The 62,366-nt window shown below is 33.5% G+C and overlaps 3 protein-coding genes and 1 long non-coding RNA gene across 9 annotated transcripts; 2 read left to right on the forward strand and 2 right to left on the reverse strand.

Moving 5' to 3' along the window:
* The first annotated feature begins 13,614 nt into the window (after positions 1-13,614).
* On the forward strand, positions 13,615-16,058 carry LOC107951090 (sm-like protein LSM1B). Of its 5 annotated transcripts, XM_016886003.2 has the most exons (5): positions 13,647-13,961; positions 14,592-14,660; positions 14,785-14,900; positions 15,011-15,073; positions 15,450-16,058. In XM_016886003.2, exons 1-5 carry the CDS (start codon positions 13,901-13,903, stop codon positions 15,525-15,527), a joined length of 387 nt encoding a protein of 128 aa, XP_016741492.1. In that variant the 5' UTR covers positions 13,647-13,900; the 3' UTR covers positions 15,528-16,058. The 5 variants fall into 5 exon arrangements, with proteins under 5 accessions (XP_040971249.1, XP_040971250.1, XP_016741492.1 ...); XM_041115316.1 differs by having other exon boundaries at positions 13,641-14,660; XM_016886004.2 differs by lacking the exon at positions 14,592-14,660 and having other exon boundaries at positions 13,649-13,961.
* A 96-nt stretch (positions 16,059-16,154) lies between these two features.
* LOC107951089 (uncharacterized) lies at positions 16,155-17,391 on the reverse strand. 2 transcript variants are annotated; one of them, XM_041115313.1, is made up of 3 exons: positions 16,973-17,391; positions 16,692-16,813; positions 16,155-16,622 (listed from the first exon to the last, which is right to left on the reverse strand). In XM_041115313.1, exons 1-3 carry the CDS (start codon positions 17,094-17,096, stop codon positions 16,302-16,304), a joined length of 567 nt encoding a protein of 188 aa, XP_040971247.1. In that variant the 5' UTR covers positions 17,097-17,391; the 3' UTR covers positions 16,155-16,301. The 2 variants fall into 2 exon arrangements, with proteins under 2 accessions (XP_040971247.1, XP_016741490.1); XM_016886001.2 differs by having other exon boundaries at positions 17,042-17,382.
* A 2,112-nt stretch (positions 17,392-19,503) lies between these two features.
* Positions 19,504-22,338, reverse strand: LOC107951091 (ubiquinone biosynthesis protein COQ9-B, mitochondrial). The gene is made up of 6 exons (XM_016886005.2): positions 21,860-22,338; positions 21,646-21,753; positions 20,403-20,564; positions 20,135-20,306; positions 19,976-20,049; positions 19,504-19,898 (listed from the first exon to the last, which is right to left on the reverse strand). The coding sequence occupies exons 1-6, from the start codon at positions 22,160-22,162 to the stop codon at positions 19,818-19,820; spliced, it is 900 nt and encodes a 299-aa protein (XP_016741494.1). The 5' UTR covers positions 22,163-22,338; the 3' UTR covers positions 19,504-19,817.
* A 1,825-nt stretch (positions 22,339-24,163) lies between these two features.
* Positions 24,164-27,087, forward strand: LOC121230459 (uncharacterized). Its single transcript, XR_005928500.1, has 3 exons — positions 24,164-24,229; positions 26,449-26,540; positions 27,029-27,087. It is a non-coding gene; the product is annotated as an uncharacterized lncRNA (long non-coding RNA).
* The last annotated feature ends 35,279 nt before the right edge of the window (positions 27,088-62,366 follow it).

A 62,366-nucleotide genomic window follows, 5' to 3' on the forward strand; every position in this document is an offset into this window, starting at 1 on the left:
CGTAAAGAACATTAAAAACGGGGCTTGGAATCACTTACTATGGAGCTTGGAAGCTTGAAACAAACCCTAGCTATGGAGAACCTTGAAATTTCGGCCAATGAAGAAGATGGACAAAAATTGGCTTTTAATTTTGTTTTTAATTCATTTTAATAACTAAATGACCAGAATACCCTTACTACTAAACTTTCCAAAAATTCCTTCCATGTCCTAATTTTGTCCATGAACTTAAAATTGGTCAAATTTCTTTTTAAGACCTCCTCATTAATATTCCAAAACAATTTCATACTAAAAACTTCTAGAATGCAAGTTTTGCAACTTATTCGATTTAGTCCCTACTTTCAATTTAAGCATTTTAGGCATAGAATTTCATCACGAAATTTTCACACAATCATGCAATCATATCATAAACATCAAAATCATTGTAAAATAATTATTTCTATCTCAGATTTGTGGTCACGAAACCACTATTCTGATTAAGCCCTAATTCAGGATATTATAATTCTCCCCCCCTTTTAAGGATTTTCGTCCTCGAAAATCTTACCGGTAAACAGGTGTGGATATTGGTTTCTCATAGTTTCTTCAGGTTCCCATGTAGTCTCTTCTACCCCATGCTTTTGCCACAACACTTTCACAAGTGCAACATTTTTATTTCTTAGTTGTTTGACTTCTCGAGCTAAAATCTTAATCGGTTCTTCTTCATAAGTCATATCCAGTCGCAGTTCAATTTCTGTCAGTGAAATTATATGTGAAGGATCCGAACGATACCGGCGTAACATAGATACGTGAAACACATCATGAATCTTCTCTAATTCGGGTGGTAACGCTAGCCGATATGCTACCGGTCCAACTTTTCAATTATTTCATACGGTCCAATAAAACGCGGACTTAACTTGCCCTTTCGTCCAAATCTAAGGACTTTCTTCCATGGAGACACTTTCAAAAATACCTTATCACCAACTTGAAACTCTATTTCTTTTCGTTTCAAATCCGCATAAGATTTCTGTCTATCTGAAGCAGCTTTCAAACAATCTCGAATCACTTTCACCTTTTCTTTGGTTTCTTTTATTAAATCAACTCCATAAATCTGATTTTCCTTGAGTTCAGTCCAATACAATGGCATCTGACATTTACGACCATATAATGCTTCATAAGGTGCCATCTTCAAACTTGTCTGATAACTATTATTAGCAAATTCTACCAACGGTAAATACTTTTCCCAACTACCTTGAAATTCCAATACACAACATCTGAGCATGTCTTCAAGAATCTGAATTACTCTCTCTGATTGTCCATCAGTTTGTGGATGAAAGGCAGTGCTGAAATTTAACTTTGTACCTAATGCTTCTTGCAACTTTTGCCAAAACCGTGAGGTAAACCTCGGATCTCTATCCGAAATGATTGACAAAGGTATCCCATGAAGTCTAACAATCTCTCGGATATACAATTCAGGCAACTTATTAAGAGAATAATCTGTTCGTACCGGAATAAAATGAGTCGATTTAGTCAGTCTGTCAACTATTGCCCAGATGGCATTTTTCTTCCCTGGAGTTAACGGCAACCCTGATATAAAATCCATAGTAATTCGATCCCATTTCCATTCAGGAACCATAATAGGCTGAAGTAATCTCGAAGGTACCTAGTGTTCAGCTTTCACTTGTTGACAAACTAAGCACTTTGATACAAACTCGGAAATATCTTTTTTCATTCCACTCCACCAGTACATTTTCTTTAAGTCATTATACATCTTCGTACTGCCCGGATGAACTGCCAAACAACTATTATGTGTTTCATGCAAAATATTTTGAATCACCTCATCATTTTTCGGTACACAAGTCCGATTTTTAAACATCAAACAACCATCAGAACCGATTCTGAAATCTGATCTCGTATCAGCTTCACACTGTTTTCTTTTGGCTAGCAAATCTTGATCATTTTTTTGAGCTTCAGAAATCTCTTGTAAAAACATCGGTCTTGCTCTTAACTCTGTTAGAATCGAACCGTCATCTGAAATTTTCAACTGAGTGTTCATAACTCTCAAAGCAAACAACAACTTTCTGCTTAAAGCATCGGCAACCACATTCGCTTTTCCCGGATGATAATCAATAACAAGCTCGTAATCTTTCAATAACTCTAACCATCTTCGCTGTCTCAAATTCAAGTCTTTTTGTGACATCAAGTATTTAAGACTTTTGTGATTGGTATATACTCGACACTTTTCACCATACAAATAATGTCGCCAAATCCTCAAAGCAAACACCACTGCAGCCAATTCCAAATCGTGAGTAGGATAATTCCTCTCATGAGGTTTTAACTGCCTCGAAGCATAAGCCACCACTTTTCCTTCTTGCATGAGGACACACCCCAAACCATTTAGAGAAGCATCACTATACACCACAAATTCTTTACCTGATTCGGGTTGTATCAACACTAGTGCTTCAGTTAATAACTTTTCCAATTCTTAGAAACTCTGTTGACATTCTTCCGTCCATTCAAATTTAACATCCTTTCGGAGTAGTCTAGTCATAGGAGAAGCAATTATAGAAAATCCATTTACGAACCGCCGATAATACCCAGCTAGCCCCAAGAAACTCCTAACTTCAGTTACATTTTTCGGTGGTTTCCAATCAACAATGGCTGAAATTTTACTAGGATCAACCCGTATACCATCACCTGAAACAATATGACCCAAAAATCCAACTTCCCGGAGCCAAAATTCACTTTTACTAAACTTAGCATACAGCTGCTTATCTCTCAAAGTTTGCAAAACTATCCTCAAATGCTCAGCATGCTCTGTCTCATCTTTTGAATAAATTAAAATATCATCTATAAACACCACAACAAATCTGTCCAAGTATGGCTGAAATATGCGATTCATTAAATCCATAAACACAGCAGGAGCATTTGTCAACCCGAATGGCATAACTAAAAATTCATAATGACCATACCTTGTTCTAAAAGCAGTTTTAGGCACATCTGACTCTTTCACTCGCAGCTGATAATACCCAGATCTCAAGTCAATCTTTGAAAACCATGTCGCTCCTTTTAGCTGATCAAACAAATCATCAATTCTCGGCAATGGATACTTGTTTTTGATTGTCACCTTGTTTAACTGTCGATAATCAACACAAAATCTCATAGAACCATCCTTCTTTTTCACAAATAACACGGGAGCACCCCAAGGTGAAAAACTTGGTCTCACAAAGCCTTTATCAGTCAACTCTTGCAACTGCGACTTTAATTCTTTCAACTCTGTTGGTGCCATTTTATATGGAGCAATCGAGATCGGAGCTATTCCCGGTATCAAATCTATACCAAATTCTACTTCCCTGACTGGAGGCAAACCCGGCAATTCTTCTGGAAATACGTCCGCAAATTCACATACAACCGGCACTGATTCAACTTTCTTTTCAACTTCTTTTGTATTAATTACATACGCCAAATAAGCTTCATAACCCTTTCTCAAATATCTCTGAGCCGACATCGAAGAAATCATACTAGATAATGCCTCTGATTTGTCTGGCTCAACCCGCAGAATTTCACCACTTTCACACTTTAATTCTATAACCTTTTCTTTGCAATTTATTATATCATCATGCAATGTCAACCAATCCATACCCAAAATAACATCAAATTCATCAAACGGCAACAACATCAAGTCGGCCGGAAAGTAATGACCCCTAATCATTAAAGGGCATTTCTTGCTTACTTTATCAACTATCACGCATTTGCCTAACGGGTTCGACACTCTAATCATAAATTCTGTGTTCTCAACAGGTATATTCATACTAGACACCAGTTTCATGCATACATATGAATGAGTAGAACCGGGATCAATCAAAGCAATAACATTAATATCATAAAGAGAAAATGTACCGGTAATCACATCGGGTGAGAAAGCATCTTCACGCGTTTTAATAGCATAAGTTATAGTCGGAGCTCTTCCCTCAGATCTAACTTCTGCATCTCTGGCTACATTCTTACTGCTTGTTTCACTTCCAGCTTTTCTCGGATACCTTCCCCTCGAGTTTGCACCACTAGATTTTACATTCTGAAATTTTTCTTTCTCAGCTCTCTCTGGGCAGTCTCTAATAAAATGATTCGGAGAACCACATCGAAAACATTCATTTGCTCTGCACGGACCAAAATGATTTCTACCACACCGCTGGCACTCGGGTTTAACAAATCTCGAGTTCCCTACACTGGCTGCAGAAGTATTCTGAGATTTAGGACCCACATTCTGCTTCTTAAAATTTCCATATGATTGCCCAGCTGAAACTTGGGAACGAGGATTCATATTTCTTGACTTTCCGGGTTGCTGTGAAGGTGCATTACTCATTGGTCTTTTCTTCCAATTTCGTGTTTCAGATTCTACCTTTTTTTTCCTTCAGTAATTCTTCAGCTTTGCAAGCTCGATCGACAAGTACCACCATTTCTTTTAGTTCAAGGATCCCAACAAATACCTTAATGTCTTCGTTAAGCCCGTCTTCAAATCGTCGGCACATCTTGGCTTCTGTAGGAACATATTCCCTGACATACTTACTTAATCGAACAAACTCTCTTTCATATTCTGAGACTGTCATATTACCTTGCTTCAGCTCAAGAAACTCTTTACATTTCTGATCAATAAATCTTTCACTAATATATTTCTTCCGAAACTCTTCTTGAAAGAATTCCCAGATTACCCTCTCTTTCGGTACCACTGAAATCAAAGTCTTCCACCAATTATAGGCTGAATCTCTCAACAAAGATGTAGCACATTTCAAACATTCTTCAGGTGTACAAGATAATTCATCAAATACCCGGATAGAATTTTCAAGCCAGAACTCTGCTTTCTCTGCATCATCATCAATATTTGCTCTAAATTCTTCAGCCCCTTGTTTACGAATTCTATCAACGAGGGTTCTGTTAAATTTTATCATATCCATTCCCTGAGGCATCGGAGGCATAGGTTGAGGAATTGGGGGAGGTGGGGGAGGTCGTACATTTGGGTTCGTATGAACGAACTCAGTGTACCATGCACTCATCATTTGGAGAAAAGCTTCCCGATCCCTTTCTCCTCCTCCCTGACCAACAGTAGGAGGTGGGTTTTCAGTCGGCGCTGCCCCTTCAGCCGGAGCTGGCGCATTACTCTCTACTTCATCTGCCACAGCTAGATCGGGATCCATTTACTATATAAAAATTCATTTAAAAAGGTCAGAAGTCATCACACTATCACAATTCATACATATGGCATGTATAGCAAAATCCGTACATACAACACGTAGTCTGAGAACCGACTAAACCTGCTCTGATACCACTAAATGTAACGCCGCCACGCCCAAAACCGTCGGCGGAGTCGAGCTTGAGGGGTTACCGAACATAATTTATCAAATTAAGAACTTCAAATCATTTGTTTCTACATTCACAGCTTTCTAACTACCCGCGTCACAGTTACAAGAAAAATCATATCTCAAGTTACGAAACTCGAAATCAAGATCCGTAAATTTTACCTAAATCTAAACTCATATATCTATTTAATAATTTTTTTATAAAATTTTTGGTTGGGCCAATTAGTACAGTTTATTAGTTAAAGTCTTCCCTGTTTCAGGGTTCGACTGCTCTGACATCTGTGTATTACGAATCAGATATATCTCTATACAGAATTTCAATGACTACGAGGTTTGTTTTTCTTAAAACTAGACTCAATAAGAAATCTGTAAATATAAAGAAAAACTTCTAATTATTTTTTTAAAATTTATTATGAATTTTTAAAGTCATAATAGGGGATCCAGAAATCACTCTGGCCCTGTTTCACAAAAGTTTAAATATCTCATAAAATATAATTTATATGTCTGTTTTGTTCAATCCACATGAAAATAGACTCATTAAGATTAAATTTCATAACTTACTCATTATTTAGTTCCATTTATACTATTTTTAGTGATTTTTCAAATTCATGTCATTGCTGCAGCAATATTCTCTTTTAAGGCAAGTTTCATCTTTCCATGAATTTTTATGAACTAGATAACCTATTAAACTTCCATAATATCAAACATGATCTAAATTAGCCATCGCCATGACTTATCAATATCAAACATTTTCTCAACCAAACATGGCCATATCATAAAATTATTTACACAAAATAAGTATATTGCTATACATGCCATACTTAAGTTTTACAAGCCATTTACCCAGATGAAAGTCCTTTGGATAGTGTGATCGAACCTTCGACCCGTCCTGATTCCAGAGCTGGCTTGTTCAAAACTACAGTAAATAAAGAGGAGGGGGTAAGCATAAATGCTTAGTAAGTTCATATGTAAATAACAAGTAACATAACAATACAAATATACCAAACAACTTTAGCATGGTACCACCAAAACATATATCACATCTTTAAACATCATTCATCATCTTACCACCTTATCGTTGTTGTATCTATTTTCAACCCGAGGGTTAAGAACATACCTGTCCAAAGTGTCCATTTCACAACACTTACCCAAAACGTCACTTATATCTTAAGTGCTCTTCCATTAAACTAGAAATTTCACCCGTTGAACATATCGGAATATAACTCGGATACATGGATAATTTGCACATAAGTGCCACATATGTAATCAAGAAATCATGTAACCTGCCCCTAAGTGAACTCGGACTCAACTCAACGAGCTCAAGCGTTCGCATCCATAAATGAACTCGGACTCAACTCAATGATTTCGGATGCCTAGTTACATCTCACGAACTCGGACTCAACTCAACGAGTTCGGACATTCGCATCCATAAGTGAACTCGGACTCAACTCAACGAGTTCGGATGCTCAACCATCCTAGTGACATGTCATTTGTATCCTAATCTATTCCTAAGGTTCAAACGGGCTTTTTCCCTCGATCTCACATTTGCCGTCTTCCATGGAATATCGAAACCGATACTCGGTAGCAATTCATATTCATCAAGTAGTAAACATAATTTGCATATTACTCAATATTAACCACAAAGCTTAATATTTCACGATTAAAAATCAGCATATCATATAATTAACATTAATAACTTAAAAATAACATTTATGCTACATTATTTACACATGAACTTACCTTGGTACCAAAATATAAAGATTTTGCAATTTAGTCCACAATCTTTTCTTTTCCTCGATCACGACTTGAATCTCGTTTTTCTTGATCTATAATACCAAATTAATCTTATTTAATACATACATTCATCAAAACAGTATTTAATACGAACTTCAAAATAATTACACTTTTGCCCCTAAACTTTTGCATAATTACACTTTTGCCCCTAGGCTCGGGAATTAAACTTTATTCCTTATTCTTATGTTTTATAACATGCTGATCACTTTTCCCTTCTATGGCAACATCAAATTCTCTCTCTAACATATACTTGTGACTATTAGGTATTTTTGCCGATTAAGCCCTTTTACTCGTTTTCACTAAAAACCGAGTAGCACAAGTTGTCTAACATAATTTAAAACCCCATATTCTATCATAAAACATCAAAATACACAAATTTCACCTATGGGTATTTTTCCAAATATAAACCCTAGGTTGAATTATTGCTAACATAAGCTTAATCGAGCTTCCGGGATTCTAAAAACGTAAAGAACATTAAAAACGGGGCTTGGAATCACTTACTATGGAGCTTGGAAGCTTGAAACAAACCCTAGCTATGGAGAACCCTTGAAATTTAGGCCTAATGAAGAAGATGGACAAAAATTTGGTTTTAATTTTGTTTTTAATTCATTTTAATAACTAAATGACCAAAATACTCTTACTACTAAACTTTCCAAAAATTCCTTCCATGTCCTAATTTTGTCCATGAACTTAAAATTGGTCAAATTTCTATTTAAGACCTCCTCATTAATATTCCAGAAAATTTCATACTAAAAACTTCTAGAATGCAAGTTTTGCAACTTATTCGATTTAGTCCCTACTTTCAATTTAAGCACTTTAGGCATAGAATTTCATCACGAAATTTTCACACAATCATGCAATCATATCATAAACATCAAAATCATTGTAAAATAATTATTTCTATCTCGGATTTGTGGTCATGAAACCACTATTCCGATTAAGCCCTAATTCAGGATATTACAGTTAGCCTAAGATCAAGTCTAAACTACGATAAGGGATGAGAAGTTTTGTGAAGTTATAACTCTTTCAAAGTCAATTTCCACAATTTTTGGTGTAATTTCAAAGTAGGACTACTACAGCTGTCCAAACTATTTTAATACAATATAATGATACCATCACAAGATTTGCATGAAATTACTCTCATAAGTATCACTCATTCATTTTCATTCTTATCACAAGTCCATGGGTTTCGAGTACTTACCTGTGCTATCACTTATCACAACACTCGTCCAAACATGAAAATTCATATGCATCATAACAGTATCATATAACATAAATGAGTTTATCATGGCAAGAACTCTTTTATTTCATATCTCATATTAATCTCATTGAATTTCTCGGAATCTCGATGGATATCCCATTCACCGTCAATTCATACAAGTGATCATTTCAAGTACACACTCCCGCAAACCTAGCTCTTATGGCGGGATTACCAGTCCAGGCTAAATCCCCCGTAATATAAACTCATAGAGTATCGTTGGGATTACTAGTCTAGGATAAATCCCCCGAGCGACAATTCCCCTTATGAGTTCGGATTTGAATTACCAGTCCAGGCTAAATTCAGATCCTAATCAGATTACCCGTCCAGGCTAAATCTATTTCAGCACACATATTCTTCGGGAGGCTAGATCACTTTACAAGTTCATGCCCGTCAATTCGTATTTTCCCTTTCTAAAAAGCACACTCACGCGAACCTCCTTTCTTTCAGCGGGATTACCAGTCCAGGCTAAATCCCCTATGACAGAAACTCATAGAGTATTGTTGGGATTATCAGTCCAGGTTAAATCCCCTGCAACGACATATACTCTAATGAGCTCGGATCTGAATTATCATTCCAGGTTAAATTCAAAACCTAATTTAGATTACCTGTCTGGGCGAAATCCGTTTACACATATTCTTCGGGATGGCTATATAGGGATTGGATCACCCGTCCGGACTAGATCCTTTTTACCATCAATTCCTTTTCAAGAATCTATCGAATATCCTATTTCATTCAATCGAGAATTTTCTTCCTCTTAATATCAATCATGTCAATGTTTCATAAATTTTCATACATTGAGCATTCAAATCATATTCTTATCAAGAGCATACATTTATCATATAATCATCATTTAAGCAATTAACATACCTCACACATTGTATTTACTTGCAAATGGTCTTAACTTCCTTTTCACTCTTTCACAAGTTATGCAACTTAATAAAACATCATGTTATATCAAATTCTCAATATATTTAACTATTATATAGCAAGCCATCAATGATTGAACCATCAAATATTTCATGTGTTGCTAGTCATATATCATTGTTCTCACAAATTTTATATACCATTCTTTCATCACTTTTCAATATATTAAATCATGTCATTCGTGCAATAATAATATATAATTTTCAATTCAAATATAACATTGCAATATTATTGACACACGAACTTACCTCGGCACCAAAATAGCAAAAAGGAACCTAACCGTCGATTTTCTATTTTTCACCCGATCTTGGTCCAATCCTTGTTTTCCTTTATCTATAATTCACATTTAGTCTAATTATTAATCACATTATTTAATGTGATCCAAAAATCATATTTTGGAAAATTTACATTTTTGCCCCTAAACTTTATCAAAATTACACTTTTTCCCTTAGGCTCGTAAAGTGATTTTTATTCAATTTTCTCACTCTATAGGCCTAGTCGAACCATTTTCATAACTATAGAAAACTACAATTCTCATCAAAACACCCTTTTATGCCATTTTTACAACTTTTACAAAATGGTCCTTTTGGAAGTTTTCAACGAAAATCGCTTTGTAAAAGTCGTTTATTTAACACCCAACACTCATTTTCTACCTTTAGACATTAAAATGCATACATTTCACACATGGGTTAATTTTTAAACATGAACCCTAGCTCAAATTAATGGTAGAAATAGATAGATCTTGTTACGGGGATTGCAAAAACGTAAAAATCATTAAAAATAGGGCTAGAACGGACTTACAATCGAGCTTGGAAGCTTGAAAATACCTATCCATGATTTCTCCATGCAAGTTTCATCAAGGAGGTTGAGGATGGATAAAAATTGGCTTTTAATTTTGTTTTTAATTCATTTTAATAACTAAATGACCAAAATGCCCTTAATGAAAATCTTTGGAAACATGCCTAACCATGTCCATTTTTGTCTACCAACTTAACCAATGGTCTAATTACCATATAAGGACGTCCAATTTAAAATTTCATAACAATTGGACACCTTTAGCAGGTAGAACTCAACTTTTGCACTTTTTACGATTTAGTCCTTTTGACTAAATTGAGTGCCCAAACGTCAAAATTTTCAAAAGAAATTTTTAAGAAATCATTCCTCGAAATTTTAAACCATAAAAATATAATAAAAATAAAATTTTTCTCATTAAATTTGTGGTCCCGAAACTACTATTCCGACTAGGCCCAAAATCAGGATGTTACATATATTAACTCTTTTTTTTAAGTCTCAATTCAAAATTTGGCCCTTTAAGTATATATATTTTCTCACTTTGGTATCTAAACCTTTTTTTCCCAATTTAGTACCTAAAGTCTACATTTCTTATGTTTTAAATCCGTTTTGTAGCAGACATGAGTAGAAAAACTATTAGACAGCTTTGGTCAATGCAAATTTGTCACATGGTGTGTTTTGACTAAAGGAGAATGTTGTGTGGCATTCTCTTACAAAATATATTTTTTTATTAAATATATAAACCTTAACAATTATAAAAATAGAAATAAATATATAAAAATTCAAAAAAATATATACAAAATCTAAAAAATATATAAATTATAAACATTATATAAATGGAAATATTTTTTAACTCTACATGAAATTAAAAATATTTAATATATTTTTAAAATTAAATAAAAAAGTTTAGGTATCAAATGGATTAAAATAAGAAATGCATACTTTAGGTACCAAATTACGCAAAAAAGTTTAGGTACCAAATGGGAAAACATGTATATTTCAGGAGCCAAATCATGAATTAAGCTGCTTCTTTTTTTAACAAAAACTATGTGAGTGGTTCAAGGAAGAAAAGTTTGGGTCAACTATTGCCGTGATATATTCAAATGATGTGCAAGTGTACACAGTCGTCAACAAATAATAAAGTAGTAAGTATAAAGTTTTCATCTCTACGGGGATTGTATATGCAAGGCAAAAATTGTGAAATTAAATAATTAGCAAATTGGTGATGGAAATAATTAGGGTAGATTGAATTAACTAATTAACTTAACTAAAAACTAAGTATGCCAAAAATGAATGAAAGATGTAAACTCAAAATAGTAAGCAACAATTCACAAGTTTAATTATTATGACATAAAAGAGTTAAGTTAATTGTCTTTTCTAATTTAGAATTATTAAAATAGTGTGGATGATGTTATGGAAGAAATTCATGGCAACTCGACTATTTATTAACCCATGGAATCACACTTATTAAATTATTATAAGTAGACATCATATTATGTAAGGTAACAATGATATTTTTATACTGAAATAGTTTAATCACATTAATTCTAAAATTATGGAAGGTAATAATTTTTTTTTCGATATTATTACTAATTTGATCTAATCTATCATAAACAGATCAAACATGCACCATTCAGATATTGTGTAAATTAATTACAATCTAGTCCTGATTAAATAATTAATTCAATTGAATCCCTACATTTTTTTAAGACATGAATAGCATGTTCATGATGTTATCTGAATGAATAAGCAACCAAGGCACATAACATCATTAATAGGATTTTAATAATCTAAGCTAAGAGAATGCAATCAATCTAACAACAACGAAATTAAGACATTTGAATTAAATTAAAAGCAGAAAATATTTAGTAATCTTGTTCATCAATTTAGAACAAAATAAAAAAGTTAAAAGGGAAAGAAACTATAAGGCAAATCCGGTGTTTCTCCGTAGCTCATCTTGTGTTTTGTTTATCCTTCCTTCTGCTTTATTCCTTCGCACAATTGCCTTCAAAATGTTGAATTTTTGCTGCTCAAAGAAATTCTAAAATGCTTCTCTCAATTCTTATGCTGCTCTCTCAAATGGGAGGTGAAAGGGTAAAGAATGAGAGAAGAGATAGTTAGCGAGGGATGAGTGAAACAAGTGAATAGCTATGAGCTATTTATACTTGTAGAGGCTGGCTATTTTTAGCAAATGAGAGCCTTGAAAATCTTTTATCATATGGCTAACCCTTATTTTAAGGAAAGTGAGTGGATGAGTTTGAAATTTTTGCTTGATTCATGGGAGAGAAACCTTGAAATGAAGAAGGGAGTTGGACAGTCACATGAATTTTTTGGTTGATTTTCAATGTTTTACCAAGCCATAGGTGGCTAATTTGGGCACCTCAATGGACGATTGGGCCTTCTCCTCCTTAATGGATGGTTTGGGCTCCTATTTCCTCAGCCATCTATCCAATTTTGCTGACACAATTCTTGAGTTGGGTCAAGAGAATTTCCAAAGTCCAATAAGCTTTTAATTGGGCGTCTAAAGATGACTATATATATCAGTCCTTTTCTACATGGCTTATGTTGTAGAAATGTTACAATATTGAGCATCAAAAGGTGAGTTTCAAAAACTTCAAAAATAATGCGTTTTAGTGTATAAAATGATCAAATTAGCTAATTCATCTTAGTATCAACTAATAGGAACAAAATTATAACAAAAACTCTAAAATTTGTTATCAAACACTCAAATTTTACATGAATTACTAGTTTAAAAGTGCTAAAGATAACTCTATATGTTAGAGTTATCAACTATACTCAAGGTCACTAAACTATTAGTAAGTGTACATTTTGGTCACTCAACTCCAAAAAGTTACAAACTGATAATTGAACTATTCGAAAGTTTTCATTTAAGTTACTGAACTATTTGAAAGTTTTTATTTAAGTCATTGAGCTATTAAGGGTGTTTTTAGAAAGTCTAGATAGTTAGCTCCAAGTTACGATTACAATGCATCAATACCTATTGATGAGTAGAAGAACGTACATTGGATCCAAATCTATCTAATGGTCGGTGTCGAAAATTAAAGAAGGAAGTTGTTTGAATTTTGGTTTGCAGATTCATAACGTTCAAAGTTGTTTTAAAAAAATTGAAATATAGAAGAGAAGGGAATGAGAGCTTTCAATTGCTACAGTCAATGCAAACAGAGAAAGCCAAAAGTGATTTTAATAATCCAATAACTTGAAATAAAATCTTTGAATAGTTTAATAATAATTTTGTAACTTTTTAAAATTCAGTAACCAAAATATAAATTTGTTAATAATTTAGTGATATTAAGTATAATTTATTTAAAAAGATATTTGATATCAATTTTACCTGAATAAAATTAAAATATATGCAATAGAGTATAAATTGGCAGGCCATGACATGATATGCTAAAACCAACGGTTCAGAGCCAATAATTAAAGTAACAAATATCATTATTAAGAAAATAAAATCCCACTAGAATAAAATTGTTTAGCTTTCCCAAGGTCAAAGGGAGTTGAGTTTTAACTCTTTCTGTTTGTACAACACTACTTTTTCACTTTGTTTTTACTGTCTCTGGTAAATTATGAAATACAAATATACAAAGGAAAGAGTGATAGATCCACGAAAACGAAACAAAGGCTTCCTCTTTTTATTCTTTTGTCCTCTTAATAAAAGCTTTCTGTAAAAAAAGAAAAAAAAAACTTAGGGTTTTGTTTTACAGATTTCGAGGTAATCTCTTCTGGCCAATGCTATTTGTTTGGGAATTTGGGATTGAAGTATTAGAGAAAACTGATTTCCATGTCTTGGGCTGGCCCTGATGATATCTTTCTCTCCACCTCTCTTGCCACCTATCTTGACAGTAATCTCCCTCTTTTTCTCTGCTTTATATGTACTAATAAGCCAATGTTGTTGAATTATTTGATTTTTTTAAATTATGTGCAGTATGTATTTATTTATTTTTTCCTTTTCTTTTCGAAGTGAGCTTTAGGTTTGTTTGATAGCACCGTTTGATTCAGTTTATTCCCTGTTTTGTGTACTTTACTGTAATGGGTTATTTCCATTTGTGAAGTTCTGTTCTTTCATGTCCTTGGATTTTTTTATTTTTTTTTTAAACTTGAGTTTCTTTAAGGAATTTGTTCAAGTAAAAAGGCTTTGTATACTTCTCATTTGGCTTTTTGAGAAAGACTCCCTTTGTGTTTAAAGTCACGAGCTTTTAATTTTTGGTCTTTTGGAATTTCCTAAAATGAAAATTGCCATCTTGGGTACTTGGTTGACTTCTCAAAATTCTAGGTTTTGTGATTGAGACATGATAATTCTCTTGCACAAGGTGTTTCAGAGTGAGATTTTGACAGCATAAACTATGCACCTATTCCCATCATGCCCTTGAATGTTTTGGTTTTACATTACAAGAATTGTTTAGTAACTTATCTGTGCTTGAGATCCTTAATGGTTGTAAAACATGCCTCAAGAGATCGATCTATTTTTATAGAGAAACTCCTTGTCCTGCTCAGAGATGGCCGAAAGCTTTTGGGATTATTGCGTTCTTTTGATCAATTTGGTAGCTTGTCCTGATCTTATTCCTTTTGATAAGTTCTTATCTGCTTTCTTTGTTTCCTTTACATTTTCTTTCTTCCTTTTTCTTCCGATTATAATCTGTGATGTCTACCCTTCCATATTTACAGCTAATGTTGTTCTAGAAGGAGCTTGTGAGCGAGTTATCGTTGGAGATTTGTACTGTGACATCCCCTTAGGTCTATATGTAATCCGTGGGGAGAATGTTGTCATAATAGGAGAGCTGGTGTGCCGTTTTATGCCATCTTCTTTAACCCTTTTTTCTTTGGTTGTCATGTGGAATTGTTGTCCAACAATGTTATTCTTTTTCATTATAAATTGCTATTTGCTACACAGGACTTGGAAAAGGAGGAGCTTCCCTCACGTATGAATCCTGTATCGGAAGACGAGATTAAAAGGGTAAGTAACTTGTTTGAGTTCTCATTTGTTGCATATTTTTCCTGTTTGCCATATCTATTTGAGAGAACCCATCTTATGGAAGGCTAGGTTGATTATTCCACTTGCAAGGGGTTTGGTTTCTTATGTTTCTTTCCTGCCACATATGCCTCATTTTTCGTCTGATTTTGGCTGCTAAAATTACATAAAAAATCACATGGAGAACTATTGAAGTGTAATTATTTTTTGTAATTTGTCAAATAAAACACAACATGAGGCTTTGTCAGACGTCAACAGAATAGATCATGTATCTAGGTTTAGTAAATATATAAAATATAAATTCCTCCTGTTGATGTTCTTTGAACTACATGAATAAATTTATCTCTCAACCCTTTTCCAGGCTCAGAAAGCAGAACGGGAAGCAACAGATCTAAAGGGCTCCATGAGGAAAAGAATGGAGTTCCTTGATTTTGATTAATAGATCCTGTCATTTTGTTAGTGTTTCATGCCATCGCAAATATTAGTGCAACTCTGACCCAAGTCTTGAACGAGGGTGGGGATAGGCATGAAAGTCCACACTTCATTTCTGTTGTTGGAGGAAGCTGGAATAAGGAGGAAACTTAATCACTTCGGAAGAGCGTCTCTGCTAAGAGGTTGAGGAGAGGAAGTTTATTCTTTTACATTCTTAAGTAGCAATGAAGATGATTTCCGGATACCTCCATAGAACAGGCAGAAACTCTTAAGTGCATTAGCTAGCTACATTAGGTTCTCCAATCAGTTAAAGGATATTGAACATTGGATGTTTATACCCAAAACTGTCTTTGCTCCCTTTGGTTTAGTTTCTCTTTACTTCCTTCCTAGGCTTCTACAGTTCATTTGTTTGGAAGTTGCTCGAAGTTTCCATGGTTTGTTGCTTCGTGCCACGTTTTCTAATGGCAGTTTCACTTTCATTTTATATGTACCCCTTTTAGCTATGTTTGATGATCATTTGATGCAGAAGTTTCTTCAATTTCTCTTACTCTTAACTTGCCTTATTAGTTTTGCTGCTCGATAATAGATCATTAGCAATTTTTTCACAGCACGAATTTATCAAACAATATCTTGGTGCATGGAAAACAGCATTTGATACAAAGCTTAACGCTTTTTTCAGCTGTGGAAAAACTGTAAATTACAGAAGTAGCAATCTAGGGATCAAAAACATGAAAACTTCTTGGCACCAATGAGCTGAGAACAGGAGAAATCAGATGGCAAGTCAATCAGTATTGGTGAGAAAAGAAATGATAGGCTCATAATTCGGAAAGGTGGAAACAAGCTCGGAATGTTTTCTGAGCTCAAAGTCTTGAAATTGAAAGGCAGGTGCGCAGGTGCATCCAACGAGGGAATAGTGACACTCAGCATCCCTTGGTTCAGCTATGGCCGCTCTGCCGTCACTGGAAATATGAAAATCCTTGGTTGGAAATGCACCAAACCAAACATATGGAGGTACCGTATATTGCACCTGCTGATAATCTCCCAGGTCAGGTCCGAGACATGTTAGTTTCAGCTTCTCATCTTTCTCATCCAGCTCTACAATCTGTATCAAATACGCTTTGTTAATCTAGAATCCAATCAAGTTCATCTGTGATGTTTAAGCCATTATTACCGTAAGAGGTTCTCCTAAATAAAAATGCCAGGTCTCAGCACATGGTATTCGATGAAGGCGAGACACATTCCCGGATTGTAGCATGAAGTAAATACATGTGCTAACAGGACGATCAACTTTGTCTGCAGTACACAATTAACAGGTAAAATATGTAGGAGTTTGACATCCACAGTTTGTTTAATCACGTAAATAAATAAAAACATGGAGTACAGAATATGTAAAATCAGAATTAAAGGAGGGAAAAAAAAGAGAGAGAGAGAAAGAAGGCATTTGGTTATTGCAGTGAGGAGGAAGTTGAGGTTTGGAGAGGAAGATGGAGGTATCTCTGAAAGTTTCGGTATAGAGACCACCTTCAGGGTTGGGCACCAGATCCAACTTGGCTGCAATCTCTGATGCAGAAGCCATGCTTTTCCTTTAATCTCAGATACTGGGACTTTGCTGCTTTAAGGTTTCAGACACCCGTAAGACACCTTTCTTTTTCTTGGGGGTGAATTTAGCTGCTGCCTATGGTTATAACGTCACTCCTTACGTTTACATTGCATCAAGTTAAATTCAGGAATTTAGCTAAATCAAGCCCCACCTAACACCTAAAAGTAGGATTCTTTTTAAAAATTACTTGAAACTAAATATTTATACGTTAATTAAATATTTATACGTTAATTACAGAAAAATCTTTCTATGTATAAAAATATATTATGTTATTGTAATGCTACTTTTGTCTTTCTATATTTTTAATAAAATCAATAAAGTTTAGTATATAATAAAATTTGAACTCATTTTCACTATTTTATAATTTATTTTATCACTTCAATTAAAACTTTATTTTGATATGTTTATACATTTTAATATTATTACACATTTTTTTCACTTGCATTGTTTATATATATATTGATAACATTGTTAATTGAGTTGATATCATGAATCAACTCAAAAAAAAAATGACAATACTATGATAAATATTTGGAGTGAATTTAATGTTCTTAATTTGATGTATTTATCTATTTAAATTTCTTTCTTTTTTTTAGAATTTAAACTAATTTTTTATTTTAATTTCAAAAATATTACATTTGTTATTATTATTAGTTTCAAATATTAAGTTTTAATATTACAGAATACTATATTTCAAGAAATTGTACTACCATGCATATCTCTTTTGGAGCAACAATTCTTATTTAGAATAGTAGTTGTTCAAAGCAACTATTGTTCAAGAATAGCTATGTCTAGAAACGGTTTCGGTTAGAACAATTGTCGTCTAATGTAGTTATTTTAGAACAACTCCTGTTGGAAACCACTAAGTTCGAAATAATTCTTGTTTAGAATAATGACATTTTTCAAGAATAGTTTTGTTTAGCACAACTATTATTTAGAACAGCTTTTATTTAGAACAATTGTGTTTTTCCGAAAGAACCATTATTAAGGAACAACTTCTACATTGAGAACAACTATATTGAGAACAACTCACTTTTGAAACAAGTCAAAATAACTATTTATTCAAAAACAACTCTCATCTAAAAATAATCGTCGTCTTGCATTTCAAGAGATGTTCCGCAAAAGATGTTTCACATAGTACTACTTCACTAAAGTAGAAGTGGAAGCAACCCCAGAATACAATAAAGTTCTTAGGCTATCTTCACTTTTAAAATATTCCAGAGAACTTGGCTTAGAAGAACAGATAAGGAGGTAGTTAAGAGTTTATTCTTAACCATTTCTAACGCTGAGTATTTTTTCTCTCCTTTAAGAAATATAGTGAATTCTTCTTCACTATTCACCATTACCATCACCAACAAAAACTCTTCATTATCTCATCTTAACCATTAATGCCATTGTAAGTGAAATTTCTTCTATTATTCCTATTAATTGCCAACTTTGTAACTCTCAATTTTTTGAGACATATAAAAAATAACCTTTCCCAACCAGTTAAAGAACTTTTGAACACTTTAAAATTCAAACTTTCAAAGTTCTCTCTAACTTACTTTATTTGTTTAACCTTACCATCAACCACATTTCTTTTTCTTCACTTTATCAACCACCGCCTATCGTTGCGCTTAATGTTACTAGATCTGCTCTAGTCTTCCTCTCCGCTTTCTTTTAAGTACATCTCATTCATTTATTTGCAACGTTTTCTCTCTCCATAAAAAAAAACCCTCTGAAGTATTTAAACTTGAATTCTATCAAATAGCTTAGTCTTTTTTCTGTACCATCATTAAGAGGTGATATATCACTTTAAGATTGCATCACACTATCACTTAAATATTTTTAAATATATAATTTTTTTAAAAATAAAAAGCATTTGATGTATATAATTATAAAAATTTATTAAATTATAAAATTATTAAAAATTTATAAATTTATAAAATTATCAAAAATTTATTAATATATATATTTTTATAATTTATAAATTATATCCTTTAGAATTCAACACTACAATGTTTTTTAAGAAATTTGATACACAGATATCAAATCAACATTGAATTTATAAATTTTATAGATTTTTTTATTTTTATAGTTTAAGAAAATTATAAATTGTTCTTTATATTTTCAATTTATAATTAATTTGTAGTCTTTATAAATTTATAATTTTCATAAATTTTTAATTACATAAATTTAGATCCTTATTAAAATTTTATATAACTTAAAAAAATCAAATAAAAAAATTTTAAATTGTTTAACAGAATTCAAATTCATGAACTAATCTAAACAAAATAGAATAAGTTCACAGAAAAGTTTTAAAGTTGAGACTCAATTTTGCTTTATCCCTTATTTTAGAGTATAAAATAAGTTTTACAACCAGGTTGAATAGACTTTTATAAGCTACAACCAACCCGAAGATATTTATATTATTAAGCCAAAATATCATCATATAAATTATGAAGCAACTTTATCCTGTAAATAAATGATTACTGTGCCCTCCTCAGTCCTCACTACAATTTTGACTCAATCAAACTGCCAAGGACATGAATCAGGGCACCTGCTCTGTAAACTTCTTATTGTAGAACCTAAACCTCAATGGCTTTGTGCCATGTTATCAACACTAAGTCTGACCTACTAAAAGTTTCCATAGCTCCTCAAAAGAGAAAATGTTTTTGAGTCTGAAGCTGATCATACATACTCTCTTCACTTAACCTTTTATCTCTGAATCACCTTGCCAACAAAGCCTTGCAAAGAGCTCCCCATTCCAGCACCTACAGCTTCTGCCAAATACGTTGCCTGCAATCATATCTCACTTTATTGAGTCCAATGCCCCTCAAAAAAAAAAGAGGAAAAGGAATGGAGGCAGAGAATACCTCCTGAATTGTCTTCTTCAAATCAAATGCATCTTTCACGCGATTATCCAAGAACAGCCATGTATCACGAAACTCTGTGAACAAAAATGACTAGTAAACGAAATGCTATCTAAAACATTGCATATCCACAACAAGGTCACTGATAGAACAAAGATGAACCTGGGGAACTGTCTGTCAGCATGTAAATCTCTGTTGTTGAGTATACCCCTCCAAGGACAGTGCGCTTCACGTACCAATCTAAACCAGAGGCTTCATCACCAGCCGCATGCCAGATTTCATCGACAAGCATTGCCCGCTGCTTAAAACTTGTTGAAACATTCAATGGATGTGCCTACATTGAGGAAACATTTGTATTAAAAGGTGATAGCTTCAACTAAATAAACTAGTCTATTAACAAGAAAAAAGAAAAAGGTATAAGAATCAATACTTGGATGCTGAGAGCTTGAGGCCATTTTGATATGTAAGGTGCTTGCATTTCAAGGCGAAACCTTACAAGCTTGTAGATACGCTGGCTAGGAATCAAGTCTTGTAATTCCTCGCCAGAGTCAATTCTATCAATAAGCCTTTGTAAGCAGTCATCCATGAAAAACTGCAGAGAAGGGAAAAAAAAGTTTACTTCTAGTCATTGTTGGACAAAGAAAGAGAACACATCGCACAAGCTGAAATTAGCAAAGCTAAGTATGCATCAGAGAGTAAGATATTTATAGATACAAATATCAAATGTGTAGGATATTAGGAAACCAGCATCTACCAGTTTCTTGCACTATGTCTAAAGGAGGGAAAAGGTGGAAGGAAAATTTATTTCCTTTCCACCACTTTCTCGGTTCCGTAGAGGGCAGGAAAATGAGTGGATTTGAAGTATTCCTTTCTCTCCAAACCCAATACTTCCACATGTGGAAAGAAAACACTAATTCAACAAATTTGTTTACAGCTTTACCCATAGTCTCTTTCTTTCCCTCTATTACCCATAAATAATGCCAATTGCAATGGAACGGAAAAAAAATATTCCATTCTTCACCTTTTCCCTTCCCTCTATTTTTCTTCCTTCCTACTAAACCTAGTGTTATAGACCAACCTTGAGCAAGGTGGTATAAACAAAGTAATAGAAGAACCCAAGCAATAAACAAAGTAATAGAACCAAATCAAGAATGCTACAAAAAAGGAACAAAAACTATGTTGCTCAAGCCCTTCATTTTTCTTTAAGGGCTCGTGTCCAATACTCATGTCAGACACATGGATATGCCGACATAACCTCTAAGGATCCTCCTAATACAAAGAAAAACATAGAAAAATCTAACCATACCCGTACCAGATGTATTCCCTATTCATCGCTCACACCAGATTTCGAGTAACATAAAACAAAGTTATAAACCCTTGCTAGAAAAACAGCCTCCAAAATGTTTTTTTGATTGGATTTGATAAAACCATGGCCCTTAAACGGGAGAAAAAAAAAGAAACATGACAACATGCAATAAGATAATGATGAGGAAAGTAGCTTTATATCATAAGAAATACAATTAGATTGTCCCTAAACTGCAATTCCCTAACTAAAATTTCCGAATCAGAATCGATAACCATCGCAATCAAAGAATAAATTTGAATAAGTAAAAGAATAAAAGAGTGAAATCGAAGGTTATAAAGATTGAAACTTTGTTTAACCCAAAAAGAACCTCGACAAGGGCAGCTTCTTTTCGGGGAAAAGATCCAACAATGGAAGGAGAAATCCCAACTTCCTTTGCTCCTGCTATCATCGCTTCTTCACTCCATCCCAATCTTAACTGTATTTAAAATGAACCAAAACAAAAAAAAAATCAATTTTTAACTCTTGAGGAAATCATAAAAATAAGAATATAGTTTCAAAATAGTAGAACATAGTGTACGGACCACGTGTCGTAGTGAGGCTTGAAGAACCCGAGCTTGCTCCCCCTGGTACTCAGCTGGCGGATTCTTTCTCTCCTGACGCGGAATATCGCCAGCCCCAGATGATGTTTGGAAACTCGTCGACGAAGATGACGTGGAAGAATCAGCTGGATTAAGGGGACGATTAGGGGACGTTTGAGGTTCCGTTGTAGTGGAGAAACGAGAAGAGGTAACGGCAGTTCGAAGATCAGGGAATCGGAGGAGGCAGCGGCGGCCTCCGCCGGTGTTTTTGGTTAGAAGGATGCGATTCACCACCGTTCGATACATTTACGCTCCGTCGTTCGTCGCCTAAGTTGCGGCTCCGAGATTGATTTTTCTTAGTATTATTAATTAAGTTGGGGTTGAAGAGAAACTTTTAGTAGCACGTGGATGAATTAAAAGTTCCCCACGTGTCATGGACCCTGTCCACCAAAATAAACCAAGACAGCCAACACCCCTCTATTGAGTCGAGTTTTAAGGAATACTCCTTTTTTACAATATTTCGGATCAAATTACACATAAAGTTGATATAATATTTAATATATTATATCAAAATTATAAACGCACGTGTTCATAATTTTCATAATACTCCTTTTCTATCCCATTTTGCATTTAACCCACAACTAACAATTAAAATTTATTAAAATTCTAACTAATATTTTTTATATTTAAAATTTATTTACATATAAATGATCGTTAACCTTAAAAATAAATATTAAAATAACTTTTCTTTCATCTATTAAATTATTAAATAATGTAATTATCAAATACATGAACTTCCACCAATGAGGCATAAGTAGTGTCAAGTATTTAGATTTAAGTATTATCATGGATAAATATTATGCGTGGATTCTCTTTAAATGATTTAGAGTTTAAATTTTATTATATGTGAGTTTTATTTAAATTTATTATGATTTAGATTTGAATATATTTTGATTTTCAATTCATTATGTGTAATGATTCTAATTTTAATTTATTAAACGCGTATATTTTTATTATTTATACTTATGATTCATAGCTAAAGTTATTCATAGGTCAAGTCAAGTTGAGTTTCAGTTTCAAAAAAAAAAATTCAAGCTCGAGATAAGGTAGCCCAAAAGACCTATTTTACTTATTTAAATTTAACTATTAAAAATATTAATATTAATATTAATATTAATATATTTTTTTTATATTTTTATTATTTAAAAACAATATAATGGATCATGCCATGTCGGGTTGAAAAATATAAGCCTAAGTCCAGCCCATAAACACTTTCGTTTGTATCTATAATGAGACGTGTAAAACTTTTTTAAAAAATTAGGGTAAACTATCAATGTAACGGCCTGATTTTTGCTGGTGACAGTAAATTCTGTTTCGAAGTCGAATTTCTTAAATCAAGTTATTCCAGAATGTTAGATCGAATGGTTTCCAAAGCAAGAACAAAAATGAAAAGGAAAACTATTAAGTGACATACTAAGGGAATTAATAAGTTATTTGAAAACCTGGTAACTTAAACATAAAAATTAAATTGTAGAAGTAGCAAACATTAAGGAGATTAGATGCAAGTTTAAGTAAAGCCCTTAATGTGCAGTTTAACAAGGCCCTTAGTGGAGAGATGAATGAAATGGTTGATTTCATTTTTTTTCTCTCCAAACCGTGAAGGAAACATAGAGAAGAGAGAAAATTGTATGCTTCCAACCTCCATTGTCATAAGCTTCTCTACAAAGTTAAAGACGTAGTCTTTAAAGACAAAGGAGATGAGAAGGCGAGCGGAGAGTGATGATTTTGATTTGTGGGGTTTTTTACCCATATAATATAAAATAAATAATAAATATCTAAAACGGTATCCCACCACCATTAAATACGGGAATGGTATGTTTAAGGTGGTGGAAAGGCGGCAACTGTAACAGCCCGATTTTGGGCCTAGTCGGAACAATGGTTTCGGGACCACTATTCCGAGGCCAGAGAAAATTATTTTAGTATTATTTTATGTGTTATAATATAATTTTATAAGTGCATGTAAATTTTGGTAAGTTAATTTTAGCGATTTCTAGTCCAATTTCGAAAAAAGACTAAATCGCGTAAAAGGTAAAAGTTGTATTTTAGTGCCTAAAGGTGTTAATAGACTAGAGAACTAAAATTGGAGGCCTTTAAAGGGAAATTGGACCCTTTTTAAGTGTGTGGCCGGCCAAGGGGAAACAAAAATTTTAAAAAAGCCAAAATTTATGGGATATTAGGTGACTTTTGACCAAATAGGTAATAAAATAAAAATAGGATGATATCATCCCTTTTTCATCTTCTCTCCACCGATTTTTCCAGCCAAGAAATGGGTTTTGAAAGCTTCATGTTTTCAGCAACTTTGAGGCTTAGCAAGTAAGTGATTTTAATGTCTTTCTTAAAGATTTTTACATTTTTGTAACCCCTAAAGCATGAGCTTTCATAAGAGGGGACTATTGTGCAAAATGATGAAGAGTCTAGGGTTTTGCCATGAGATTAAATGTGTTGTTTGTTGTGTTTTTATGGAAGATTATGAGTTCTAGTTGTCTAATAAACAACTTTTGTGAAAGAAATTGCATGAAAACACCTTAAAAGGGGCTAGATTGCTAAGTTGTAAAATGAGTTGTAAATGTGTGAAATAGTTAAAATTATGAGTTGCTATAGTTATGAAAATGGTTCATCTAGACTCAAGGAGTAAAGAAATGTGATAAAAATTATTTTACGAGCCTAGGGGTAATTTGGTAATTTTGGTAAAATATAGGGGCAAAATTATAAAAATAACCCAAGTGTGTCAATGGACTAATTTGATCAGTACATTGTTTTAATAAGTTGAATGTGATGTTTTAGATGATGAAAATCGGGATTTGGACCTAGAACGGAAAGAAATCGATTAAGGGATAATTACGTCTTTTTTTTTTACCTTTGTGGTATTGAGGTAAGTTCGTATGTAAACAATACCATGTTATACATGTATTTAAATGTTATCATTACATGAACTGTACAAATATTAATGTGTATGTGATTAATAGAAATATGATAAGACAAAGCCTTAATAGACAAGGAAAAATCCCGTTTGAACATTTGGAATAGAATAGGATACGAGTGACATGTCACTAGGAATTATGAGTCTAGATGACTAGCTCGAGAGTGAGCATCGAAATGTCATGAGATATGAGGTAGCTTTAGCTACAATTGAGGCACTTATGTGCAAAGGCTTTTCCGAGTATCCAATTAGTATTCCAAGTGTTCAACGGGTAATCCAAGGAAAGAGTTGATGATGGTCCCAATGAGGTAAGTCATTGGTGAGTATGCACTTGAGTTATGTTACGAGTTGTGCAAGTATGTATACTAAGCCTATGAGAATGCCTTGATATGTGATGATCTATGATGCATAATATGTGTTCTTACCATGATGGATGAAATGATGTTGTATTAATTTTGTGAACAATGATCATGAATGAGTAACTTAGCCTTGACAGATTTGAGTTACTGCAGTAGTGTAACTTTGAAAATACACTAAAAATAGTGGAAAATGAGTTAGAGGCAGAACAAAATATGGGATTAAATATTAATGAGTCTATTTTCACATGAAAGAAATAGGGGAAGAAAAAGAATTCTATATTGTGTGATATTTGAATTCTTGTAAAACAGGGTCTGAATGAATTCGAGATCCCCTGTTATGATTTTATAAATTCACCATAAATTGTAAAAAAATTATTAAGAGTCATAACTTACATTCATGGATTTCTTATTGAGTCTATTTTTACGAGAAACAAACGGCATGGTCATTGGAATTCTGTACAGGGAGAAATTCGGTTCGTAGTGTACAGGGGTCAGAGTAGTCATACCCTGAAACATGGAATACTTTAACTAATAAACTGTACTAAATGGCTCGACCAAAAATTTTGAAAATTTTATGGAAGAAAGATAAATGAGTCTAATTTCAAGGAAAATTTATGGAACTTAATTCGGAGTTTCGTAGCTCTAGATATAAATAATTTAGTGACCGTTGTGCAGGAAGACAGCTTGTCGTAAACTTGAGAATATGTTGTAAACATTGATAAAACTGTTTGAGTTGCTTATAAGATATTGATTAGAACCATATGTGAATTTTTAATTGTGATGTTAGGAAATGATATATAAGTGGTTTTGATATGATGAAATTGATGTACAAGATATGTATATGTGGTGAGGCCGAAATGGCTAATATTAAATGTGTGCAAGTTATCTGAAGGGCCTTTATGAAAATATGTGCTATCTTATTTGTATAGTGAGGCCGAATGGTTACTTAGAAATGTAATATGGCTGAGTGGTTATTTAAATAAAAGCAAAGTATATGATGTATTAGTAAGTAATGATAAAAGCATTATCTTATATATGTGCTTGTGTATGTGGTGTGACCGAATGGACAAGTGTGAAATGTACATATGTTTATGTGTATATAATGTGGCCGAATGAAATGTGGGTTTATTAGATATTTGATGAGGCCAAAGTTAGTAAAAAAGTATATAAAATAAATTGTGCTGAGATTGTATCCGGGTTTAAAGTCTCGTAGTCTTTGTGCTGGTGTTATGTTCGGGTTTTATACCTTGCAGGCCAAATGCTAGTGAATTTGATAAAGCATATGACTACGAGATCCTATGCTAAGATGATAAATTGAACTCGTATTACACATTAAGTGATTCAGGTATGTGATATATATATTATTTATGTGAGATTGATCTGACGAGAATATATATTATTTATGTGAGATTGATCTGACGAGAATAAAGAATGTGTAATGAGAAGCATATGAAAAGATGTGGTAAATTCATATGTATATTTGTATATGTGTGCATTCAGTTATTATGCAAAGTTACAAGATAGTTTTCGATATGCCATTTAACTATGAATGTTGAAAGTAAGTGTGGGTAAGAAATGATACACTAGTGAAATTTGAAAGAATTAAAGTTAATCCGGAAGCTTGTAAATACTATGTTTATATGAGTTTGAGTATAAACGGAGTAAAATGATATGTGTTTGTGCATAATCGGCCAAATAGTATTGTACTCAGAAAGTGTTATGTGATTTCGAACATTTGGTTTGTTTTTAAGTTCAACTGTTTGAATTGCTTAAGACTTACTAAGTTTATGAAAGCTTACTTTGAATGTTATGTTTCTCTGTTTATTTTTGTAGATCGTTGACTCTTACTATTAGCACGGGGATCGTCAGCACTTCGTCACACTATCTACTATTGTGGTTATCATGTGTTTTGGACTTAGCTTATGGCATGTATAGGTTAGATTATAAGTAGAATGATATTTTGACTATTGTATATAAGCCATGCGAATATGGCATCTTATAGAAGTTTACTTTTATAAGTTTTAAATTCGATCTTTATTTGTATCTATTAGTTATATATATAAATAATCTTTTATTTAAGAAAAAGGCTCAAAATTTTACTGTTCTGATCCGATTCCTAATTCCTGGTAACGCCTCGTCCTATTCCGGCTACGGGATAGGGGTGTTACAGCAACACCTCTTTTTTCCAACACCTATCAACAACCGTTAAACAAAAAAATTATATTGGTGGAGGCTTGTTGATTGGCGGCACGAAAATGAGTTATTTATATGGGTTAAATATGAGTTTAGGTTGGCCAAATGGTATGGTTTGGTGGTGCCTTCTTGACAGGCGACACTGATTGAGGACACGCCAGAGGCGGTACTGGTTGAGGGCACGCCAGAGGCGGCACTGGTTGAGGTCACGCCAGAGGCGGCACCAGTGAAGCCCGTTTTAAAGGCGGCACCAATGGCCATACTAGTATTTAGCTAGTGTTTTATGTAAAAAAAAATTAGAAGATTCAAGAATAGAAAATATAAAAAAAAATATACAAATTTTTTTTTTGTAGAAGAATTCACAAAGTTAGTAGATATGAGTTTAATTTTTTTATAGTATTTCTTTTTGAAATTGTATTGAGAATTTTTAATTCTTTTTTAGCAGATTTAGTGTTAAAAATGGATAATCAATTTTTTGTATGCGTTGATTTCAATAGAGTAATTTTGACAACAACAATTGGATGTATATTTGAATATTGCTAATAAATAGCAATAAGATTTAATAGAAATGTCTCAGTTGGTGATATGAAGGAAAGGATTAGTGCAAAAACTGTTAGACGTTGTGGGAAAAGGATCTCGAAGCTATTTTACAAGTTTCTAGGTTCAACAAATCTCATCAAATTCACTGAGATGGAACTTGTAGACAATGATGATGTGGAGACAATGGTCGCTCTTTATTGTGTAAATCAGAGACACCAAAATGCACCGATTCAGTTATTTTCTAAGTTAGCTGATGTGGAGCCAATTTAAGATTCCACTCCATTAGGTGAAGAACATGGAGTTCAAGATCTGTGTACGATGGTTTCGATAACGTATGTTGATAGTCGATCGACCATACACGAGATCGACATTGATCTTAATGCTACACTTGCATCTAAGAACATTAACCTGGGCCCCCTTTACAAATACATCTAGTGGTGTTTGAGACTAATGCTAATAGTGATGATGAATATGATAATATTGATCCTTGTGATCACGAGGTCATAGATTATAGTGATCCCGATCTGGACGAGGTCCTAGATGATATTGACTATGAAGGCACGAATAACGATGGAAATGTTAACACCTCTTCAGTGGGGAACCCGATTCAACACATTATGATACGTAATGATCCTAGGGCACACATGTCACTTATAGACCCCAATGTGGTGCACGCAGTCGACTTCCTGGAGTACCCTGATATACTAACTACTCACCGGCTGGCCATAGATTTCGAACCGGAGAGGTTGGCCAAAAATTTGCAACCAAGGAAGAGTGTGTATTTTTCTTAAGCGATATAGCATGAATGTGTCGATAGACTACAAAGTCGCTGTGTCTAAACCAACATTGTATATTCGGGAGTGTTGGAGGTCAACAGAAGGCTTCAATTGGCGAGTACGAGCCGTATTTATCTAGAAGTCGCAAATGTGAGATATCTAAAAATTTGTTAGGCCTTATGTAACATCCCAAAATAGGGCTTAGTCGGAATAATGGTTTCGGGACCACAAATTTGATGTTAAAATATTTATTTTATGATTGTTAAGAGGTTTAGAATATGAATATATGTATGTTTTAAAGTTTCATGAAGAAATTCTTAGTATAAGGTATCCAATTGGAAATTAGGAACTAAATTGAATAAGTTGCAAAATTTGTGTTCTAGAAGCAATTTATATGAAATTGCTTTGGATTATTAATTAGGAGGTCTTAAAGAGAAAATTTCCCAATTTCTAAGTTTTTGGACAAAGATGGGCTTGTATGGAAAATTTGAAGGAAATGCTTTAAGGGCGTTTTGGTCATTTGGTTTATAAATGAAATAAAATGGGAAAATAAGCCAAAAAACATCTCATTTTCTCCATGTTGCTGCTGAAAATTAGGGTTCTCCATAGCTAGGGTTTTTAAGCTTTCCAAGCTCAATAGTAAGTGCTCCCAATCCCTGTTTTTAATGTTCTTCGTATTTTTGAAATCCCGGTAACTTGCTCTTTCTATTTCTACCCATATTTCATGCTACGGCTCATGTTTAGAAATTTACCCATGCATGAGAAGTTTATGTTTTGATGATTTATGGAGGGATATGAGAGTTTAAAGGATGGTAAACAACTTTTACTAAGTAGATTTTCATGAAAAGGGCTTTAGGGACTATTTTGTAAAAGTTGTAAAAAAGGGTAGGAAAATATGAAATGAACTAAAAATGTGGGCTATTATGAACATAAAAAATGTTTGGTTAGGCTTGGGTAACCAAGAAATCCCATACGTTGCATTATCCGAACCTAGGGACTAAATTGCAAATATATGAAAGTATGGGGGTAAAATAGTAATTTTACCCAAGTATGAATTTTGGGTCATTTTGAGTAATGTATGTATTAAATGAGCTAAATTTTGTATTATAGATCAAAAAAATTGAGATACGGGCCTTGATCGGGGAAAGAGCAAAGTTTACGAGGTTTAGGATTGATTTCTAATATTTTGAACCGAGGTAAGTACATATGCAAATAAATACATTAATTATTGTTATTAAATTATTTATTGATATATGTATGCTTAATATGCTTATTTGACTATGTTGACAATATAACGTGTTTTGATGCTTTGTTATATGATTATGAGACGTTGGCCATGAGAAAGAAACCATTATGCGAGTATGTTTGGTAAAGGTCTAGAAGTCTAAAATCCTGTTTGAACCTTAGGAATAGTTGAGGATACAAGTGACATGTCACTAGGATAGTTATGTGTGTTATAAGCTCATTTAATATGTGATACATGCTAGGGTCCAGGTGCTAGGTATCCTGAGTTGTGTTTGGATACTCTCTTAGCTCTTTGAGTAGCCCCGTTGAGAACGGCATGTGATTCTGTGATATGAGGCACTTTAATGCACTTTCTGTCAGGTAGCCAAGGCTACGTTCAGGCACTTCGGTGCATTTCTTCCGTGTGTCTGAATCATATTCCAAGTGTTCAACGGGTAACGTAGTATGAATTTCGAAGGTAAAATTTAAGTAGGCCATGTGTGTGCAATATGGCATAGGTACGTACTAAAACCCTATGAGGACTTAGTATATGAAAAGATATGTATTTGGATAAGCATGTGCATATGAATAGGAAAAGTAAGTATATGTATGACTTAATGAAAAGTATCATAATAGATAAGCAATTATGCTTAGATATTCAATAGTTGCAAAATGTAGATTATTTGTATGTGTACTTACTAAGCTTTATAGTTTACCTTCCTCTCTTTTCCCTTCTCTGTAGATACGTCAAGCTAGCTCGAAGGATCGGGGGACGTCGGAGCTTGGATCACACCATCTTCAAGAAATTTGGGTATAAAAAGGGTTAATTATTTTGTGTATATGTGTCATGTTGAAGTAGCCAAGTATAATGGCTTATTTGGGTATTGATTATTTTGTATGTGGCCATGTGATTTGGTCCATATTAATGATTGGGATGTATCCCTAAGTTTATCTTTACATGCATACTAAGATGTGTATATGTTGGTTGATGGATGACTATTCAATTGCTAGTAAGTGGTTGCATGATTTAGCATTCATAATGGAATGATAATAAGGAGTATGGTAAACCATGAAATTGGTGTGGAATGACTAAAAGATAAGTTTGTGTGAATACTAATGGTCTAGTATGAAAAAGGAGTCATAGTGATGCTATAATGTTACATGTTTAAGTATCCAAATATATCATGGGATATGCCGTTGAACATATGGAAGTGTATGATTTTTTAAGGGTGACCAATGGCTTGGAGAGTAGCCTCCAAATGGTCCACACGGGTAGACACACAGGCATGTTTCTAGGCCGTGTGTAACACACGGTCAGCCCCATGGGCATGTCATTCGACCGTGTGTCTCCTACACCTTGAATTTTAGGTTAACTTGCATGGTAGTAAACACAAGGGCAGAGACACGACCGTGTGTTTGAATCGTGTGGAGGACACGGCCTCTGGCCACGGGCGTGTGCTTGGCCGTGTGTCTCAAATTTGTATGATGACGTCATAAACAGAATGCTCATTAAAAGCACACGGGCTACCACACGGGCATGTGCTAGGCCATGTAAGGGACATGAGCCAAGGACACGGGTGTGTGTTCGGCCGTGTGAAAACCCCTGTAGGTTCGAAATAGATAATAAATCCAAAAATTCATCACGGGTGTAGGACATGGGCTTGTCCCCAAGCACACGAGCGTGTGTAATGCCTCCACACGGGCGTGTGTAACGCCTCCACACGGGCGTGTGTAACGCCTCCACACGGGCGTGTGTAACGCCTCCACACGGGCGTGTAAGGCTTTAACCTAGAAATTTTCTTAGAATCTCTGTAAGTTCTCAGTTTAGTCCCGGACCGCCAATAAGGTATGTTTTAGGCCTTGTAGGTCCATAATAGGGAAATTTTAACTTGTTTTGAAGGGTTTTAGATTGGATGAAATTTTATGGCCCGGTTTTGCACGTTTGTTTCTGTCTAAGTCCGATAATGCCTCGTACCCTGTCCCAGTCTAGGATACGGATAAAAGGTGTTACACATCACATATGCACTTCAACACGTATGACACAAGATCAAAGGAAACTTGATTCCAAAACTATCTGCACCTGTATCATGCCAATGGTGAATGACATGCCGACCATTCCTGATTAGGTACTAATTATCGGAATGCAATCACGATTCTGGAATTGAATATCATACCAGAAAACATGGATAATTAAATAGATGGCAATGGAGCAATTGTACGGAGATTGGGTTGTATCATACAATGAGCTACATGTTGGGAATTGTGTGTATATTGTAGTAAACATGTAATTATTTTCTATTTATTTTAACAATGAATAAATAAATAAAGTTAATTTCATATTTCAGTATAATGTCTTTTGTATTTTCTATCTTTTATATTTTGCATGCATAACAAAATTGTGACAAGCAAATATTAGCTTATTGATTGTTTAAAGTTCAAACTGAAGATAACTGGCATTGTAAATAACGTTTACATTACGAGAAAGGCAACTTATTTCAGTAGATAATCTAAATAAGCTCGTAATCCCGTAAAAGAATCAAAGTGAGCATTTGATTCAAATATCGAGAATGATTATTTTGTCATCTACAATTCCAATTGGAGAGATGGCTATTCTTGGCTATCAGAGTAGTTGACTCCACAAGTAGAGACATAGATGTATTCATTAGTAGAATGATACATTGGACTAGACCCAAGATGACTTAATTCTGAATCCGTTTGTGCCTTAATTTACTTATAACGTTCATGGTATGGTTTACCTAAATCCTGAGTTAATCACTGACCATGCGTATACAACTTATGTGCTTTGATATAAGTGGAGGCTTATGCTTTAAAGATGATTGAGCCCATAGCCGGTATGTTGGGTACATGACTTGTGTATGGCATGGCTTTCCTAGCGACAGTGGAATTCATATGCTCTAAATATGGAACGTGGCTACAAGACGAAACAATGGTGATAATGAGATAAAATAGGATTATATTGAGTGAACGGATTTAACTCAAAGGAATCAATGATATCATATGAAGGTAACATACACATGATAATGTCATTAGACAAAGCATTTGGATGAATTGCTTTCGTAAAGAGTATACAATAAGGATTTTCCAATTATGGTACTTATTGTGGACTGACTCCATAATTAAGTAATTGCGAATTATCAGAAAAATGCTTCTAGACATAATTGCAATCACTAGAGCCTAATTGTATATGTCCAATTGATCCCTCCGCTAGCTCAACAAAAGCTCGATTGGACTACATTTCAATCAGAAGAAAAATCTATGACTTTGGGAATAATTTAATTGAGTCAATTTATTCGATAGAATTAAATTGTTAATTTAATTTAGTCAATTTATTCTATGTGGAATTAAATTAGGTGGTCGTGAGAATTGTTTAACTAGAGAATTTGATTAAATAATTTTCTTGAAAATTAATTTGGAAAATCTAAGTGTTTTTTGGAAAAATTAATTTTGATAAAGTAAAATTAAATTAATCAAATTAATTAAAATTAATATGATATTTTTGGAAATTAATTTTCAAGTTAAACAATTGGCCCAATGGGTAATTAAACTTGAAAATTGGAATATAAAATCGTAAATTAGGCACAGGTGGCCAAAATGAAGATTAAGACCCAAAAATTAGTTGAACCGGGTCGACGGTCCAATCGGTGGCTAGGCCGGACTGGTCGGGTCGTCATTGACCCGGACCGAATTGACAGCGGCCGAATTAGCTCGAGGTGTCAAAAGGGTGCCGCACCTGCCTCATCAGACACGACGGTGTTGGTGTTTGAGACGGCATCATCCGATGGCCAACAGCGGTTGGTTATCAATGGTTGAACAATGGAAGAGTTACACTCCTACTGAGACTCTACTAGAGAATTTGATTTCAAATTAATTATTCCAAAAATAATATTATTTTAATAGTTTAATTTAAATTTAATTTAATACTTATCTTAATAGTATTTTAATAATTTAATTATAACACCCCAAACCCGGCCTAGACGTTATGGCCGAATCTGGCGTGTTACATCAGAGTGTTTTTTGAAAATTGATCCTTTCGGTAAAAATTCGTTACTAAATTTAAATCCTTTTATTATTAATTAACGAAAGTTCTCGTCAAAACGTTTACCATATTAACCAACAGTTTTATAATAAATTGATTTAAAAACGCGGAAGCTTTTTAAGTCGATGAAGTTTAAAACGCGTGTCTTAGAAAACAATAATTGTTTTAAAAACTCGTCTTTACCTAGACTAGCAGTTTAAAAATATATAATCCAAAGCCCAATTAAAAATTAAAATCGAATAGCCTTATTACAAAATTAAAAACCCAAAAGTGAAATCTAAATTAAATAAAGTCAAATACAAAACACAGCAGTCGTGTGGCCACCTCCAAGTCCCTCGCAGCACCATATCTTCTAAAGCTTAGGATTACCTGTACAGTTGAAAAGAAAGCATGAGTTTACGAAAACTCAGTGTATAGCTGTAATAGCCCAAAATTGGGTCTAGTTGGAACAGAGGTTTCGGGACCACAAAATCTGAGATATAAATAATTATTTTATGATTATTTTGAGGTCTATGATATGATTGCATGATTGTGTGAAAATTTCGTGAAGAAATTCTATGCATAAAGTGCTTAATTCGAAGTTAGGGACTAAATTGAATAAGTTGCAAAACTTGCATTCTAGAAGTTTCTAGTATGAAATTGATTTGAAATATTAATTAGGAGGTCTTAAATAGCAATTTGACCAATTTCTAAGTTATGGACAAAAATTGGACATGGATGGAATTTTTGGAAAGTTTAGTAGTAAGGGTATTTTGGTCATTTAGGGGTAAAATGAATTAAAATACAAAATTAAAAGCCAATTTTGCTCATCTTCTTCACCATGGACGTGTATACCAAGGGATACTCCATGTATAGGGTTTTCAAGCTTCCCAAGCTCAATTGTAAGTTTGTTCTAACCCCGTTTTTCAAGTTCTTTACGTTTTTGGAGTCCCGATAACTTGATTTAGCTTATGCTAGCAATAATTCAACCTAGGGTTCATATTTGGAAAAATACCCATAGGTAAAATTTGTGTATTATGGTGTTTTATGATATAATATGAGGTTTTAAGTTATGTTAGACAACTTGTGCTACTCGGTTTTAAGTGAAAACGAGCAAAAGGGCTTAATCGGTAAAAATACCTAATAGTCATAAGTATATGTTAGAGTGAGAATTTGATGTTGCCATAGAAGGGAAAAGTGATCATCATGTCATAAAACATAAGAATAAGGGATGAAGTTTAATTCCCGAGCCTAGGGGCAAAAGTGTAAATATGCAAAAGTTTAGGGGCAAAATTGTAATTTTTCTAAAGTTTGAGTTAAGGACTGTTTTGAATAGTACATTAATTAAATAAGTAAAATATGATGTTTTAGGTCCCGGAAAACGATATTTGAACCTAGAATGAGAGAAAAATTAAAAATTGGGAAAGTTGGTAAAATGACCGTTTTAATATCAAGGTAAGTTCATATGTATAATAAGCATTAATTTATGCATGTTTCAATGTAAAATTGATATATTTACTATGATCTCCGAGGTGTTGAAAGTATGTAAGTTGGTATGATAATAATACAACAATAATGCTGTAATTTATATTTGAAAGTTAAATTTAGTGAATTAATTGAATTATGTTAAATTAAATGATTATGGTGCCAAGTTTATGAATTGATTTAAAAATATGTCTATGGTACATGAAGTGCATTGAATTATCATACATAAATGTGATTTCTATGATTATGGATATTATGGGAAATTGTAAGTTCATATGATTTTTAATAAGGCAATGTGTAATTTAATGTTATTGCGTTGATATTAAATGAGATGTAAGTTTATATGTAAGTAATACATAAATATTACTTGTACTATGATATTTTATAATTATATTGGAAATATGTTTGTGGATAATTACTTGATTAGTGAAATTGTTGGAAAAGAGAGAGAAATCCCGGTTGAACCTTCGGAAAGATTGGATGATACAGATGGTATGTAGCTAGGTCACATGTATAGTGCTGAGTGCACATCATGTGTACAAGAGAGCTACAAGACATTATGATGTAGCTAGGTCGCATGGATGATACTATGTGTACACCATGTAGACAAGAGAGCTACGGTATATATGTAGCTAGGTCGCATGCGTGGTTCCAAGTGAAGGACACCATGTAGACAAGAGAGCTACGAGATAAACTGGCTAGGTCACATGGGTGGTACTAAGTGTTCACCATGTGTACAAGAGAGGCGAACTATATGATGGGTGGAGCTATGTGCTGAAACCACCAAGTATCGAGGATTGATCCGAAGTGTTCAACGGGAGACTCTCTATGTATTGCTTTGTGAGTTTTGTGATGAATAAGTGCAGGAACTTGGTTATGTGAATGATGTGTTCATTAAGTGACCAGGATGTGGTAAGGTTATAAACAAGTAAGTTATACATGAGGATGATTTTATGGTGACCTTGTGATCATGGGCCTATACTTGTGATGTACGAAATGTGGTGAAAATGATTTGTGATGTGTATGTTAAAATGAGGTTAATACAAAGAAAGTGTGAAAGAGTGAAAGAGTGAATTAGCAATAAAATTGTTTTGGACAGTAGCAGTGACGTGATTTTGAAAAATCACCAAAAATAGTATAAATTGAATCAGAGACTGAATGAGATATAAAATTAAAGCTTAATGAGTTTATTTTCATATAAAAGAAATATAGAAATCAAAAGAGTTCTATATTTTGAGATATTTATGTTTTTGTGAGACTGATTCAGAATGATTACGTGATCCCCTGTTCTGACTTTGGAAAATCACAAAAATTTGGAGAAAAATAATTAGAGGCTCAAAATTATATTTTTAAAATCCATAATGAGTCTATTTTCAAGATAAATCAACAAGAACATTATCTGAGTTCTGTACTGTGAGATAATTATTTTTTAGTGAAGAGAGGTCAGAACTGTTAGAAAGTGAAACAGGGGAAATTTTAATGAATAAACTGTACTAATTGGCTAAACCAAAAATTATGAAAATTTTATGGTGGAAATATATGTGAGTCTAGTTTTAGGGGAAATTTACGGATATTAATTTGGAGCTCTATAGCTCAAATTATAAATAATTAAGTGACTATGACTCGTGCGGACAGTTTGATGTGAACATTTATTAGTAAATTGTGAAATCGTACTTACAATAATGCTATATACATTAAGGATGTGGAATGGAGAGGAGGAGGAGGAAAATAAATATATGTGGAATACATGGAAACTATGGTGTAATATCCTGATTTTGGGCCTAGTCGGAATAGTGGTTTCGTGACCACAAAATCCGAGATAGAAATAATTATTTTATGATTATTTTAAGGTCTATAATATGATTGCATGATTGTGTGAAAATTTCGTGAAGAAATTTTATGCATAAAGTGCTTAAATTGAAATTAGGGACTAAATCGAATAATTTGCAAAACTTGCATTCTAGAAGTTTCTAGTATGAAATTGTTTTGAAATATTAATTAGGAGGTCTTAAATAGCAATTTTACCAATTTATAAGTCTATGGACAAAAATTGGACATGGATGAAATTTTTGGAAAGTTTAGTAGTAAGGGCATTTTGGTCATTTAGGGGTAAAAATGAATTAAAATACAAAATTAAAAGCCAATTTTGCTCATCTTCAACCCCATGGCCGAATGTAGCAAGGAGAAACCATTGCTAGGGTTTTTCAAGCTTCCAAGCTCAATTGTAAGTCCGTTCTAGCCTCGTTTTTAATGATTTTTACGTTTTTTGGAGTCCCGGTAGCTCGATTAAGCTTATGCTAGCAATAATTCAACCTAGGGTTCATATTTGGAAAAATAGCCATAGGTGAAATTTGTGTATTTTGGTGTTTTATGATAGAATATGAGGTTTTAAATTATGTTAGACAACTTGTGCTACTCGGTTTTAAGTGAAAACGAGCAAAAGGGCTTAATCGGTAAAAATACCTAATAGTCATAAGTACATGTTAGAGTGAGAATTTGATGTTGCCATAGAAGGGAAAAATGATCAGCATTTCATAAAACATAAGAAAATAGGCTGAAGTTTAATTTACGAGCTTTGGGGCAAAAGTGTAAATATACAAAAGTTTAGGGGCAAAATTGTAATTTTTCAAAAATATGATTTTGGGTCAAATTGAATAATGTGAGTCCTAATTAGACTATGTTTTAAATGATAGAGCAAGGAAAACTAAAATTCGGGCTAAAATGGGGAAAATACCAAGTTGTGGACGAAATGGTAAAAGTAGCCATTTTCGCATACGAGGTAAGTTCATGTGTAAATGTAGTAACATAATTGTCATTTTAAGCAATTTAATGTTGTTTATATGATATGATACTGATTATTATCATGAAATATTATGCTTTGTGGTTATTTTCGAATAAAATGCAAATTATGTGTATTTATTGTTAAGTATAAAGTACTACCGAGTATTGGTTTCGGTATTTTACGGAAGATGGGAAGGAGATGTGTTCGAGGAAAATCCCGTTTGAACCTTAGGAATAGATTAGGATACAAGTGACATGTCACTAGGATGGTTGAGCATCCGAACTCGTTGAGTTGAGTCCGAGTTCACTTATGGATGCGAATGTCCGAACTCGTTGAGTTGAGTCCGAGTTCGTGAAATGTAACTAGGCATCCGAACTCGTTGAGTTGAGTTCGAGTTCACCTATGGATGCGAACGCCCGAGCTCGTTGAGTTGAGTTCGAGTTCGCTTATGGGCGGGTTACATGGTAGCTTGGCTACATATGTGGCACTTATGTGCAAACTTTCCATGTATCTGAATTATATTCCGATGTGTTCAACGGGTAAAATTCTACTCAAATGGAGGAATACTCGAGATGAAAGGGACGTATTGGTAAGTGTTGTGAAATGAATACTTTGAACAGGTATGTACTTAACCCTCGGGTTGAAAACTCGATATAACAACAACATGGTAAGATGATAAATGAAAATGTGATATGAATGTCTCGGTGATGATTATGCAAATGATGTTTTATGTTTGCTTATATAGTTGTGTTACTTGTTATTTTCATGTGAGCTTACTAAGCATTTATGCTTACTTCCTCCTTTTCTTTCCTTGTAGTGTTGACAAGCCAGCTCGAAAATCGAGAACGGTCAGAGGCATGCTCACACTATATCCGTATACCATCTTGGCATAATGGCTTGCATATTTTGAGTATGGCATGTATAGCATTATAATCATTTTGTGTATATGGTCTTATGATATGGTTATTGAGTGGTACGGAAATGCTTGGTAATGATTAGCCATTGGAATGGCTAATCATGATCATATTCGGTGTTATGTATGTCAAATTGCTAGCTAATCCATGGAAACCATGAAATAGGTAAAATTTACCATAAAACAGATTCAGACAGCAGTAGTGACGTGAATTTTAAAAATCACTAAAAATATTAGAAATGGAATTAAATAATGAATAAGTTATGGAATCGAAGCTTGATGAGTCTATTTTCATATGGAAGAAGCGAAATAGGTATATGAGCTATATTTTATGAGATGTTTAAATTTTTGTGAAATAGGGCCAGACCGATTTCTGGATCCCTTGTTCTGATTTGGAAATTCACCATAAATTTTACAAAGATAATTAGAAATCATGCTTTATATGTACAGATTCCTTATTGAGTCTAGTTTTATTAGAGACAAACGGCATAGTCATTGAAGCTCTGTACATGGAGATATCTAATTCGTAATACACAGAGGTCAGAGCAGTCGAACCCTGAAATAGGGGAGAATTTAACTAATAAACTGTACTAATTTTCTTGACCAAAAATTCTAGAAAAAAATTAATAAATAGATATATGAGTCTAGTTTCAGGGAAAATTTACGGAATTGGATTTAGAGTTTTTTAACTCAAGATATGAATTTTTAAGCGACTGTGATGCAGATTGCTAGCTTGACTGAAAATTTTAAAAATAAATTGTTTGAGCTATTTAAGTAATGAATTAAGTCTGTTAACACCTCGTGTTCGACTCCAGCGACGGTCTCGGGTACGGGGCGTTGCATTTGGTGGTATCAGAAGGTTTAGTCAGTTCTCGGACTAACCTAGCATGTGTAAAAGTTTAGCTATGCATGCCACTGATCTGTGATAGTGTGATGTCTTCCGACGCGTATGAGTACCGTCTTATTTAGACAGGGTACTCTCCAACCGAGCTGTGCCGACCATGTTCAATGTTATGTGAAGGTATTTGAGTAAAATTATGATTATGATAAGTCTCGGTTCAGAAAAGTATGAATAAAAGTTTATGATACATATGTGATAAATATTCATATTTGCTTAATGCTCATATGATGTAGTGTATGTGGCTTACTTGATAAGATGAACGGAATAAATAGAAAGTAGTAGAGGTATGAATAAAAGTCATAATATTATGATACGAATGAAAATGTCCTTGTTTTGATTTGGACGTCTAATGTTGATGAATGCTAATGATATATAATTTTTATGAGATAAAGGATTATAATGAAATGAACTTATCTATGTTAAATTGTTGGACTGAATTATATGATTGTAATGATATGTACATGATGATGCACGAAATGAAAGTTGTGATTGTGATGCAAATATCTATGTTTGTTTGGCCTTATATGATGTCATGAGCATGAATTAATTTAATTAAATGAATGGATAAGTAAAGCTATCTAGAAAACATAGAATGTATGCATAAGTATATTGTTTAAATGGGACAATAGGAAAATTTGTGTAAGCCAACAAGAATGTTGCATTGCCTGAATGAATGACATGATTTTGATGGTGTTGCTATGATGATGGAAGTTGTGTCATATGTGTATGTATAAGAAAGTCGAGTCAGAGGTCCTACAACCCCTCCCCCTTACCGAAATGGTACTTATAATGGAATTTCTTGAGATTTGTATTGAATAAGTTTCCGGTTGAGAACCTAAAAAGTTCAGTGATAGAATAATTATAAGTATGATCAGAGATTGAAAATGAGCTGATAAGTAAAGTCAGAGTCAGTAAAGTATCGGATTGATATAAAGATTATTGGAATTATGGACTGTCCCAGTTAGAGAAGGAATTCTCTTTGGTAAATTGAATTACTCAGGTGCAAGGTCGAGAAAAGTGTAAATCGAAATTTATTCAGAACTGGCATTCTTTAGTGAATGGTTTAATATAAAATTTGTGATGGCAGAACTAGTTGGGGAAATGATGTGAACTATCTGAGTGTGACAGTTATGACTGGACAGATTTAGCAGTCTCTTTTGAGATGTTCTATGTGTTTACCCGTTCTCAGAAATATTTCTATGGCTATTGATCTTCTGAAGAAATTCTTGTTATATGGGAATGTCTTCTAATTCTGGTGTTGGATGAAAGCATTGGTAGTTTGACTGGTTTATAATTTATATTGCTCTATTTCATCAGGTATTCTATTCCATTTCATCTGATAAGAATTGATGAGAGAATACATATGACATTATGATTCTGTTTCTTCTACTTGATGCTTCATCTGATATATATGTATGGGAAGATATATTGATCTTGTTATATTTGATTTCAGTGGGATTAAATGATGTTTTCTTTTGGACTTTTTTTTCTTTGAAGAATTATCGGGGTATTCTGTATTTTCTCTATGAGTTTGGTTTTCGATTTTCTGGCATAATATCGTATCTTGGGTTTCTTTATCCTGGATCTTTTTATTCTGGATTTCTTTATTCTGGGTTTCTCTATCTTGGATTTCTATATTCGGTTTTCTTATTATCTTTGTTCCATAATTTGTCAATTATGACTCATGTTTGAAGTACGTTCTTCAGCTCGTGATAATCATGTCAAATATGACTATACTTCTAATTTGATCTTGGTAATGTGGTGATTTTAGTATTGGGATTTTTTCTAATTTCTGTGTAAGGATTTGACATCAGTAAAGGCATAGGTGATAAAAGCGCGAGTTTTAGTCGGTATGGTGAATTATTTATTTGAAAGATTTCATGTGACAATTATGTCAGGATTATTTTTCTCAAGTCTGATAATATAATTTCATTTTTGTACTGATAAAAGAGTAAATAGTCTGAACGAGAAGTGTATATTTATTAGAAAGAGTTGGATATTAGTTAAAGTCACTACGAATGATAAGGTTTTCGTCTTGTGAAAGATGAAAAGTTTATTACATGTTGACAAAGTTTGGATAGATGAGAATATTGGTAACCGAAGCGTCTGAACTAGACTAGTCTACATTGAGTAAAGACTTCCTGACTTTCAGTAATGTACTATTGTATGAATTGTGATGTGTTTCAAGACAGTGAGGTAATGTGATAGTTTAGAGCATTTGATGTTACATAAAATCAGAGTTGTTAAAGGGGTTAAAGCCGAGCATTAGGATCTATCAAAATTATCCTTGTCAGTGTTGATATTGGGATGGAAATGAGAAGGATTATTCTTGAGGCCATATCAGAATTATTTCCATAGCGGAAAGAGGAAAATGTGATGTATCCTATTGTTAAATGTTTGGCGAGATCTATAAATCATATCTATATTGAATGAATTCCTACTTATTAGATTCATGGAATTTCAGGTCTCTTTGATTGTTGGATTTCTTGGAATTCCGGTCTCCATTAATCAAGTTAAGATCCGGGTTTTATGTCATGATATCATGGGAAACTGAGAAGGGTTGAAAATTTAAGAACAGTTGAGAGTTGAGACTATAAGCTTTTAGATCATATGAGAAATTGAAGAGATGTATTGGAGGTATAGTCGAAGTTCAAGTTCTTCGGCACCGAATATGAGATTAAAAGTGACGACCACTCTTCTGGTAAGATTTTCGGGGACGAAAATCCCTGAATGGGGGAGAGTTGTAATATCCTGATTTTGGGCCTAGTCGGAATAGTGGTTTCGTGACCACAAAATTCAAGATAGAAATAATTATTTTATGATTATTTTAAGGTCTATAATATGATTGCATGATTGTGTGAAAATTTCGCGAAGAAATTTTATGCATAAAGTGCTTAAATTGAAATTAGGGACTAAATCGAATAATTTGCAAAACTTGCATTCTAGAAGTTTCTAGTATGAAATTGTTTTGAAATATTAATTAGGAGGTCTTAAATAGCAATTTTACCAATTTATAAGTCTATGGACAAAAATTGGACATGGATGGAATTTTTGAAAAGTTTAGTAGTAAGGGCATTTTGGTCATTTAGGGGTAAAAATGAATTAAAATACAAAATTAAAAGCCAATTTTGCTCATCTTCAACCCCATGGCCGAATGTAGCAAGGAGAAACCATGGCTAGGGTTTTTCAAGCTTCCAAGCTCAATTGTAAGTCTGTTCTAGCCTCGTTTTTAATGATTTTTACGTTTTTTGGAGTCCCGGTAGCTCGATTAAGCTTATGCTAGCAATAATTCAACCTAGGGTTCATATTTGGAAAAATAGCCATATGCGAACGCCCGAGCTCGTTGAGTTGAGTCTGAGTTCGCTTATGGGCGGGTTACATGGTAGCTTGGCTACATATGTGGCACTTATGTGCAAACTTTCTATGTATCCGAATTATATTCCGATGTGTTCAACGGGTAAAATTCTACTCAAATGGAGGAATAATCGAGATGAAAGGGACTTATTGGTAAGTTTTGTGAAATGAATACTTTGAACATGTATGTACTTAACCCTGGGGTTGAAAACTCGATATAACAACAATATGGTAAGATGATAAATGAAAATGTGATATGAATGTCTCGGTGATGATTATGCAAATGATGTTTTATGTTTGCTTATATAGTTGTGTTACTTGTTATTTGCATGTGAGCTTACTAAGCATTTATGCTTACTTCCTCCTTTTCTTTCCTTATAGTGTTGACAAGCCAGCTCGGAAATCGGGAACGGTCGGAGGCATGCTCACACTATATCCGTATACCATCTTGGCATAATGGCTTGCATATTTTGAGTATGGCATGTATAGCATTATAATCATTTTGTATATATGGTCTTATGATATGGTTATTGAGTGGTATGGAAATGCTTGGTAATGATTAGCCATTGGAATGACTAATCATGATCATATTTGGTGTTATGTATGTCAAATTGCTAGTTAATCCATGGAAACCATGAAATAGGTAAAATTTACCATAAAATAGATTCAGACAGCAGTAGTGACGTGAATTTTAAAAATCACTAAAAATAGTAGAAATGGAATTAAATAATGAATAAGTTATGGAATCGAAGCTTGATGAGTCTATTTTCATATGGAAGAAGCGAAACAGGTATATGAGCTATATTTTATGAGATGTTTAAATTTTTGTGAAATAGGGCCAGACCGATTTCTGGATCCCCTGTTCTGATTTGGAAATTCACCATAAATTTTACAAAGATAATTAGAAATCATGCTTTATATATACAGATTCCTTATTGAGTCTAGTTTTATTAGAGATAAACATCATAGTCATTGAAGCTCTGTACAGGGAGATATCTGATTCGTAATACACAGAGGTCAGAGCAGTCGAACCCTGAAATAGGGGAGAATTTAACTAATAAACTGTACTAATTTTCTTGACCAAAAATTCTAGAAAAAAATTAATAAATAGATATATGAGTCTAGTTTTAGGGAAAATTTACGGAATTGGATTTAGAGTTTTTTAACTCGAGATTTGAATTTTTAAGCGACTGTGATGCAGATTGCTAGCTTGACTGAAAATTTTAAAAATAAATTGTTTGAGCTGTTTAAGTAATGAATTAAGTCTGTTAACACCTCGTGTTCGACTCCGGCGACGGTCTCGGGTACGGGGCGTTACATATGGTATATGAAATATTGATATAATGAAATAAATGATATGTGTTTATAAGAAAACAAAAAGAGAATGTTATGTATCATGACATGTATATATATATGACTAGTCTCAATGTAATGCTTGCTGGGTATGGAATTGAATTGAAATGTTTCAGGAAAACATGTTATTCTGCGCATCTGAATCGTGGTATTTTATAAAGATATGATCTAGCTTTAAATATGAATGCTTGATGATTAAGCTGAAGATATTTGGTAAGATGATAATCTTGGTATAAATGTATAAGTGGTACTATAATAAACAAGGTAAAATGAGTATGAGAGACACATGTATGATGACATACAAATGCTATGTTTGTGGTTTAATTGAGGATGTTTAATCATTAAATGAATACCATGTTAAATGCTTTTGATTTTGTATAAGTGTGTAAGAGATCAAGGTTGACCAAAGCTTGGAAAATAGCCTAGGTATATTCCACACAGGCAGAGACACGACCATGTGTCTCAGCCGTATATGGAACACGACTTTGGGACACGGGCGTGTGGAGCCTTAAAGCATGAAATTTCCAAGATTTTCGTAAGTTCTCGGTTTTGTCCCAAACCCTTTCTAAAGTATGTTTTGGGCTCCGTAGACTCAAATAAGGGACTATGTGTAAGAGAATGAATGCTTTGAAATATGAATAAAATTTTATGGCTCGTATTTTAGTATAATGTTTGTATGTTTGTCTGGTAACGCCTCGTACCTTAGCCCGGCCTCGGATACGGGTAAGGGGTGTTACAGTAGCCCCCTATCAGTCAAACAGTAAACAGTGCATGTAGTAGTAGTCTAGGCCTGAGCCCTATTCAATATCAGTACAGTCTAGGCCTTAGCCCTATACAGTAATAGTGTGGCCTATGCCAATACAGTATTAGCACAGTGTAATGCAATTATGCATCCCACCCAAATCCAGCCAGCACACCACCCGTACCAACCAACACACCATGTGGGTATATAAATCGACCCACCCAGCCAACACACCAATAACGTAGCAAAGTTGCCAGTAATAATAATGCAGCATAGCTGCCAGAAATAGTAAATGAGGCAAAGCCACCAGTAACAGTGAATGTAACATAGTCACCAGTACAGCACTTCCTCCATATCAAAATCCCAAACCCCATGCAATATGTCGTGTATGTCATGTTCAATCATCACACGTGTATGTAAAATGGTCATGCTCAGTAACAATCATTTAAACATATATTAAAAGCATATTAGTTGTACAACCACCGTCAAGTCAGTTAAAACACAGACATACAATCACAGTCAAATCGGTCAAATTTATAGTCTAAGTCAGGGGCAAAACAGTCATTTTACCCTACAAGGGTATTTTGATAATTTTAGAAACCGAGGGTATTTCGGCAATTTCATAATCTGAGGTCTTAACGACCGAGCAGATGGTCCACCATCGCCTCGAGTGACTTAAGTAACCTAAACGAACATAACGGTGTAAGTGGGCCTAAGGCCCATTACTCGGCCCAAGTGGGCCCACACACTCGTGTAGCCCATTTGGCCCAAAAACAGCCACAGCTATGCGAACATCACAATCCAAACAGCACTTACCACATCATATACATTTATCCATGTGAGGCCCACAAGCCCATTGGGCCCACACGGCCCATTTTGGCCCAACGTGGCCCATAACGACCCAAGCGCACGAAAACGCTCGTGGTGGCCTTTATAGTCTATCACCCATGATTTGTGGGCTTGATTTACCACATGTGCGTTCGCACACCCATGTAGCCAAAAGGCCATTCTTTCGGCTTTTCGGCTTTTGCCGTTCTACAGTCTATTCAGTGTATGAATACACACCTGTTTGCGAAAACTGCTCTAAAATCCACAAGCTCCTAACCTTGATTCAGTTAAGATATACCATAAGTCTCCTAGCTATAGAATTTTAACACTCCCTTTCTATCGCACTTAACTAAAAGGTTCTAATCACCTACCTTGGTCGGTCGCCTGCAAATCTCACACTTAATCCTTTACAAGAGATAGTCTACAGACCCCCTTTAGAGATATCCTACAATACAACTAATACTATAACAACCGAATCCATTTACTAACCGATCAAAGGTTTGCATCAACTGTATAACACTTACCGAAATGTTGACCAAAAGTGAAGAGATACCACTAATCAGCCTACCAGAGTATGCCTTAACACCAAGGCACAAAAAGGAACACCCATCCCTGAGATGGAAGATTCTACTACTCCCAAAAGTGAAAAAAGGAAAGAAACCCGAAAAAAAGAGAATTAGGGAAACATATTTGACCTAGATACTTAAAGAAAGAGATGATAATAGAAAGAATAGAAATTAAACAACTTACCGATTGACCAAAGATCAACTGTAAAAATCGAAAGCAAAAGTAGAGAGAGAGCAATGCAGTAACGGCTCAAATATTAATGGTGAAAGGATGACAAGAAGAGAGGATATGATAAAGGTTATTCGGCAAGAGATCAAAAGAAAAGAGAAATAGTTTGAGGCCTAACCGAGAGGAGAAGTATGGATAATCAAAAACTAAAAGCAAAAATGGAGAAAAAGAGACGAAAGAGGAGAAAATGGCATAATCAGCTAGAGGGAGAACAATCGAAAATGTTGATTGGAGATGGAGATTTAAGAGCAAAATGGTAACAAGGAAACCACAAAGTAGTGAAAAGATCACAAAACGAAAGAAAATACCCAAAAATCAACACTACATTCGGCTTCAGAACAAAGAGTAGCCAAAAACCCAAAATAGAGAGTCACACTTCCACTATTAAGCCAAATCCCTAAGTGGTTGATGTTCACCAATGTCTACAACTCTTCCGCTCATAAAAATCCCTTAATTTTCTCCCCCTATCCCTTCTAAAAATCCTCCTTAATCTCCTCCTTGATTTACTCCACCATCTACTTTTTGACCAATTCAAATTCCACATTACAGAGTTCTAGTCCACTTCTGCTTCTCATATGGCAAGAGTAGAAAAATAAATACTCTTTTTACCTTGCTAAGACTTGAACCTTAGACCTCAAGCAACTATCTTTCGCCACTTACCACAGGACCACAAGCTCATTTGAGACACTTTTAACCACAATTAAATATAAGGCTCACCTGTTAACGCCAGAATTCATTTAAGAGGAAAACTAAAATTTTTTCTAAAGCCTAGATTTGAACCCAGGACTTCTAAAACACTCCCAACTACTCCTAAATTACTTAACCAATAAAGCAAACATGAAATTTGTGTCACTTTCTTGCTTAACTAAAATATTTATGAGCAATCTCCTAACCATTCCCATGTTCAAAGCCCAATACTTTTAGGCTCAATTTCGAGGTGTTACATTAATATTAAAGTGATTATATTAATATTAAATTTAATTTAATGTTTATCTACAAGATAAACATTCTATTATTTTAATAAGATTTCATATTAAATTATAATATAATATTTATCTTGATAAATATTATATTAATTTAATATTAAAATGATTAAGTTTAGTCATAGTTGAACTCTCTAAATTCTCCTTATATAAAGAGAGTCTTGGGTCATTATTTACACACACTTGAATTCAATAGAAAGTTGTAGAGAGAAAATTCTCTGAAGAGATTATTACAGAAAATTTCTAAAGATATTTTTCTAATTTACAACTTGACCCAAAAGTTTAGAGAAATTCAAGAATTACCCTACTGGTAATTTTTGTGAAATTTTTTTTCGATCCGAAGCGAGTCCACACTTGGCAGACGTGAGCTTAAGGATAGCTGAGAAGGCTACTTGGAAAAAAAATGTAAAACTCTGGTTTTTCCCTAATTTATTTTTCGCTATGTTTTTCCAAACTCATTTTTCCAACAATTGGTATCATAAGCCAGATTGTATTCTATCTATAAGTATAAACAAGTAATCAAAATAAATTTCTCTTCTTCTTGAATGATTTGATTACATAGAAAGTGACATTCTTTAGATCTTATGCATGTTTTGAGTTATATTTTGGAATGGATGCGATATTATATATTTGTTATATAATTGTTTTATGTCGAGTTTATGGTTCTTAGGAAATAGACCGTGGGCTATCATATCCACTAGGGTTATTTTTAAAAAAAATAATAGAATTCTTATGAGCCAGAAACAGACGTAAAACTTAAATGTAATTTTTCCAAACAGAGCTCATGACGAGTAAAAGATACGATGGCAATTGAAGACCTAAGGAATGTCTTGTGGTGAAAATTTTGTGTAATTTTTTTGCCATTTATTTTCTAAAAATAAAACCATGGAAACCTTTGTTGGTAATTTTATTTTAATTACCTATCTCATTATATGTCTATTTTATAATTGTTTATAATATTTATATTATATAATTTTATAATTATGATATATATATATGAGATGATCCACATTTGATCGATTAAAAATAAGAAGTGTGGTAATGAGAAAATGCATGTGTTGTATTGTTCTACTCACTTCTTTAAGTTATTCGATAACTGTGAGAAGTGTGGTAATGAGAATATGCATGTCTAGGATTGGCTTTGGCTAGGAAAGATTTGGTTTTTAAGCGGGAAAATTTGACTCACCTCCCTTTCCTTGGACCCTACCTGGTGCACTATTCTCATTAACTTCTTTGATTTTTCCTTTAAAAGAAAAACTATAGAGAATTAAAATTATTTGTTCTAAGATTGATTGATTCTTATGAATGAATATTATAAAATTGTCATAGTATGCCATGCATATATTGGAAGCATGTCATTTAGATTAGGTAAGAATGTCACTAGGACTATTCTATGATCATTCTTGAAATTTGGGATAATAAAACCTTGCATGTTTTCAAAATATTGAGTGAGAGAAGGTCCTTGAACAAGACCTACGACCTTCATTGGTGGTCCCTAAGTGATAGCATGATATAGTTTCGAGCCGATTCCTACCCTGGTCGCACCATAAGGTAAACTTTGTCATGTGGGTTCAATAGATGAAGTTTCCTTTTAAGGACAACTAGTCATGCATGACTTTCAAAGAGATTGTCCTAAGATGACTCACAAATGAAAGCATGTTCATGATGGGTGTTGAGTCAACGGTTACACACTCAAGATCATATTTTATTAAATAGTTTCCCAAGAAATGATATTTAAGCTAGAAATGATGGTCAAACGTTAAACAATCATTAGTTCGTATGGAGTCTTGAGAATTAAGATTGACAAACTGATTGAGTGTAATCCATGTTCTTGCTAGTTAATCATGGGACCTTAAGGCGACATGGTTGATGGGCCTGATAATGATCGTAGCAACAAATTTTTTTTTCAAGGTTTTAATACAATATGGATGAATCATACTGCATTCTTGATATGTTGCTAAAATTTAAAATATTTTCTTAACACAAAAATAGTAATTAGTGAAATAAATAGTTTTTTATTTCAAATATGTTTCCTACTTCTCTTATTAGCATTCTTACTGAGAATAAATTAAATAGGGATAAGTTTTGAGAATGGAAACAAAACTTACTTATAGTTCTCAACTGTGAGAAACACAAATTCATTCTTAACGAAACGTGCCCTCCTGAAGCTCAGTCCAAATCAAGAAATTGTTGGAGAGATTCTAACTCGATTGCTCGATGTTATATGTTAGCTAGCATGAGTGATGTGTTGCAAAAACAACACGAGAATTTTTGTACTACCAAAGTGATTATGACAAATTTGGAGGGTTTGCTCGGAGGCCAAGTCTTATTGGCTAGACAATCCACTATTACAAATTTGATGAATTCTCAATAGAAAACCAGCACTCTGATCAAAGAACGTATGCTTAATCTAATGGGATTCTTTGCGGAAGCGGAGGATAATGCGGTTGAACTAGACATGAACACGTAAATTGAAATAGTGTTCAAATCCTTAACCAAGGAGTTTGTTGGTTTTAGGGCTGTTTACAACTTGGGAACCTTGACTCAGCTCATGAAGGAATTACAATCCTATGAGTTGGTGCTGAATGGTGGTAAGTCGGTTCAGCAGAAACCTGAGACAGACTTAGTTGTGGGCCCCTCGTCCTCTAAGGGGAAACAGAAAGCTAAGCGAAAGAAGAAACCAACTAAGTCCTCAGTTCCACCTTGTGTGGATAGGAAGAAGGCTAAGAATTCAAAAGATCAAAAAAAAGATCAAATGCTTCTTTTGCAACTGAAAAGGAAATTTCAAATTAAACTGTAATGAGTACTTCGATTACCTAGCCCAAAAGGGCAAAGGTATGGAACTCTTTGTGGTTAAAGTTTGCTTAGTGAAAGAATCAATTGACAACTAGGTTATTGATTCTGGAGCCACTAATCATGTGTGCATTTCTCTATAAGGGTTCAGTGAAACGAAAAGTCTGCGTGACAGGAGCCTCTCATTGCAAACCGGAGATTGGAGCTATGTTTTAGCCGAAACTGTGGGAAAAGTTATTTTACACTTTGATAAATTTAGGAATATTGTTTTAAGGAACATGTTTTATGTACCTCATTTTAAGAGGAATTTAATTTCTGTAGCATGTTTATTTTATGACAGTTATACCGTGCATTCAATAAAGGGATTACTATTCACAAAAATCATTCTTTAATATGTAATGGATGGATGGAAAATAATCTCTACTTTATCAAACCAAATAACTACTCAATGCTTCAAATTGAAATAGTAAATAAAAAGCTTAAAACTTCTCATTCTAATAAGGGGTACCTTGGCACTTAAGACTTGGTCATATTAACCAAGAAAGAATCACTAAACTCATGAAAGATTGTCCCTTAAGTATGCTTAAGGAAGATAGTCTTCCAAAATGTGAATCTTGCTTGGAAGGTAAAATGACTAAGAGGTCTTTTAATGCGAAAGGTATAAGGTCAAACCAACTTTTACTACTTCTGCACACTAATGTATGTGCTCCCAAGAGCATCAGTGCTCGAGGAAGTTATGATTATTAGGTGACTTTTATCAACGACTATTCTTGATATGGATATGTGTATCTAATGCATCGCAAAAGTGAAACCTTTGATAAATTTCTAAAGTTTCATGCAGAAGTGGAAAACAATTAGGTTTATCCATAAAGAAACTTCGGTCTGATCGAAGTAGGGAATATTTGTCCGATGAGTTCTTAGGATACCTCATAGAGAATGGTATTTTATCCCAATTGACTAGGCCGAGCACTCCACGGTAGAATGATATAGCTAAAAGAAGGAATAGAATCTTTCTTGACATGGTTTTTTCAATGTTAAGCTATTCACAACTTCCTACTTCCTTTTGGGGATATGCGATACAAACAACTTGCTATATTCTGAATGATGTGCCAACTAAGTCTGCTTGTAAGACACCTTATGAATTGTGGCATGGAAAGAAACCCGCTCTAAGTCACTTTAAAATATGGGGTTGTGTAACACCCCAAACCCGTATTCGTCGCTAGAGTAGGGTTACAAAATATTACTAACCAATCAAAGCATTTAACAACCAATTCATAAGTAATCATACTCATATTCTAATAACTTAATTTACATCACATTCACAAAACAACTAACAACCAAAGACATCCTAGGTACATGCCATTACAAAATTAAACATCACCATACTTGAGATCGGGATTGTTGTTGTTGGATGCTGAGTCGGCGATCAAAAGAGAGTACCTAACCTGCGCACGAAAAACAAAATCACACACTAAGTAAAAATTAGTGATATTTCTATAATCCAAACATTTTAAGACATGATATAATACATGAATGCTCAAATTGAATTATATCATCATACTACTATCTAAACATACAATTACAATATATCTCCATCTCAATTTCATGCCTTCATCACTTTATTTCATACTATACTCAATTTTCACAAGCATTCACCTTTAGATGGTTTGAACATAAATCTCAATTCACGCCACTTGTTATATGAGTAGCTTTGCATAGATCAACCAACAATGTATTTATATTATGGCACAAACCAATCCACATTAAGCAACTTCATTTATTTGAATAAACACAAGTATATCTAAGGCATTTGAATTTATTTCGCAACTTTAATAATCTAACTCAAGAATATATCATGTTTTCCATGTATCACCATTTCAATAAATTTCATACACACATGTCTTGGTGCATATTAAACACTTACCATAGCACAAGCTAATGATTAAACACATAACTTACCGATATCATCACATGGTAAGATATAGTACATAAACATAGCATCTCTTAAATTATACCTTTCATATTCATGAATATTCATACTTTAATCATTGGCACATCATATCTTTCCCTATTTGTCGTAGTGAAGTCAATTGAAACCCTTACCGGAGCTCACACAAAGTGTGTTAAACTATGGTCGAAACCATCCTTTTTTTTATAATCGATGAATACTGTGAAGATGATTGAAACCCTGGTACATGTTTCCTTTATGCCATAGTCCAACTATGATCTTACATATGTATTGCCATGGCCCTGCCATGGTCTTACATTCGTAGTGCCATAACCCAGTTACGGTCTTATCATCAGAACACCATAGCCCAGCTATGGTCTTATATATAAACACTGCCATGGTCCAACCATGGTCTTATGTCCATAGTGCCATAACCCAGTTATGGTCTTATCATCAGAATGTCATAGCCCAGCTATGGTCTTACATATAAACACTACCATAGTCCAACCATGGTTTTACGTGTTAATGCAATCTGTCTCCATTGATATCATAAATTACCATTTCCGTAACTTTTTATAATTCATGTTCTATCAACAAATCAATTTAATATCAGTAATTTTATATCATTTAAACTTTAATATTCATAAACACTTAGAAATATAATTGAGTTCATTTTAATGAACTTACAGAACTAATTTGCAGTAATGGCTTCAAGTTTCTCAATCAATGATTGACGTAATATCAATTCATTATTTTTGTTTTCAATTACACACATCAATATAATCTAATATTATACAATTAGGTTCATATATTTCACTTAAATATAGACTAAAATTAAACCGAACGAACTTACCTAACATGTAAACACGAGATTTATTTAACTTCATACATTAACCAACATTATTCAACTTCATTCTCATCAATTCAGCAATGCAACTCCTTATATAACATTTCCATACTATCAATTTAAGGCTAATTATTCATTAATTCATTTTATCAACCATTCATTGGATTAAATATACATTTTATCATATCTCAAATAATTAATAAATGTATACAAGTATCATATGTATCTATATAAATATCAAAGTTCACGAGTAAAAATTTAAATAATTCAAATTAAGGAATTACGACTTACTTAGCATGTAAACACAAGATTTTAGTTTCCAAGGAAACTTAAAGAAATCATTATCTCCCATTACTAACATACTTCAATAGCCCCCCTCACTTCCAATCACTCTTCCAACTTTGGATGCAAATTCTTAGCATTAAAGAAAATATTGAATTACTTCACATGAATGTTGATAATTTACATTTACTGGACTATTCCGAACAACTTAATTGAGTCATTGAGGTTGCTTGTATAAGTGTTAGATTTTAATATGTATAAATATAAATTAGGAATCACTTAAATAAATGCTAAAATTTTAACATGGGCTATTCAAATAGTATAATCAAAATTTAATAACACTCAAGTAATGACTGAAATTTTAATATATATATGCTGTTTCGGATAGCCATGAATAAGGCACAACACTAAATTTGTTAAGATGGTATCACATTCAATATATCTAAACTTGGACAGCATTAAATCTAGAAATTCATTCATGTAAAACATATTTAATCTATCCAAAAATTGGACAACATAGTGCAGTCATTATTCAAGTCAAACCACATTCAATTCATTTAAATTTGGACAACATGAATGTAGTAGGAATTTATTTTAGTTCATGAAACCTAAAATAAAGTCTTAAAGACTTACGTATTTTGATAGCATTAAGATGCTCTAAAATAAAAAAACATTAATATATGAAATATTACAGCATAATTGGGAAAATAACACCAATTCAGATAGTATTAGGATACTTCTAAAATAGACAACTTTAATGCACAAATTATGGCAGTATAACTAGGTACTTAATATCAATTCTGATAGCATTCAAATTCTGCATTTTAGCAACCCAAATAACCTACCAAATCAGACTTAAATAATAATTAACAATTAACTTATTAATGCAGCACATATTAATTACTAATTACATTCTTCGACAGCTTAATTTGGCATTAATTTAGACATCATTAATTAACATTATTACAACCATTTCTCTTGTTGTAATTAATTGTCCATCAACTGCCCAAACAACATAAACATACAACTATTGAACACCATTTAACCAACACATTAACTAACACTTAGACATAAATTCTACAGCATTTACTTCGCTTTTATTCTCATTCAATAACTTCATAAATTGTTGCATTAACCCCTTTAACAATCAGGTTTAGACACCATAAACTGCAACTAAATAAACATCATTAATTTAGCACATCAAATGGCATTCGGTCATACATCTGCAGCATTAAATTAGTCTTCTATTACCTACCCAACTACATTAATGGCAGCATGACACATTCCTATTCACAGTTTCAAACATAATAAATACATCACTATTTATTCATTTCCCTTCATACCAGACGAACCAGTGTTGACATTTTAATAGAGAAGTTAAGAAAAAAAAGGAAAAAGGATGAGAGATTTTTCCCCAGCTGATCCTAGCTTCTAATATGCTCCTACACCTTCTTGTTACAACCCTTTTCCTCTCCTTTAGCAAATCATTGAAGAATTAAGCTTTTCAACAAGCCAAAAGAATAGTTTTTCCCTACATGCAGCCAGTGTCATGGTCTTTGTCTCCATTCGAATGAACAAGCCAAAACAAGGAAGAAGGTAAAGCTCTCTTCTCCCCCAAACAGCTGTCAAACCTACCCTTGAGAGGTTTTTTTTTCCCTCTCCCCCCTCCTATTTTATTACTCATAATGTTTTTATATCATAACTATTTATTAATAATAAATTTCTAACATTTAAAACAATTTAAGCCTCCACCACCGTCCACTACATAAATACATAGGTATAATTACATTATAAATCCTTTAGCTTTGATTTACATTATAATATCAGTTAACATAATAATATATTCAAAGACATATTTAATAAAGTCATAACTGCCCACTAACAAGATCACCTATCTTATGGTCTATTTATTATGTAAGTCCTATATATTTAATTCTATTTATAAATCCTACTTTATTCAATTACACGATTTAGCCCATGTAATCTAGCTAAACACTCTTTCGTAAAAAGAAAAATTACAAAACCAAAATTTAGTTCACTTCTAATATAACTTTATAAATATTTTTAGTAAATATTTACGAGTCTGGTTTAGGGAAACAAAGTCCCGATACCTTAATTTTCAAAACCATTGACTTTAGAAATGATACACTTGTACCCTATCTAATTTTCCATTAATTAAAATTATTAGACCAAACTTCAATATCATACTATAATATCCTCACAAATATTAATAAATGATATTCACTGATCCTATCATCGGAAACAGTATTCCGAAACCACCGTTTTTGACTTCATTGACTTTCGGGTTGTTACAGGTTGTCCAGCACACATTCTAATTAGGATTCAAAAAAGTTGGATACATGGACAGAATTGTGTATGTTTGTAGGATATCCAAAATGAAAAAAAAAAGAGGATTATTCTACAATCCTAAAGATAATATGATTAAAGTTTCTACACATGCTATTTTCCTCAAAGAAAGCTACATGGATAATTTTAAGCCTCAAAGTAAAGTGGTACTCGAGAAACTTTTGGGAGTGGTAGAACAATTATCGAGTTCAATTCTCAAGGAAGTTGTAGAAAAACCTACAAATGATCAACAACATAGGGGAATCCGTCGTAGTGGGAGAGTTTCTAAGAAACCGGACTTCTTCATATATGATGGCAATATTTATAATACAAGATCCAATCATGAGGATGATGATACACTCACTTATGAGGAGGCTATGCAGGACATTGATTCCAAGCTCTAGAAATAGGACATTGATGTCGAGATGGATTCTTTGAGATCTAATACGGTGTAAGAACTTGTAGACTTGCCAATTGGGATTAAACCTATAAGGTGTAAGTGGATCTACAAGAAGAAAAGAAATGCAGAAGGAAAAGTGGAAACACACAAAGCTATACTTGTAGGGAAAGGTTACGCACAGAAATAATGCATTGATTATGATGAGACATTTTCTCTGGTAGTCACGCTCAAGTCTATCCGCATACTCTTATCCATTGCCGCTGCTCTCAATTATGAGATCTGGCAAATGGATGTCAAGACAACATTCTTGAATGGCTATCTTGATGAGACCGTTTACATGGCTCAACCCACTAGCTATGTTATAAAAAAATAGAAGTAGAAAGTTTGTAAACTGCTAAGATCCATTTATGGACTTAAGTAGGTGTCTCGCTCATGTAATAAAATATTTGATCAAACGATAAAGACTTTTGGATTTGAGCAAAACGCTGATGAACCTTGTGTTTATAAGCGTATAAAGGATAAAAAGTTGGGCTTCCTCATTTTTTATGTCGATGATATTCTACTTATCGGAAACAATGTAGGAGAATTATCATTAGTTAAACTGTGGTTAGTTCAATAGTTTAGCATGAAGGACTTGGGTGAAGTTAGTTATATTCTTGGAATTTGAATCCTCAGGGATCGAAAGAATAAAATGATAACTCTATCTCAAACTTCATACATCGATAAGGTACTAGAACATTTTATAATAACCAATATGAAGCCAGGCTTTTAGCCGGCTGCATCATGTTTTCATCTTGCTGTAGATGATTGTCCTAAGACAGCGAAAGAAAGAGAGTATTAGAGTAAGGTTCCATATGCTTCGATAGTTGGAAGCCTTATGTATGTGATGCTTTGTACACGTCCAGATATATGTTTTGCAGTAGGAATGGTTAGTTGATATCATGCGAATTTAGGTCCCAGGCATTGGCAAGCTGTAAGGTGCATATTAAGGTATCTTAAAAGAATCAGGGATTATATGCGTGTGTATTTTGAGGAGAACCTTACTCCTATTGGATACACAGACTCAAACTTCTAAACCTGTAAAGATTCGAATAAATCAACGTCGGGAAATGTATTCGTTCTAGGCTGTGGAGCCATAGTATAGAGAAGTGTAAAAAAATTGCACTACTGACTCTACTATGGATGCCGAGTATGTAGCTCCTTCTGAGGAATGAAATAAGCAATATGGTTTTGAAAGTTCTTAACAGAACTTGAAGTTATTCCTAGTATGGAAAAAGTTATAACACTGTATTGTGATAACAGTGCTATAATAGCAAATACCAAGGAAATGAGAATTCACAAGAGGACAAAAGATATTCATCGGAAGCATCACTTGATACGAGAAGTAATAGTCGAAGGAATTGAAGATATGATGAAAGTAGCTTCTAAAAATAACCTTACGGATTCGTTTACTAAGACTCTTGTAACTAGGGGTTTTAACAAGCACGTCAATGATCTAGGAATGCGAAACATGACACATTTACTTCACTAAGGCAAGTAGGAGACTATTGGTAATTGTGTCCATATTGTAGTAAACATGTAACTGTTTTTTATTTATTTGAACGACGAATAAATAAAAAAGTTAATTTCACATTTCAGTATAATGTCTTTTGTATTTTCTATCTTTTATATTTTGCATGCATAGCGAAATTGTGACAAGTAAATATCAGTTCATTGATTGTCTAAAGTTCAAACTGAAAATAATTGGCATTATAAAGAACATTTGCATTGCGAGAAAGACAACTTACGTCAATAGATAATCTAAATAAGTCTGTAATCCCGTAAAAGAATCAAAGTGAACATTTGATTCAAATATTAAGAAGGATTATTTTGTTGTCTACAATTCCAATTGGGGAGATGGCTATTCTTGGCTATCGGAGCAGTTGATTCCACGAGTAGAGGCATAGATGTATTCATTGGTAGAATGATACATTGGACTAGACCCAAGATGAATTAATTCTGAATCTGTTTATGAATTAATTCACTTGTGAAGTTCATGGTGTGATTTACCTAAATCCTGAGTTAGCCACTGACCATGTGTATAAACTCATGTACTTTGATATAAGTGGCGGCTTATGCTCTAAAGATTATCGAGTCCATAGCCGATATGTTGGGTATATGACTTGTGTATGGCATGGCTTTACTAGTAACAGTGGAATTTATAACTCAATTAAAAAGTTAATGATATCCTCTTATTGGAATTGTGTGGATTGATAAACATGGAACCGGGCCACAGGTTCCTTGTTCTCGAACGAGCAATTTATCACAATCATTTATTGACAGTGATCATATTAATCATTAAGACACAATGGTGATAATGAGATAAAATAGGATTGTATTGAGTGAACGGATTTAACTCAAAAGAATCAAGGATATCAAATGAGGGCAACACATACATGACGAGGTCATTGGACAAAGAAATTGGATGAATTGCTTTCATAAATAGTATACAATAAGGAGTTCCCAATCATGGTACTTATTGTGGGTTGACTCCATGATTAATTAATTGAGAATTATCAGAACGATACTTTTGGACATAGTTGTTGCAATCACTAGAGTCTAATTGTATGTGTCCAATTGATCCCTCCGCTAGCTCAACAAAAGCTTGATCGGACTGCATTTCAATCAGAAGAAAATTTTACGACTTTGGGAATAATTCAACTGAGTCAATTTATTCGATGTGGAATTAAATTAGGTGGTCGTGAGAATTGTTCAACTAGAAAATTTGATTAAAGAATTTTCTTGAAAAATTAATTTGGAAAATCTAAATATTTTTTGAAAAATTAATTTTGATCAAGTAAAACTAAATTAATCAAGTTAATTAAAATTAATATGATATTTTTAGAAATTAATTTTCAAGTCAGATAATTGGCCCAATGATTAATTGAACTTGAAAATTTGATCTAAGATAGTAATTGGGCCAGGGAACTAAAAATCGAGATTAATACCTAAAAATTGGTCGAACCGGGCTAGGTATGTGAAACCGGGCTGACAGTCCAATCGGTGGCTAGACCAAACCAGTCGGGTCGTCATTGAACCGGACCGAATTGGGAGCAACCGAACAAACTCGAGGGTGCCGTAAGGGTGCCGCACTTGCATCACTAGACACAATGGTGCCGGTGGTTGCAACGGTAGTGTCCCGGTGGCCGGCGGCGGTTGATCGTCAATGGTTGAGCAGTGGAAAAGTTACACTCCTTCTAGAACTCTATTAGAGAATATGATTTTAGATTAATTATTTCAAAAATAATATTATTTTAATAGTTTAATATTAGATTTTATTTAATACTTATCTTAATATTAAATTTAATTTAATATTTATCTATAAGATAAACATTCTATTATTTTAATAAGATATAATATTAAATTTAAATTTAATATAATATTTAATATTTATCTTGATAAATATTACTTTAATTCAATATTAAAGTGATTAAGTTTAGTCATAGTTGAACTCTCTAAACTCTCCTTATATAAAGAGAGCATTGGGTCATTATTTACACACACTTGAATTTAATAGAAAGTTGTAGAGAGAAAATTCTTTGAAGAGATTATTTTAGAAAATTTCTAGAGATATTTTTTTAATTTATAACTTAACCCAAAATTTTAGAGAAATTTAAAAATTTCTCCACTAGTAATTTTTGTGAAAATTTTTTCTGATTCGTAGCAAGCCCACACTCGGTAGACGTGAGCTTAAAGATAACTGAGAAGACTACTTGGTCAAAGCGCTCATCCTAGACGAATCAAAAACATAAAATTTTGATTAAGTGTTTATTACTTTAGATATCACAACCAAGATCTTGTTTTGGAAAAAAATTTAAAACTCTGGTTTTTCCCTAGATTTATTTTCCGTTGCATTTTCTAAACCCGTTTTTCCAACATTACAGGGATGGATAGTCGCTATGCGAGAGTATGTGCTAGGGACTGTCATTGAGTTGGAGGCACAGCCTTATTATGGCCCAGATGACCAACTACAATCAGGAGGAAGAACTTTTTATCTGATGTTTTGGATGTTTGATCCATGTGTGCGGGCATTTCCCCACTACAAGCCACTAGTGAAGGTAGATGGGATCTGATTATACAGAAAATATACGCAGATCCTACTTATTACGGTTTCTCAAGACGGAAAAAAGAACATGATTTGCCATTGTGGGCAATGAGAACATGGAATCATGGGAATTCTTCTTCATGAACCTGCAGATGTACGTTGTTAGGGACGATAATATTTGCATCATATCTGATAGAGAGAAGGGAATAATTTCCGCCATTAGGCGTCCCACTGTTCCATAGAGATCCGTTTATTGCATTCGATACATCACAACTAACTTCCACCGAGAGTACAAGAATGAAGACTGGCGGAAGACTTCAAACTTATCATTATCATCAAGAACCATCAATATTCATCAATGGCAACATTCAAAATCTTTAACAGTTTCAACAAAAAAGATTCAAGTTAGCTAGACCTAGTTGTAACAATCTAAAAAACATAAAAATTATAAGAAACGATATAAAAATTGCTCACATGCAGGCCTCCAAAGCTTGATCGAACCCTACGCTTATACAAACATGGAGTTTTTGGCAATGGAAGGAAACAATTGAAGAAGATGATAGTTTAATCATATTTTTGTTTCTTTTATTATTTTTATTAAATTACTATAATGTCATTTAATTACTCTTATAAAACATCAAATATTCTTACCTCTAGCCGTCCAACATAATTAGTAATGGTTTAATTACCATTCAAAGCCAACGACTAAGTTTCTATAGCTGTAAAACTCAATTTACTAATAACAACTAACTTTCACCACTTTTACGATTTAATCCTTTTTACTTAATTAACTATCTGAACATTAAAATTTCTTATATTTTAATATGACCCTCATATAACTTTATAAGCATTAATATAATAAAACACTTCACATATCAGGGTTGTGGTCCTGAAATCATTGTTTCTGACATCACTAAAAAAGGGATATTACAAGGTCGGCCCGCTCGTATCATTTATGGTATGAAATTGGTAATGAGAATGAGATATGGTACTTATGCATATACATGCAAGATCATTAACAATGTTGTTTAAATACCCTAAGGGTGGATTGATATGATACTATGTGAATATGTGATCATTTTCATAACAATTTGGAAATTGGTTTAGTGTTATATTATGATGCTAACATAGTATGCTTATTTACTTTATTCTTTTATGCTTAGAAATCAAATTATGTTAGCACCATTAAGCTTTCCATGCTCAGGTGCAGATGTATTTGTTTCTGTGCGCAGTTGTTGAGTAGACGTTTTGTATTGCTCGTACAGTTTGTTAGCGTCCAAAGGCTCACATCTCACTTCATCCAAGCCACTGTAATGTTCATTTTGAAGTTGATAAGTAAATGGCATGTACCTAAGTCTTAAAATGTTATGAGTCTTTATAAATAAATTTTGGCTAGTTAGGATGTTATGATCATTTGTATATATGATGGTATGTTTTGGTCTTATAATAATTCATAAAGATAAACTTTCATTTCTAATTAAATCTCATTATTTATGCTTCCATGTTATGAAACATAATGGTTTTTTGAGTTATGCTATAATATATTGGTTGTTGTGATCTTGTGTG

Source organism: Gossypium hirsutum, chromosome A06 (genome assembly GCF_007990345.1).
Source record: "Gossypium hirsutum isolate 1008001.06 chromosome A06, Gossypium_hirsutum_v2.1, whole genome shotgun sequence".
NCBI lineage: Eukaryota > Viridiplantae > Streptophyta > Magnoliopsida > Malvales > Malvaceae > Gossypium > Gossypium hirsutum.

What these genes read in the sequence shown, in the direction of transcription:
- LOC107951091 (XM_016886005.2), bottom strand. Translation starts at nt 22,162, where the DNA reads ATGTATCGAACGGTGGTGAATCGCATCCTTCTAACCAAAAACACCGGC. An exon ending in CTCAAGCTCTCAGCATCCAA is followed by an intron (nt 20,307 to 20,402) that starts GTATTGATTCTT and finishes TCCTCAATGTAG; the next exon opens with GCACATCCATTGAATGTTTC. An exon ending in TGAAGAAGACAATTCAGGAG is followed by an intron (nt 19,899 to 19,975) that starts GTATTCTCTGCC and finishes ATATGATTGCAG; the next exon opens with GCAACGTATTTGGCAGAAGC.
- LOC107951090 (XM_016886002.2), top strand. Translation starts at nt 13,920, where the DNA reads ATGATATCTTTCTCTCCACCTCTCTTGCCACCTATCTTGACA. An exon ending in TTGTCATAATAGGAGAGCTG is followed by an intron (nt 14,901 to 15,010) that starts GTGTGCCGTTTT and finishes TTTGCTACACAG; the next exon opens with GACTTGGAAAAGGAGGAGCT. An exon ending in CGGAAGACGAGATTAAAAGG is followed by an intron (nt 15,074 to 15,449) that starts GTAAGTAACTTG and finishes ACCCTTTTCCAG; the next exon opens with GCTCAGAAAGCAGAACGGGA.
- LOC107951089 (XM_041115313.1), bottom strand. Translation starts at nt 17,096, where the DNA reads ATGGCTTCTGCATCAGAGATTGCAGCCAAGTTGGATCTGGTGCCCAAC. An exon ending in ACCTCAACTTCCTCCTCACT is followed by an intron (nt 16,814 to 16,972) that starts GCAATAACCAAA and finishes TGTGTACTGCAG; the next exon opens with ACAAAGTTGATCGTCCTGTT. An exon ending in ATTTAGGAGAACCTCTTACG is followed by an intron (nt 16,623 to 16,691) that starts GTAATAATGGCT and finishes TATTTGATACAG; the next exon opens with ATTGTAGAGCTGGATGAGAA.